Consider the following 61,064-nt stretch of genomic DNA (forward strand, 5'->3'; position numbering starts at 1 on the left):
TTGCCGTCATTATGATATGATATGATATTACGGTGTGTCAGCCTGACTCAGTGGTAGCTCTCACCTCTGAGTCAGAAGATTGTGGGTCGGAACTTTGAATCACACAGTCTAAGCTGATGCTCCGATCCAGCGCTGTGGGGGGTGGTGGGGGGGTGAGTGTTGCATTATTAGAAGTGCCGTCCTTCAGATGAGATGTTAAGCCGAGGTCCTGTCTGCTTGTTCAGGTGGACGTTAAAGATCTCCTGCGGCTCTATTGGAAAAGAGAAGGGAGTTTGCCTCTCTCTCCCGGCGTCCTGGCCAACCATCTCTCAAATAAAATCTGTCACTCACTCTATAGCTGTTTGTGGGACATTGCTATTCAACGACAACCACAAAAAAAATCCAGAATTATAAATATATTTTGACATATATGTTTTGGATGTTTACACCATAATTTATTATCAAGTACCATAATATGTGATACTTAAGCACAACTTGTTCAATTTTGTTAAAATATAAAAACCCTCAAATACAGAATTATATTTAGTCATTTTAATAAAATAACTAAATATAATTCTCTATTTGAGGGGTTTTATATAAAAAATACAGTTTGGAATACATTTTATATAAAACGTCCGGCAATATATTAGTTGCAATTTGCAGTATAAGTATACATTGTTTAGCAATTTGCAATATATTAGATATAACAACAACAAAATTACATTTGTACAGCACCTTTCACGTCGGGAGGATGTTCAAAGGCACTGGACAGTCAGTGTTTTGGACCTTATATGATAAAGCACAATATCAAATGCAAAGATTATTATTATTATACATTGGTTAGCAATTTGCAATCCGGCAACAAAATGTACAGTCAGTTTACATTCACAGTCTATCCTGTGAAGTGCTTTGAGACGTCTCGAAGACACCATAAAGCACTGTATCAAATGCGAGGATTTTATTACTATTATATTCTTATCATTTTTGTACAAATCGCAAATTCAAAGCAATGCAATATTCTTTATTTCCCCCTCCTTTTTGCATGTTGCTTGCGAGCTGTGTTTTAGTCATTCAACTGTGCTTTAAACTGTGGCTGACTGACTGAAGTGAGACACACACCCACACACACACACATATATATATACACACACATACACATTGTTGTACCAGAGCATTGCAATTCCCATTGCCTTGCACTAGGGACAGATTGATAGAGAGAGAGAGAGAGAGACAGAGAGAGAAGAGAGGCAGAATAACAGCAGCAGCAGGAAGATGGAGACAGCTTATGGTGCAGGGAGAGCTGGGGGAGCTTTTGATCCTATCACCTTCATTAAACAGCCCCAGAGCATTGTGAGGGCTGTGTGTTGGGTGAGTATTTATTTTCCTAGGGAGGGAATTCAACGAAATCTGTTGAGAGAAAGAGGGAGAGGTGGTGGTGGTGGGGGGGGGAATGAGTGTGTGGTGGGAGAAAAGAGATGGATTTGGAGAGGGAGGCAGAGAGATGGCTTGCAATGCCTTGTATTGGAAGAAGGTCCAATAGACACGGAGATAGAGAGAGACTGAGCAATGTCATAGCAGTCATTCCACTTAATGCAATGGTAACCCCACCATTGTTCAGCTCCTGCTGTTTGCAGGTTGATTTGCAAGTTGACTTTCAATTCTATCCTTTTTTGGGGGGTCTTCACCTTTATCTCTACCTCCTCCCCTCCCTTCCTTATTTTTTACTCTAGGGAGAGAGAGAGAGAGAAAGAAAGGGGGAAGGAGGGTTTAAATCTCAGACATACGAGAGAGATAGAGAGAGATAGAGAAGATGGGAAGAGAGAGAAAAAAGGAGAGATAAGGTGGAGAGAGGGAGAAAGAAAGGTGGGGAGAAGGAGGAAAGGGGGAAGAGAGATAGAAAAGGGAGAGAGAAAGAGAGAAGGGGGTAAGAGAGGAGGAGGGGGTGAGAGGGGGAAAAAAGGGGGACAGAGGAGAGAGAGAAAAGGGGGGGGGTGAGGGGGTTAAAATCTCCTCCACACACTGTGTCTTGTGTATATAAAAACAATCCTGAGGAAGGTGTTGTGTCAATCGACATGTTCGCAATTTGTGTAGGAATCTCTCTGACCTTGGTCCCCATACACAAGAGAGAGAGAGAAAGATGTGTCTGTTTGGTTCAATGAATGTTCTTGTTCTGGGGAGAGAGATATGGAGAGAGGGGGAGGGTGGGGGGGAATAATCAAGGGTGCAAGGGATCCTTCTCAAGACTGTGTATGGGTTATTATTATTAATATTATCTATTCATTAACAAAATCTACAATCATTACACGTTACAGTATATCCCGTGAAGCGCTTTGAGATGTCTCGGCGATGTGTTAAAGCGTTATATCAAATGCAAGAATTATTATTATTATTGATGTGTAGGGAAAGGGGAAGTGAGAGGGTGAGGGTAGGGAGCGAGACAGAGAGACGGGATGTGTTTTTCTTGGGAGGGGGGGGGGGGCGCGGAAGATTTCTACGTAGACATGAGTGAGTCACGTTTCTCTCCACAATAAGGCTGTGGGGATTAGCTGGTGAGATTGATTGGCAATGAAGGGTGGAAGGACATGCCTGCCAGTGGGCAGGTGCGAGAGAGAGACACACACACACACAGAGGCACACACAGATAGAGACACACACAGAGGCACACACAGATAGAGAGGCACACACAGATAGAGAGAGACACACACAGATAGAGAGACAAACACACACACAGACCACACAGATAGAGACCCATACACACATAGAGACACACACACACAGAGACACACACACACACACACAGAGACACACACACAGATAGAGGGAGACACACACAGATAGAGACACAGATAGACAATGACAGAGGGAGACACAGAGAGAGGGTGAGAAAGTGGGTACAGAGGTGCTCTGATTCCTCCCCAACTCCATCCCCCACTCCCCCCGAAACTTTCAGACAGTGTATAATATGAGCTTTTTGTCTGGTTTGCAAAAGTGGTTTAATTTTCGGTGAGTGGGTGAGGTTAGGCGTAGATGGGGGTGTGTGGGGTGGGGTGACAGGTTGGCGAGACAGGTGGGCAATGGCGTGCCATTGAAATGCCCAATACAGATTTGGGGAAGTAATGATTTGGGCATTCTCCCCTCTCTCTTCCTCTCTCACTCTATCCCCTCCTCTCTCATTTCCCCCTTCTCTCCGTTCTCTTTTCCGATAGCAGGAAAGGTCTTGTGCATGTCCTTCCCTAATGGGATGGTTGATGAGATGGTAACTTGGGCTGTCCCTCAAGACCCATCTCAAGACCCTCCTCTTTGATTGTGCCTTCGATCACCCTTCTATCTGCCCCCCTCCCCTCCACCCTTCCCGGTCCAGATCCCAAGCTCGGGTCCGAAACTCTGATTGTCCAGCGCCTTGGGACATCCTCCCAACGTGAAAGGCGCTATACAAATGTAATGTTGTTGTTGTTCTGGGTTTCGCCACACCAGAGGGAAGTAGCTCCAATGCTTATAGGCCTGTTGAGGGGGGGTGGGGGGGGAGAGAGAGTGAGAAAAGGGGGAGAGGGAGAGAAAAAGGATGGATAGAGACAGGTAGGGAGGGAGAGAAAGAGAGAGAAGGAAGAGAGGAGAAGGGACAGAGATTGGGGGTGTGGAGAGAGAGAGACAGAGCGAGAGATAAGGGATGGAGGAGAGAGAGAAGGGATGGAGGAGAGAGAGGGGAAGAGGCAGAGAAGCAAGGGCAAGGGAGAGAGAAAGAGGGAGAAAACGAGAGAGGCTGAGAGAGATGTAAAACAAATGTTTGTCCCAGGAGGGGGCTAAGACAGACAGGTCATGAGATGCTTTCGAACCCAAGGTCATCCATCATGTGAGAGCGAGTGAGGCTAATGGCTCGGCCGGGCGTGTAGTACAATAACAGCAGGAACCTTTCTTGTTCTCCCTTTCTCCCTCACTCGCTCTCTCTGACATTTACCCAGCGGCTTTCACGTCGGGAGGACGGCCCAAGGCGCTGGGCTGGTCAGTTAGGGACTTGGACCCGGGGTGGGTGGGTGGGGTGAGCCTGACAGGGAGGCGATTTGGGGGTAATGGGGGGGCAAAGGATGGGGGGGGGGGGAGATGCTGATTCATGCATCTTGACCACCCGTGTAGTTGCTTAGCAACACTTGGTACCGATGTCGTCACATCCCCAGAGCCTGAACTTCCATCTCATCTCATCCCGTCATCAACAACAACACATCACATTTATTTTTATATATATATATATATATATATATAGAGCGTCTTCAGTCCCTGTAGCTCGGTGGTTCGAGCCAGAGGACCCGGGTTCGATTCCCGGGCAGGACAGGTCAGGGCGAAACCTTTGGCAAGTGTCCTTACTCCACACGCACTCGCAGGCAGATACACGCGGACACACGCAGACACGCGCGCAGACGGCCGCTCGCTGTGTGTGGGGCCGTCGCTTGGGCGCAATCGGCTGCCGCGTTTCGCCCGCAAAACACACACAGTCACTCTGCACTGCACTGTGCGTCCTGTGCAGCGCTTTGAGACGTCTCGACGACGTGATCAGGCGCTGTGTCAAATCAAATACAAGGTTTATTTTTATTATTATTATTATCTATTACAAATCTTGCGATGCGCTTTGAGGGGTCTGGACCGGGAGTGACTGCGGGGAGGCGAGGGGGTTTGAGGTGTGTGTCACGAGGGAAGATCGTTTGGGGGGGGGGGGGGGGTGGGGTATGGGGGAGGAGGGAGGAAGCGAGCGTTGGAGAAATGGACTGGAGCCGTGAATAAGAGTTAGTCTTGTGATTTCTGCAACGCCGTTCAGAAGACAATGTGGTCACAGTGTTAGCGAAGCATCAATGGCTATGGGCACATGACCTGCCTTCCATCTCTCCCCCCACCACTCCTCCCTTTCCTCCCCATCCTCCCCCCCCCACAAAAAAAAAACCCAGGAGCCACGAATGAAAGGCAGGCATTGAAGCAAATATCTCCCCCCGCCCCACCACGTCCCGACACGTGACCTTCCAGATTGTTCCTCGTCCCCGAAAGAAAAAGAGGTTTGCCTCATGATCAGCCGGAGGCCGGTAACATGATCAGCCCCGGAGATGCTGGAAGCAGGAAGTGACCTTATCGTAATAATAAAAATAATAACAATAACCCTTGGCCTTGGACCCGGCGCCTGATCACGTCTTCGAGACGTCTCAAAGCGCTTCTCAGGACACGCCGTAAAGTGTAGTGACCGCGCGTGTCCTGTGGACGAAGCGCGGCAGCCAATTGCGCCCCCAGCGACGTCCCCACAAACAATCGCGGATCGAGTGACCACATTATTATTATCATATATTTATTTGAAGGGATTATTAGCCCAGAAAAGCGATCCGCCAATCGACTAACAAACAGGTTCCTACTTAATAACCCTAAACAGAGCCTCGCAAGCGAGAGGACCCGGGCGGGCCAGGATGAAACATTGGCCAAGTTACCTTACACCCCCCCCCCCCCCAAACACACACACACACACACACGCACGGACGGCTCTGTTTAGGGTTAGGGTTGTTAAGTAGAAACCCGGTTGTTAGTCGATTAACGGATCTCTTTTCTGTGGGTAATTTGTGTGCGCGAGTGAGTGTGTCCCATTTGGGGATAATAATCCTTTGACACAGCCGTCTTATCACTCCACAGGATACACTGCAAAGTGGAGTGACTGTGTATTCTGTGGGCAAACCATAATCATAATAATTATATTACTATTACATCCCCCCCCCACCACCCCCAACAGCTCTTCTCTATCGTGGTGTTTGGGAGTATCGCTAACGAGGGCTACGTAAACCGCCCGAATGAGGTGGAACAACACTGTATCTTCAACCGGAACCCCAGTGCGTGTGGCTACGGGGTGGGGGTTGGGGTTCTAGCCTTCCTGGCCAGCACAGCCTTCCTCGCCCTCGACGCCTACTTCCCCCAGATCAGCAGCGTCAAGGACCGCAAGAAGGTGGTCCTGGCTGACATCGGCTTCTCTGGTCAGTGCAGCTGGGGGCGCGGGGGGGGGGGGGGGTGGGTGGGTGGGAAGGTTGGGTGTTGTGGGGAGCGACGGGGAGGGCATGTGGAGGGGGTCTGGTTTCAGGTGGTGTCGGGGTTGGAGTTTGGGGGGTTGTGGGCTAGTGGTGTTGGGTTGGGGATTGGGAGGGGGCAGGTGGTGGGGGGTTGCGGTTGACGCAGGATGGGGTGGGGACAGGGATAAGGGTGTTTGCGGTGGTGGGGGGGGGGGGAGAGAGGGAGGGGAGGTTGTGGGAAAGGATTTGCTACTTTTAAAGACCGGACCCAAAAATGTGACTTATTTTCTCTCTCTCCCCCTCTTCTTCTTTATCTTCCTCTGCCCCTTCTCGCCCCCCCCCCACCCCTCCGCCTGCCCCACCCCCTCCCCCCACAGCTTCCTGGTCCTTCCTGTGGTTTGTTGGCTTCTGTTTCCTCACTAACCAGTGGCAGGCGGCTAAGCTGGAGGACAATCCCCTGAGGGAGGGGGCGGACGCTGCCAGAGCTGCCATCACCTTCTGCTTCTTCTCCATCTTTAGCTGGGTGAGTGCTTCCTCCCCCTCTCCCTTCCCCGCTCGCTCCCTTCCTTCCACGTGCTCCGCCCTCCGTCTCACTTCCTTCTTCTCACGGTCCTTTCCTCCCTCTGGTTCCCATTTTCTCCCTCTCTCAGAATATACTGTAAAGTGCAGTGACTGTACATTTTGTGGGCGAAACACGGCGGCCGATTGTGCAGTGGTGTCCCTCAAACAGTCATGGATTGAGTGACCAATTCTTTTTTTAGTGGATTATTACCCCTGGAAAAGCGATCCGCCATTCGACAAATAACCGGGTTCCTACTTACTGCTGGTAAACAGAGGCGCGTGGGGGGGGCGCGTGTGTGTGTTTGGACTAAAGAAACTTGCCTAAGGTTAAGCCTCGTTCCACCCGGAAATCGAACCCGGGTCCTCTCACTTGCGAGGCGAGTGCTCTAACCACTGAGCTACAGGGACTCCGCGTCGTTATTTCACGTCGTAAGGACATCCCAAAGCGCTGGGAGTTCAACAACAACTTGCGCACACGCACACACACACACACACGCACCCTTCAGGCCGGACGGCATCTCGGAACGCTTTCAGTGCGTTAACGCGCGATATTTCATGTGCCACACCCGTGTTTAACGTGCGCTGTGTGCGTGTTTTGCTACCTGTACATCACCTGTGTCTCTCTCCCCCCACCCCCCACCCCTCTCCCCCTCCTCTCCGCAGGGCTACCTGGTGATATTTTCCATGGACCGTTTGAAAGATATAACTTTCGTTGAGGAATACAATAAACTGTTTCCTGCTCAGGAGACCCCGCCTCTCGCCTAAGCCAAGACCTCACTCCCCCCCCCTCCTTCTCCCCCCCCACCCTCCCTCCCCACCATCGCCAAAATTGGGGTGGGGGAGGGGTGCAAATGACCTCCAGTGACTATTGACTGTGCCCATTCCATCGTGCTGCAGTTCCAGATTCCAGCCACCAGGCAGCGCCAGTGCGGAGGCTTCTGTCTAACCACACGGTCGCCCCCTGGTGGAGGGAGATGGCATAACACGTGGCCCAAACCGACCTGACCCCGGGCACCATTGCCCTCTCTGCTCCGTACTAACCCAATCCTCTCCCACATTGGCTGCCGCACACCCCCTCCTCCTCACCCCCAAAACAAACCCACGGCATCGGTCGCTGAGTACCAGCTCTCTCTCCCCCTCGCTCGCTCTCTCTCTCTCGCTTGCTCTATCCCCACCACGTCCCCCTATCTTCTCACTGTTCGCTCTACCGCCCCCCACCCCACAAGCCCCCCCCAAACACACAGACAGACACACGCATGGGCAAGAGGTCACACAGACAGACACACGCATGGGGCAAGAGGTCACACAGACAGACACACGCATGGGGCAAGAGGTGATCGTTGAGAGCGTGACCTGCCTTAACATAGCTCTAACTAACCCGCTTCCTCCCTCTGCTCCCCAGTCTCAATCAGTGCCAATATAACACAACTAATGCACGGTGTCCTCTGTTTTGTTCTGGTCTCTCTTCTCTTTCCCTCCTTCCCTCTCTCCTTCCTTCCTTCCTTCCTTCCTTCCTTCCCTCTCTCCCGCCTTCCCTCTCCCTCCCTCCTTCCCCCTCTCTCTCTCTCTATCTCTTTTCCTCTCTCCATTCCCCTCTACCCTGCCGCCTCTATGCCCCTCACTCCCTCCTCCCCTTCTTCCTATCTATCCTCTCTCTCCCTCCCTCTCTTGCTCTCACCCTTCCTCTCTCTCTCACTCTCCCTCCCTCCCTCTCTCCTCGTTCCCCACACGTGCCCCCCCCACCCCACCCCACACAGGCGGCTCAGGCCTTCCTGGGCTACAGGAGATACCTGCTGGGAGCCGACTCCGCACTCTTCTCTCAAGACTACACCGACCCCAGCCAGGACACCTCGGTCCCTTATGCCCCTTACGTCTCGGGGGACGAGATAGAGACGTCCACCGCCTACCAGCAACCTCCGTCCACGGAACCCTACAATGCCAATCAAGAAGGCTACCAGACTCAGAACTACTGAGAGAGACCGACCCATCAACCGGCCCAACTCATCCACCCAGCCGGCCATCAACCAACCAACCAACCAACCAACCAACTGGGTGAGACAGAGAGAGAGGCAGAACGAGAGAGAGAGTGAGAGGAGAAGGAGTGAGTGTCTGGGGGGGTGGGAAGAGATTCATGTGTACATACCCATTTTACTAGGCCAATGTTTCTTTAAAAGAAAGACTGTAGCAATGGGCTGACCCTAGCCCCCTCCCCCTAAACTCAACCCCATCCCAACTCAACCCCAACCCAACCCAACCCCATCCCAACTCAACCCCAACCCAACCCAACCCCAACCCAACTCTACCCACCCATTCCATCTCCCAGAGACCACCATGCATTACAGTGTCTCATACACCGAGAAAGGATTCTCAAGGCAGACACACACACATGGTAGGTTCCCCCATTTTCCTCCGCCCCCTCCCCTCCCCATTCCTGGGGTCCCAGGTTCGGGCCCTTTCTCTCTCCCTCCCTCGCTCACTCCCTCTCTCCCACGTAAAATGGTGCAAATTTTGTTTTAAAAGTTTGATTCTGTGTGTTTTGTTTTGGTTCATATATATATAAATATATATATATATAGATATACATAAAAAATATACATATTATATATACTGCGATAATTGGGAAGAGTTTGAAGGATGGTGAAAGGTTTCAGGGTCTGTCTCCCTCGTGCAGCTCCGTCAGGGGCCTGTCCCGTGTGTGTGTGTGTGTGTGTGCCTCATGCAGCTCCACCAGAGGACTATCTGTGTAGTATTTCTGCGTGTGGTTTGCATGTACGTGTCTTCATGTGTGTTTGTGTGTGCGTGTGCTTACATGCGTCCACGTTTTCATACCTGTTTACATGTGTGCATGTGTTTACACGTGTGTTGACACAAGTGTGCGTTTACCTGGGTGCGCGGACTTGCACATAGGCATGTACGCACGAGTGTTTACATGCGCACCCGCGTTTACATGCATGTGAGCTCGTGTTTACATACGTGTTAACACGTGAGCTCGGGGAAAAGCCACTTCGATAGCTCTTACATACAGCACATGAAATGCAAATGACAACAATTTGACCATTAAGAGCTAAGTGCACTCTTACTCCCCGCACTCCTCACCCCCTCCCCATATTACAGGGAGTGTTTGCGTGTGTATGTTGGGGAGGAGAGAGAGTGGGGTTCACAACCTACATTGAGCCCCATTTTTGTTGGTGTGGGGGGAAGGGGGGGTGGGTAACGCCATTCAGAATGGGATTGGGTGGGAAGGGGAGAAAATCTAAGCACAAATAATAGCAAGTTATTTTTATTTTGTTACACAAAAAAGGCTAAGCACAGAGAGAGAGGGGATTGGGGATCTTTCACAAACTCGAGGGGGATATCGACAGCGCGATAACTTAAGTGGTTAGTGACAAGTTAAGCTGGGGGTGAGTTACTGGGAGTTTATTACTCGCAGTTACTAAACGGATCTTGACGAGTTCTTGGGAGGGCAGATGACGGCTCCAATTTTTTTTTGGTGGTGGGGCGGGGGGGGGTGGGGAAGGAAGGGGAGTGGGCAGAAAGGGTTGAAGTCCCATGAAATTAGCTCCCCCTCACCTCCAATAGTTAGCCTGTGGGGCGGTGGGGGGAGACAGAGAGAGAGAGAGAGAGAAAGAGGGACAGAGAATCAAATTACTCCTTAAACAGGAACTCTCGCGTGATGTTCAAAACAGGGCACCAGCCCATTTTGTATTGATGTGACACCCTCCCCACATACACACCCACACAAACACACACGCGCTTGTGTGTGACAAGGTTTACCCCCACCTCTCTCGCTTGTCGCCAATGCCTTGCTTCCCCAACACCAGCGGAGAGGATTATCATCTCGCTGTATCTCCTCGGTTCTACCTGGTATTGTGTGTTAACAGGAAGGATGGACCGAGTTACAAAAGCTTTACACTGTGTATAAATCTGTCTTCACGTTGTTGTATTGTGTGTGCGTGTGAGTGTGAGATGTGGAGTCAGAGGATAGGGGGTCACTTGTCTCTAATTTCGGCCACAGCGACTTTCAGGTCTTGACCCAAAGCACCTGGGGATACCGGGGGTTACGGACAATATCGAGTCGTGTAGCTCAGTGGTTAGAGCACTCGCCTCGCAAGCGAGAGGACCCGAGTTTGACTCCTGGGCAGACAGGGTGAAACCTTCGGCAAGTTTCCTTTCTACACACACACACACACACACACGCACGCGCCTCTGTTTACTTAGCAGGAAGTAGGAGCCCGCTTGTTAGTCGATTGGCGGATCGGTTTTCCCGGGGAGTTATAATCCTTTAAAAATATACACATATAATAATAATTTGGTCACTCAATCCACGACTGTTTGTGGGACACTGCTGTGCGCAATTGGCCACCTTTTGCCCACAAAATATAGTCACTGCACTTCACAGGATATCCTGTGAAGCGCTTCGAGACGTCTCAAAGACCCGATAAGACGCTGTGTCAAATGCAAGGGTTGTTATGGTGTGGCTGTGCGCTTGGGGAGAGAGCGAGAGTGAGAGAGGAGGGGGTGGAGGGGAAAGCGAGAGGGTGTCTCTGTGAGGTGATGTTCGTTGCTAGTTTGTTAGCCGCTAGTTGGTTGTGCAGTGTCTTCTTCTGTACATAGGTTTCCAGTCATTAGGCTTTAAGGTTTATCAGCCGAAGTACAGTAATTGTTCGCTGTTGTTTGTTCGGTTTCGCGAGAAAAAGATCTTTTTTTTAAAAAAACACAACATATATATATGAAAAAAATTGTTGTTCAGCCAAACTTGAGAGTAAAGTGGTGTGTGTGGGTGGTTGGTGGGGGGGTGGGCGGTAGAGAGAGAGGGTCTGTTAACTCCTGTAGGTGAACAAGGGTCGATTGTTAGTCAAAGGACTGAGGCACGGCTCGGGACGGACAGAAACACCTGTTCATTTAGAATTGGAGGGTGACATTTTGTGAATTTGTCTTGTTGTTCCTATATCTTGACTCTTTCCCCCTCCCACCGCCCCTCGGAACCTCTCGCCTGCGCTTTCGCGTTCAATGGGGAGGGGGGGGGGGGTTGATAACGTGATACGTGGATGGGGGGGGGTAGGGGGGAGAGGTATAAAGTGATACGTGAGGGAGGGGGAGGTAGATTGGGAAACGTCCCCTCACTGAAGGAAGGCATAACCTCAATTTGACGCGCACGAGCCGAAAGCTCCGCACTGTCTCAGCCTTAAGACCGTTCTGGTCTCCGAACCTAACCTAACATTCCACAAACCGAGAGACACGAACAGAGTCGCAGAGAGACGGTGCCATCTCGCATTTAACGGTTAAAAAAAATGGGCCCCGCGGGGTGAGACCGGGTGGAATTTCTGGCCTTCGGTGGCTCTCGATGCCTGGACGTGAACAGGAGCCTTAACCTTCCCGCTATTCTCCCTTCTCCCACTCCCCTCCCACACACACACACACAAACACGCACACCTCCCTCTTCTGTGTGTGGTGATGATGCTGCCTGTGTTTTTTTTAATATATATATATAGTATATAAAACGTCCTGCGTTAAACACACACCGTTACCATTTGCCTGTTACACCCCACCCCGGGTGCGGAAAGCAACCTGCCCCCCCCCCCCCCCACCAGGCTAGGGTCCTGTCTCAGTCGGCTGTCTCTAGCCAGACCACCCCCCCCCCCCCCTTCTCTCCCCTCGCCCCCTCCTCATGGACAGACCCCCCTCGTGGACAGATACAAGCAGTCGCCACACCTTTATATTGTGAAAGTTCCCACACGTGAGGATCCCTGTGCAATGTATTCACACTGAATCCATGAGGTCGTACAACCCTTAACGGCATTTCATTGTACTTTCTATATCGTTGTGACTGTGTATTTCCTCCTCCTACAATGCAGTACTTTTTGGTGTTCGTTTTGACAGATATCGGTGACTATTTATCTGTAAAACTGTGGTTCTCAATAAAGATCTTTCAAGTAGGTACAATTGTGTTGGGTTTGGGGCTGTGATTATCCTGTAGCTCAGTGGTTCGATCACTCGCAGGCGAGAGGACCTGGGTTCGATTCCCGGGTGGGGTCAGGGCAAAACCTTAGGCAAGTTTCCTTACTCTACACACACACGCACACACCTCTGTTTACAGTAAGTAAAGTAGTAAGTAGGAACCCGGTTGTTGGTCGATTGGTGGATCGCTTTTTCGGGGGTAATAATCCCTTCAAAACAAACAATAATGTAGTCACTAAATCCGCGACCGGGACACTGCTGCGTGCAATTGACTGCTGCGTTTCGGCCACAAAAGATGCAGTCACTACACTTCACAGTGTATTCTCCCCTCCCCGAGAGAAACTCGTTTACATTGCTGTTTGCGGGAATTGCCTACCGGGTTGGCGCCCGAAATACACGGTCACTGCACTCAACAGCAAGTTCCCGCGAAGCATCCGAGCCATCGCGAGTGCCGTAAAGCACTTTGGCTGACATCGAGAGTAAAATTCACGCTCCCGAAAGAGGGGCCTAACAAACAGGGCCGCCCCACACAAACAACAACTTGCATTGACGCAGTGGCCTTCGTTCGGGGCAGAGTCTCGGAGCGCTTGACATGAGAGAGAGAGACACACACACACAGAGAGTCCCAATACTTGCTCTGACTGCCTGGGTGTCCCTGTTCAACGATTGGAATCACGAGGAGAGAGCGAGCACGACTCGAGGCCAATTCTGCGGAGGAAAGGTCCGTTTGCCGATATTTATTTGGCTCAGCGAAGCCTTCAGTTCGGATACAACACAAGAGACACAGACCACCCTCACAGATACTCTTCCTCCTCTCCCCCCCCCCCTCCCGCCCCCAACCAACTATCACACAGGTCCACAGCCTCCTTCCCCCTCCGTCCACATCAGCACTCAGCACGAGCGCGCTGAGAGCTGGCCAACCCAGAGAGCATTCGGACTCGGGACTTAGGTTTTCCCCCCTCCCCCACCGTCTGCCCGCCCTGTTTGGGGGGGTGGGTCGGAAGGGGTGGGGGGTTGGGGGCAGGAAGTGGTTGCTCCAGAGACCTACGCAGCATCGTCGTCGTCATCGTCGTCGTCTTCGTCATCATCGTCATCCTCCTCGGAGCTGAACGTGCCGTCGGGAAGGCTGTACACCCGGATCACTTGCTGCGGGGAGAAGGGAACGGAAGAGAGGTTACCTTGAGGTTACAGACGGGGGGGTGGGGGTGTTGAGTGGAAAGCTGTTAAGAGAGCAGCACAGGCACAATGTGTGTGAGAGGGGGGTGGGGAGAAAGAGGAGACTGAGGAGGGCAAAGAAAGAGGGTACAGAGAGAAAAATGGAGGAGGGCAGGGATAGAGAGAAAAAGAGGTGGAGGAAAAGAGAGGAGGTGGTGAGAGGGACAGGTGCGGAGAGAGAGAAAGTGAGAGAGGAGGGGGTGAGAGGGGCCTTAAAGAGGAAGGGAGGCGGGGTGACAGAAAGATAGTGAGATAGGAGGGGCTGTGAGAGAGAAAGGGTGAGAGAGGAAGAGGGGGGGGGTTGAGGGTGAGAGAGGAAAGGAGGGGAGTTGAGGGTGAGAGAGAGAAGGAGGGGGGTTGAGGGTGAGAGAGAGAAGCAGGTACCTTGTTGGGGTCTTTCAGGATGAGGTATTTGCCCTCGTCCAGCTTCATACAGATGTCTATGACACAGCGCAGGATGCCCCAGGCGTTCTCCATGCTCAGGTTGATCTGGCTGGCAAACTCGTTGGGTTTGAACTGCTGTGTGCCCAGGATCACGTGACGAGAGGAGTCCTTGATGTGGAAGCGAGAGACATACCTGCACAACGACAGGACACAGCTCAGACCTATCAGGCTGCCCAGGGCCCCCCCACCCCAACCTCCGCACCCCCACCCTACTCACCCCACCGAGCGAGAGAGGGAGCCCTTCACCCGGAGACGAGACTGCCCTGAACCCCAGCCCCCCCCCACCCGCTCCCAAGTCCAGCCCTCGACCCATGGAGTCAGGCGCTTCAATTACATTTCGATTTGCAAGCTCCCAATCATCTGTGCTGTTTTCGCTGGGTACCCTCCAGCAGACTCCCCCGCACCGCCCTCCTCTCCCCCAGCAATGCACACTCGGGGATCTCCCCCCAAAAGGTTGGACCACCCTTAACTAACAACAACAGCAGCAGCGCCCTTCACGTGGGGTAGCGTCCCGGAGCGCTTCACAGTGGCGGAGAGGGAGAGGGGGAGAGGGAGGTAAGGTGACTGTCAGCGCAATCCAAAAGGTCTTTAGGCGGGATTTGAAGGTGGGGAGCGAGGGGGCAAGGCGGAGGGATTGAGGGAGAGAGTTCCAGAGTTTCGGGGCGCAGCGGTTGAAGGCGCGGCGATGGGTTTCCCGTGTGCTGGCTTGCTCACCCGAGTTTGAGGTACTCGGAGCCGGCGAGGAGGGCACAGCATGTCCAGCGAGCCAGCTTGTAGCTGTTGTTCTTCAGCTCTGTGGCCAGCACGGCTCCTCTCTGCGAGTCCAGCTTCTGACGCCAGTCCACTCCGTTACAGTACTGCGGTCGCAACACACACAAGCGTTACTTCTCACTCACAAAATACAGTCACTACACTTTACAGTGCATCCCATGAAGCGCTCTTGAGACGTCGCGAAGACGCGATAAGGCGCTGTGTCAAACTGGTGCTTAGATGGGAGCAGACAGCACAGGATCACACACAAGTCAGCCTGTGTCCCTTGGGTAGTTTTTCTCCCCTCCCTCCCCCCCCCCCACCCCCCCTCACTCACCCTGGAGTCCCACTCGTTCAGCGTCTTGACGTTGATGAAGGAGACTTCTCCATTAGCTCCGGTCATGACCCCATCGTGCTCACACCTGACAATCAGGTCGATGTCCTCGCCCAGCTTCCAGCGTCGGTATCTGCCGCAGAGAGAGAGACACACACACACAGTGAGTGAGTGAGTGAGTGAGTGAATGAGTGCGAGAGCGAGCGAGCAACGGAGGGAGGACACCTCTCCCCAGCCTCCGCACTCGCTCTCCAAAGGCACTCACTTCCCAGGGAGAGGGGAGGGGTCAGGGGAGAGGGAGACTCTGTCTTGCCCTGAGTCTCAGCTCCATACAGGTGGACAGGGGGGGAGGGAGGACAGACAGACAGATCGACACAGACAGGAGTAACCAGGTAGACACTCACCTGTAGCCAACCGAGGCCACCTCGTTCTTGTCCACATCGTCCTCCACGAAGGGGTTTGGGTTTGGAAAACGGTATTTGTCACCACCCTGAGGAGCCAAACAGCTTCATTAGCATCTCACACCCCGACCAGGCTGCCCTGGGCACCCCAACATTTAACACCATGCCCTGCTATATACACACGCGGACACCCCAATCTCTCAACACACTCCGCAGGGGATTCCAGCCAATACAACTCACACTCACACAGCGTCTCTCATGTAGGGTTAGGACGTCTCAAAGCCCTCGCTTTGCTGGGCATCCGGGCTCTGGGGCTGAAAAGGTGACCCAAAGCGCGGTCAAACAGCCAAGTTTTGAGACTTGCCTTGAACGAGGGTGGGAGGGAGGGAGGGAGGGAGGGAACGGAGCCGGGGTAGAATGACTGAAAGTTTGGCCGCCAATGGTGGAGCAGACTGGGCCGGGCAGGTGGGTATGTGTGGGTGTGTGTGTGCGCCCACTGCGAGAAGGGAGCTAACTGAGCCGGGATGGGTTGATGTGGTAAATTTCCACTTACGTCGGCGGCGGAGCCTTTCCTGACCATCTTGAGGCACTGCTGGGAGAAGTTGTGGTTGATGTAGGTGGCCTCCATGGCCAGGTTCCGGGGGGAGTTGAAGGAGTTGCCTTCGTCCTGGGGCGGTTCGTTGGCGGTCTCGCTCACCGTCAGCAGGTCTGAGGGCGGCGAGAGGGACAGTCAGGCCTCACAACAAGGGGATCGAGGGAAATGGGGCAAAGGCGGGTAATTGGAGCTGAGGTTCAGAACAGCCGTGATCTTATAGAATGGCGGAACAGGCTTGAGGGGCCGAATGGCCTCCTCCTGTTCCTACGATCCCAGTCAAATGCTTACCGAAGTCGGAGTGATCCCGCTTGTCGAAGAAAAGCTTGGAGCCAACGCGCTGCACGATGATGTCCCAGGAATAGACAGACCTGGTGCAGCACATCAGGGTGGCCAAGATGGCGTCCGTGGCGAACACGTTCCCTTGAGACTTGGCCAACTGCACGGACACAAAACAGCCGCTCAAGTCAGTCGATTCGGAGAGAAGGGTCACACACAGCGACGTAACCCACCACAAGCACGTTCACAGCAGAGAAAGACCTTCTTCCAGTTTTCTTTTTTGGACAAACAAGCAGTGCTCTCTCTCTCTCTCCCTCCCCCCCGCCCAGCCCCAAACCCCCACCCCCCCCATCTCAGCACTGCGCTCAAAAACCCTGACCGATTGGGGGAGCGGGGAGGGGGAGGCGGGGGTTTGAACTCTCAACCCTCTGCCCCAGACCCCAGCACCCTCCCTGAGCCCTGGGTTAAGCCCCCGTTGGGAGGCTGGCTTGGCGGGCTGTGCTGTGCCGGCCCGGCTCACCTTACGGATGACGGGATCGTCGGTGGTGGTGACCGTGTGGAAAATCCTCTTAATGCTCTTCAGCGTCCTCTCGTTCCTGGTGGTGACCCGGTCAAAGGCCTTGTCGTAGAACTCCAGGGCCCCACAGCTCTCTCTGCAGGTACAGCAACCAGCGGTCAGTGACCTAACCACAACCCAGACACAACCCCAACCAGCGCCCCACAGCTCTCTCTGCACGCTCAGCAACCAGGGGTCAGGAGCCCACCTCCTCTCCCCCTCCCGCCCCGCCACCACTCACACTTACATGTCACTAGGTTCGGCCACTTCCATGTATCTCATCTTCATCAGCCGGGGGAAGTCCATCTCCTCCTTCACCTCCCAGTCGCTCCGCACTTCAACAGAGGAGTCGCGGGGCTTCAGCTGTGAGGAGAGCGCGTCAGTCAGTGACAGTGGCAGCCACAAGCAACCGCGTCGCGATATCGTCGTCGCACCCGCCAATACGCGTTGACCCATCGCAGGAAGTGCCCGCACGCAAGTGCCACACGTGCCCGAAAGGGTGGTTACCCAACCCCCGTGCACGGTTGCAGCACCGCACCCAACTCGTCTCTGGGAAAAGGCTCGGAACAACAAGAGCATTGTATTTACGCAGCACCCCTCACACAGGGCAGAGTCCCAGAGCGCTTGACGGTGGCAGAGCACCACCCACCCCGAGCCGGGGGGAGGTGACCGTAGGCGCCGTCGAAGAGGAAGGTGATCTGAAGATGTGGAAGGAAGGGGCAAGTTTTATAAGCACAAGCGAGAGAGAGAAGGGGGGGAAACCCACCTGCGATTTCTGGTCCCACTTTTGCCGCACGCCAAACTGCTTCTGAAATTTCTTCTGCAGACGCAAGCGATCCCTGTGGGCAGGTAGGAGAACATCAAACGAGGACCGAAATTCAGACTCATTCTCCCCCCACCCCCTCCCACACACACACACACACACAAAGAGAGGAGTGTTTGGCGTCTCCAAGGCGCTGTTCTTGCTTCCACTGTTCGTCATGTTTGGAAGTCAACAACAACAAATGACATTTTACGTAGCGCATTTCACGTCGGGAGGACGTCCCAAGGCTCCGGACAGTCAGGGATTTTGACCCGAGCTGTGGTTTGGGAACAGGAGGGGTGGAGGGAGGGTAGTTAGTGGTGGTGGTGGGGGGGGTGACTGAATGTGCAGTCGAAGAGGAAGATCTTGGGATGGGCCTTGAAAGAGGCCGGGGAGGGGCTGAGGTGGAGGGACTGCGGGATGGAGTTCCAGAGATCAGCGCCGGAGCGGGCAATCTCTCAGGCTCTCGGCTCAGCCTCTCGCTGGCCTGTCTTGCTCGCTCGCTCTCTCGCTCACCTCTCCTTCTGCTTGGCGCTCTTGGGAAGTGTCTGCATGTTAAACTGCAGCAGCTGCCTCCGGTCTTTCTCCCGTCGCATGTTCCTCTGCTGCAGGGGGGCAAAGGAGGAGAGCGGGTCAGGTCAATTCAGTGTCAACGGAAGCCGAGCGAGAAGGTCCCTCTGTGTCCTCGCTGCTCTGTGCTTGTCCGGTTGACGTTTACCTGAGCAAACCTCATCCTGTTCCTCTGGTACGCGCTCTTCTGTGTGCGGGCCGTGTCCACCAGCTGGAAGCTCGTCTCGTCCTCTCGTGGAAGTAGGCGTACTGGCTGCCGCCACCAAACTGAGAGGAATATTTATCTGCGGAGGGTGGGGGGGGAGGAAAGAGAGAGATTCACGATCAGTTACAGCAGTGAAAACAGGCTCATGATCTTCGGGTCAGACAATTGTGGGCTCAACGACCCGTGTCTGTGTTGTGGGCACAAAGTCTAGGCCAGTGCTCCAGCTTGGTTGTTGGGCGGGTTTGTGTGTAAGATCACAGTACTTACTGGTGTACCGCTTGTCTTGATAAGTGGCTCCTGTCCAGTCAGCAACCTGGAAAATATTGGAGGAAACAAATTGAAGATGGAAAGCAATCTCCAGTTAAGGTCAAACCAATTGGGTCAAATCCCCCCCGTTCCATCTTGCTGCAACAATTTGTGTTTACACAGCGCCCCTCACACAGGGTAGCGTCCCAGAGCGCTTGACAGGGGCGGAGCACGATGCTGAGCCGGGGGGAGTTGACCGTAGGCCCAGTCAAGAGACGCAACCTGAAGATAGGGATGGAGGGGGCAAGGTGGAGGGATAGAGGAAGAGTGTTCCAGAGCTTTGGGGAGTAGTGAATCCATGCATTCGGTCACTTTCCTGCCCGTACCCTCCCTGCCCTCCTGATTCCCAACCCCCAGGTCCAAATCCCTGACAGTCTAGTCCATCCAACGCCTTGGGACATCCTCCCGACGTGAAAGGCACCGTGTAAATTCATTTAATGCGGCTGTTGTTACAATCGTACAGCTATGTTTGACGACACCACCCGGCTGGGAGCGGACCCACTGGAGGAGAGAAGCCAAAGGAAAGCGAGTGAGGGCGGGTGTGTGGGATTACCAAGAAGGGGTTAAACCGCGCCCTGTGCGTGTCCCTTACCTTTCCCAGCCGGTCACCCTTGCTGAAAGGCTGGTACGGCATGTCCTTGAACTGTTCCGGCACGGCACACGGGCCCCATCCGAAGGGATTGTCCTGGATGATGGGGGTCAGGAACCGCGCCATCTCCCCAACCTGCAACACAGGCCAAGAGCGGGTTTAGAGAAGGACACAGCAGAGCAGAGACCGCCAGAGCCAGCAGCACCCTACCCAGCAGGGGCTGAGAGTTGCATAAGAACATAAGGATTGGCTTGGGAAAAGAAGACCAAGGTCCATCTCGTTCGCCTTCCATCATCCTGGCAGTCGCTTGACATGTCGTGTCCCAAACTGCATATGAGCATCGAAGCATTGTCTCCCTGGAGGGACACACCCTGGATACTTAATTCCGGAAAGTAATAGGCACAGGTTGCAAGAGCCAAGGCTCGGGGGAGCCCAGTGTGTGCGTTGGGAGTAACTGCTGGAGTCTAACCAGCTGGAACCACATAGCTTGCCTTGATATCACTGCCTGTCCAAGCTTTCCCGCTGCTTGTCCAGCAAGGACCACCTTACCCATTAGGGCTTTGGCTGCGGGGTTAACAGGAGCCAAGTGGGAGGATTCCCTGCCCCAAGTGACCGGTCGGCCCTTCCAGGTCCTGCCGATGAGCCGGGCCGGGCTGCGCCGTCATGCGGCCCCTCCTGGCTCAGGAAATCAGCCTTTTATGTGGGATTGTGGAGGCGGCCGGAAAACGCCCACCGGTCTGACCCAGTGGTGACTTGCCTGACCGATCGGGCTCACACCGGCGGTCAAACCGAGCCCTCGAGCAAGGGAGCAGAACTGTGGGGTGAGAAGCCCGAGAAAAACGACAACAACAACAACAACAACAACCCTGGCATTTATTACGGCGCCTCATCACGTCTCAGAGCCCTTCGCAGGATACGCCGTAAAGCGTAGTGACTGTGCGCTTTGTGGGCGAATGTGGCCGTATTGACGTGGGCAGAGCCACGTCTCCGCAAACAGCCGTGAGGAACGAACCAGCGATCGGGGGTTTGAGCCCCACATCGGGACTTAAGTCTAATCTGATGCTCCAATGCAGCGCTGGGGGTGGGGTGGGGGGGGGGGGGTGGGGTGGGGGGGGTGTTACATTGTCATTGGGGAGAAAGTGGGGGGAGGGGGTGGGGAGGGCAATGGGGGGTGTGGGGGAGGGGGGCAATGGGGGGTGGGGAGAGCAATGGGGGGGGGTTATGGGGGAGGCAATGGGGGGGGGGGCAATGGGGGGGTGGGCTATGGGGGGCAATGGGGGGGTGGGCTATGGGGGCAATGGGGGGTGGGCTATGGGGGGGGTGGGCTATGGGGGGGCAATGGGGGGGTGGCTATGGGGGGCAATGGGGGGGTGGGCTATGGGGGGCAATGGGGGGGGTGGGCTATGGGGGTAATGGAGGGGTGGGGGGCAGTGGGGGGGGGGGAGGGGGGGACAAGGCTCCACAGGTTACCACAGGCCCCACATTCCCGGGGAACCCTCTCGGCGGCTCCGTCTGAGGTGGAAACCGCACGACGCAAAACACGAGTCATCCGAGTCAACACAGACACTAACGGTAACGGTGTCCCCCCCCCGGGGACCCCCCCTCCCCCCGGGGTTCCCGCTGTGCTGATTTACCTGCGTTTTGCCCCCGAATTCGGCGGATGGCGACGGATTACAAAAACCCGAGAGCGCGAGAGAGAGAGAGAGAGAGAGCGCGAGAGAGAGGGGACGGGGACGGCGCCTCACTGCCGCCAAACCGCACTCTCGCGACACTGTCGCAAAAGGGCGGGGGCTGCGTTTCTAAAACGCCCCCCGAAACGCTGCTGTTCGGTCTCTCACCGACCGAACCGGCGAGGAAGCAACTCGGGAAAGCCGCTCCCGCCGCCCGTTCCGAAACCGGCCCTCTCTTTCTGGGGTGGGAGGGGGGGGAAACTTCAACCGACTTGCTTTACGGCAGTGGGGCAGCCACGGTGGCCCCAGTTCTTGCAGGGCCGACAAGGAGCTGACGAAGGGGTGGCAAGATGGGGCTTGGCGCCTGTCTCCATCACCTCCCCCCCCCACTGGGCTTGGAGGACTGACATCATGGCATCTTTTTCTCTCTCTCTCTCATTTCAGCGCTGCCCCAGCTCCAGGTGCAAAAACGCACAGTCACTACACTAACACTACACTACACACCACTTCGCGGTGCAGTCCTGCGAAGCGCTTTGAAGGCGGTCTCTCCCGATGCGAAAGGCGCCGTGTGTCACTAATGATAATAATAATAATAATAATCCTTGCATTTCTCAAGCAAGTTTATTTTTATTATTATTTATTATTATTTATTATTATTAAGTTTATTATTTCTCAAGCGACTTCAGTCGTTCCTCCCCCCCCTCCCCCCATCCACCCCCCTTCCTGCCCTCCACCCCTCCTGATCCCAAACCCCAGCTCGGGTCCAAATCCCTGACTGTCCAGCGCCTTGGGTCGTATTCCAAAGACAAACGGAAAAGTCATGATATTTTTCCAACCGTGACACATCTGCAGCGAGAATTATTATTATTATTATTATTACATTATTAGTGATCAATAATCACGTGAACCTTACAATCTGACGCCTCCATCCCGTGGTCGGGACGTCCGAGAGCGCCTCACAGGGTTTTACCGTGACTTGCGGAGACTGTGTGAATTTCGCGGGTGATGCATACGTAGAAACGCGAGAAAAAAATAGCCCAGAGAACCATCGAGGTGCCGGCTCTCGAGGGTAAATTTACAATTGTCACGTTGATTGAACGTTTTGATAGCACCCATCAGCTGGGGAAAATTTACTCCATTTGCAATCCTCCCCCAAGACCACTAGATGGTATTTTACCTTAATTTCGGGTTTCAAACAGTTCACCCCGGGCACATCGTAATAATAATAATAATAGTAATAATCCTTGCATTTGTTGTAGCACCTTATCATGTCATTCAGACACCCAAAGCCCTTCACAGGATATTTTGTAAAAAAAAAATCGATCAGCCGGGTGTCTGACACATGTGGGAAACCCAAACCAAACAGAGAATTCCACGCATCCCACCGACACACGTAAATCCCTGAGAAAGACTGTTCAAATGGAATGCGCTCTCTCTCTCTTTCTCCCTGTTGGGACACATCCCGCTTACCTAATTCCGTACAATATTAGGCAAAGGTTGGCAAGAGCCAAGGCTCTCACTGAAACTAACGTCAACTGAGAGTTGTCCCCCACCCCACCCCAGACTGAGGAGTGGCGTGTGGTGACTATGTGTTTTGTGGGTCATCTTAAACATTAAGACAAAAACAGCCTCACAGACTGAGTGAGATTCGGGATGAAATTTCAAGCCGTTTTATTATTATTATTATCTAACAATCCGCCCAGCAGTTATTAAAAAATAGACATATTTATACTGTACATATGGAAAATATTTCATTGACAAATGCTCTGACTTCTGAGAAGGCAGGACTCAGTTTTAAAAGTTATCATTCCCTCTTTCTCCTCTACCGATCGCCCCATCATTCTTTCCTTACCCTCTCCCCCTCCCATTCCCCATCATTCCCGCTCTATCCCCTCTCTCCCCCTCCTCAGTCTCTTGTTTCACCCCATCCTATTTTGTTCAACAAAGTTCCGGTCCCTCTGACATGGGAGATAGAGCAGAACAGGTGTTTGTGTGAGTGTGTGGGGGTGCACTGGGGTGCACCGGGGTGCACTGGGGTGTGTACATGTGTGAGCGAGAATATGCATCACTTCCACCTCAGTCTAAAAACAATCATAAAACAAACCCCATACGAAACAGACACTGAGAAACATCACAGAGAACTGAAGGTGGGATAATATTTTAAGGATGGGGGGCGGGGAAGAGAGGGGAGGGTCTCTTGTTTCACCCCTTTGTTGCCCTACAACTGCGCCCCCCACCCAAGACATTTCATAGTCATTCCCCACCCCCAACACACACACTCTCCCCATGATCTCTCCTCCTCTCAGGAGACGGTACATTTTTCCTTCTTCTTGGACTTGGTGGTGGTTGTGCTGCCTTCTCTGCTTAGAGCTCGGTGTCTGTTCTCATCTGGGGAGGGAGGGAGGGAGGGAGGGAGAGAGGGAGATACAGAGAGAGAGAGAGAGAATATGAGAGTGAGCAAGAGAGAGAGAGAATGTGTGTGTGTGTGTGAGAGAAAGACAGAGGGAGATGAACAAGTGAGAAAGTGAGAGAGAGACAAGTGACATGAGCAGTGCTGATAGAGTGTGAGCAGTGCTGATAGAGAGTGTGAGCAGTGCTGAGAGAGTGTGTGAGCAGTGCTGAGAGAGAGTGTGAGCAATGCTGAGAGAGCGTGAGCAGTACTGAGAGAGTGTGAGCAATGCTGAGAGTGAGTGTGAGCAGCGCTGAGAGAGAGTATGAGCAGCGCTGAGAGAGAGTGTGAGCAATACTGAGAGAGAGTGTGAGCTGTGCTGAGAGAGAGTGTGAGCAGTGCTGAGAGAGAGTATGAGCAGTGCTGAGAGTGTGAGCAGTGCTGAGAGAGTGTGAGCAATGTTGAGAGTGAGTGTGAGCAATGCTGAGAGTGTGAGCAGTGCTGAAAGAGAGAGAGTGTGAGCATTGCTGAGAGAGAGAGAGAGAGAGAGAGAGAGCCCCTGCGTGGGCCGGTACCTGGATTCTTTGCATCCTCCTTGCCCTCCTCTTTGGCCCGCTTTTGTTTCCTGGTGCTCTTCCTGGCTGGGTTGGTGTTGGGGGCCGGCCTGGCTCCGGGTCCCCTGGAGATCACAATGTCCGTGAAGGGGTCCGGCTCGGGCTCCTCGAGGCCCTTGACGTCGTAGCGTTGCAGCCAATCCATGATAGTCTGGTTCCTCTTCTCTTCGTCGTCCGTCTCCTTCTTGCTGCGAGTCAGTGTGCTCCCCCGGCGCTCCCTGGTCAGTACGCTGTTCTCGGGCTTCAGCTCCAGCCCCCCAGGCCCCAGCTCGCCGGTCGAGGAGGACCTGTTGGAGATCACCAACTGGTACTTTGGGTTGTAGAGCTTCCTCTTGAGGTGGTCTGAGTGAGGGGGGGAGTTGCTTGCTCTGGGGAGGGCCTGGAAGTGGGAGAAGCCCTTCTGGATGCCCAGCCTGACGTGCAGGTCAACGGGGGCCGAATCTGCATACAGCTCGCGGAACAGAGTGTCAAAGCTCTCCACCGCCTGTCCTGTCAGCATGGTCACCACACAGCGGTGCAGACGCCAGTAACTCCAGGTGTAACTAGAAAGCGAAAGAGAGAGACAGCGAGAGAGAGAGAGGAGAGAGAGAGAGAGACAGCGAGAGAGAAACACAGAGACACAGAGAGAGGGAGAGAGAGGGGGAGAATCATCATAATAATCCTTGCATTTGATACAGAGCCTTATCACGTCGTCGAGACGTCTCAAAGCACTTCACAGAATAAACTGTAGAGTGAATTGACTTTTGTGGGCAAAACACGGCAGCCAGTTGCGCACAGCAGGGTCCCCACGAACAGTCGTGGATTGAAGTGACCACATTATTATTAATTTTTTTTTGTGGAGGGATTGTTAGCCCCGGAAAAGTAATCTGCCGATCGACTAACAAGCGGGTTCCTACTTACTGCTGGTAAACAGAGGCGTGTGCACGTGTGTGTGCGCGTGTGTGTGTGTGTGTGGAGTCAGGAAACTTGCCCAACGATTCATCTACCTGGGAATCGAACCCAGGTCCTCTGGCTTGCGAGGGCGAGCTCTCTAACCACCGAGATACAGGGACTCCACAAGTCGTGGAGAGCGTTGGAGAGAGTAGTGGTTAGCTCGCTCGACTGTGCAGGTACCTGTAAGAGCCGGACACGACTTTGTCACCGTCCACGAAGATGAACTTGTGGGCGAGATCTCCCCTCACCTGCCCCGAGCTCAGCCCCAGCCCCAGGCCAGATATTGAGCGCACTCTCAGCTTCTGTAATGCAGTATAGCACAGTGTCAGCAGGAAATGCCACTCAGCTCTCACACCAACACTCTCGCTCACATTCTCACTCTCACCTTCCCGCTAACCCTCTCCCCCTCTCACTCTTGCACTCGCACTCTCTCTCTGGCTCACATTCTCTCTCTCTCTTCTCTCTCTCTCTCTCGCTCACTCACTCACTCACTCACACTCACTCTCCCGGGCGCACTCATTCCCTCTTACACTCTCACACTCCCTCTCGCACGCTCACCCTTCTCACTCACACTTTCTCTCCCTTACTCTTACGCTCTCTCACACACTCTCTCTCCCCGCCATCCTCCCCCACCCACTCTCTCACTCCCTGTCTCTGAGCTGTCACCCTCTCTCCCACTCTCTCTCTCCCTCCCTCCCTCCACCTCTCGCTCTCTGTCACTCACTCGGATTAGCAGGTGGTTGAGCTGGAGTGAGCAGCACATGTGTAGAAAGCCGTCCAGGCTGCTGTGCTGGAGGATGATGTAAACAGGAATCAACCGTTTGTAACTGGCTTCCAGCAGGTCCTGGAATATGTTCACGTCCGTCAGGTCATCCATGACCAGGGCGATCATCTGCACACACAACAGATGGACATGTCAGTGACACGCGACACAGACACGTCAGTAACACACAACACACAGCCGTGTCAGTGACACACACACATATACACACATACATAGTCACACACACATACCATATACATATGCACAAACTCAGACACACGCACACTACGTACACACATACCACACACACAGACATACGCACACAAGAAAGGACAGTGATTTGCATGTTAAATCTAAGGGGAATTTGGGAAGGGTGTGGGAGAGAGTGAGGAATGAGATGGAGACTCATGTCAAATATAAACACCGTCACGGACTGGTTGGGCCAAGTGGCCTCTTAACACAAACTCAGGGAAAATGGGATTAGTCTCGTGTCACATAGGAATTCCCTGCCTTGAGCTGTCTACCAGTCAGAGTGTGACACAGGCCCAGGTAATGTTGCACAAGAGAATTCAATGTGTGAAAGGAAGTTTTACCCACACGAATGAGATGGGTGGGAGGGAGGGAGGGAGGGAAAAGATGTCTCACAAACTGCAGCGAGTAAATAACACACATTATTGTCGTAAGAGTCAACCTTCACTGGAGAACAAAAGGAAAAGGAGAGAGAAAAAAACTGGCCAGACAACAAATCACGTAAAGGGACACCACCTTCCCATGTGCTTAGAGCCTTTGACAAACGTGTACTTGTTTGGGGAGGAGGCGGCTCTGTATATTCCTGGCACTGGCAAATACTCAGAGATGCTGAAGCGAGATTCCCGTCCGGGAAGACATTAACGTTGCCCTCTGTCATTCATGGCCAGCCTCAAGACCTTCCTCTTCAATCATGACCTCAGTTATCCCCTGTCCCTACCCGTCCCCTCCTTGCCCTCTACCCATCTATTGACTCCAACCCGCAGCTCGAGTGCAAACCCGTCTCGCGCCTTGGGACGTCCTCCCGACGTGAAAGGCGTTATGAAGTGCAGTTTGTTTTTGAACCCACAACCTTCTGCCTCAAGAGGTGAGAGCTCTAACCGTAACAGCCTGACACACCACTGACACACCACTGACACATCAGCCAGAGTTAAATAAAATAATAACAAATGACGTTTACACGGCGCCTTTCACATCTGGAGGATGTCCCAAGTCCCTGGACAGTCGGGCATTTGGACCTGAGCTGGGGGTTGGGATCAGGAGGGGTGGAGGGAGGGCAAGGAGGGTGGGATGTAGGAGGGTGACTGAAGGCCTGGTTGAAGAAGAGATGGGCCTTGAAGGAGACAAGGGTGGGGGCCAAGGTGAAGGAACTGGGGGATGGAGTTTCAAAGGGTGCCCACAATCCTGTCTCGGTGAAGATGGACATACGTGTTTCCTGGCCTCACCTTGCTGGCCCCCTGGATGAGGTTGCGGATGATCTCCTTGATGAAGGGCTCCCCGTATTTGGGAGGGTGAGTGTGCACGGCCACTCGGGTCACCCCCCGGTAGGCCACGCTATCCAACCAGCCCAGGTCCAGCATGGGGATGGGTGTGTCGCTCTTCTCCGGCCAGTAGGTCAACGATCCATCCTCCACCTCGCCCCCGTCGCCCTCCTTGCCCTCCCCGTACCGCTGCCACCTCTTGCGGATCTTCTTGGCCTCTTTGGGGGAGATAAAATGCTTGCTTTCCTTCAACACCTCCTTCAAGTCACTCTCTCCCTCCTCTACCACCAACTTCTCCACAGCCAATCTCTGCTGCTCGCTGTAGAAATAATCTGCTCTCGACTCGCTGATCTTTTTGTTAACGTAACTGTCCTCCAAACAGGCGAGTTGGGAGTCCCCCATGTCCTTGAGCTCACAACGTTCCTCTGTCTCTCTCTCTCTCCCCCTCCCTTCCCCCCAGCTAGATCTTTAGTCCTACCTGGCTGATGTGATGCAACAAAATAAAGAAAAGTAAGCCGTAGCCAGAGACGAGAGTCGGAGCCAAAGCTAAAGAGCAACGTAAAGCTGGCGATTGATCCAGTTTGCAGTCATCAAGGTCGGATCCAAAAGCCAAAATAAACTTCCTTATTACTTCTCTGCCTAAGGTGTTCCCATCAGGTGGAGCTGAGCTCTGTGTCTCTCCTATTAAAAGCTTTCCTTTTCGTTCCAACTTCACTCCAAGGACTGGATTGGAGATAGTGTTGTCTCCTCCCCCTCTCCTGTCTTCTCCCTCCCTCCTGTGCCATTCCACCCTGTTGACTCTTAAAAGATAAGGAAACTTCGCAATTGAAGGCAGAGTTCAAAATACACCTCATCCACCATATCCCTCCCAGGGCTATGTTTCGGTTTCTCTTGTGCGGTGTGAAGGTTGATTGTAGGGGGGGGGGTGGAATTATGATACCCCTTATCGGAATAATTATACCCCTTATTCAGCCGCCGCAAGCCTTGTCCTCTGGTTCTACTGTTCGGTACAAGATAAAACAGCTTACTACGATCTACGTTATCTAGTCCCTTCAGAATCTTAAAGACCACAATCATACAATAATAATCCTTGCACTTGATATAGCTCCTTATCACGTTCTTTGAGACGTCTCGAAGCACTTCACGGAATATACTGTTAAGTGATTTGGCTGTGTATTTAGTGGGCGAAACACAGCAGGCAATTGCGTACAGCAGCGTCCCACAACCAGTCGTGGATTGAGTGACCAAATAATTCTTTTTTTAAAAAAATAAGAGCTTGGTTGAATAACGATAATATTTGACACAGGGCCTTCCTTATCACGTCATTGAGAAGTCTCAAAGCACTTCAGAAAAACACTTGTCACGACACAGAAAAGTGTTGTGACCGTGTGGGCAAAATGTCTCACCCGAAGCACGGCATCTCTGACAACACAGCATACCCCCTCAGCACTGTACTGTGTCAGCGTAGACTGTACGAGTTCCAAGTCCCTGCTGTGGGTGGGGGGGGGGCTTGAACCCACAACCTCAGAGGTGAGAGCGTAACCGATGTGAGCCAGGCTGCCACGCACGGCCTGTTTGTTCCCGGTAACAGATGACGTATGCTGTTGACCTATATGTTTTGCCTGTTCTGAGCCGGTTCATTGTCAAGAGCAACCAAACCCGTCTGACCGGGCTTTCTGGTGAAGGCACGCAGGTGCTTTTTGGGAGAAAAATGTAGCAGTGACTGATGTCAACCCAAGATTTATTTATTTTGGTCGGTGATAATTAGTTTCAGCGTCTGTAGAGCTAACATAAATCTTGCATTGGATACACCATCAATCATCATAATATTATCTTAATGATAATCGTTGCATTTGATAAGAGCGCCTTATCGCATTGTGGAGACGTCACAAAGCACTTCCCATGATAGACTGTAACGTGTAGTGACTTTGTATTTTGTGGGCGAAACGCGGCAGCCAATGTACACAGCAGTGACATGTTAACCTCTGGGGCTGGGCTAAAACCCCCCATTTATACCTGTGTAAGCTCCTAGTTTATATTACAATCACACCACCTCTCCCCCCTCTCACACACTCACACACATACACACAAAAATACCCACACAATTCTGCAGTTTCGTCTTGATTTAGAAGCCAGCTGCTTCTCAATAACAGCACAACATGGGCAGGATGTGGAGGTGACATGATTTTTTTTATTTAAGAGGCTCTTTTGTGTGTGTTTGTGTGGGGGGGGTGGGGGAGGTGCAATATATAGAAAAGAAAGAGGATAGGATAAGGGGAGGATGGGGACAGGGAGGATAAAGGGTGAGACTGGAGGATTGAGAAAGGATGGAGGAAGGGTGGGAGGGGAGGAGAAGGTGAGTGGAGGGGAGGGCAGGGTTGTGGTAGGGGCAAATCAGAGGGGCTTCTTCATCCAGGTCTGGCAGCAGAGAAGCAATCCTTGGCCATCAGTCCATCGAGACAAGTATGACCCCAGCCCTCACCCACCACCCCCCTGTTGACCATAACACTGGCATCTCAAATAGGTCCCAATCATCTTCCAATTTGGCGGCAAGGGCATGGGTGAGTTACTACGAGCTCACAAGGAGCTCACAAGTCACAAGTTTGGGACAGACAAGAGTCAAGAGAGAGAGAGAGAGAGAGAGAGAGAGAGAAAAAAAGATACGAACTGTTGTAGGAATTTCTGGACGAAAAAAAGACCAAGGTCCATTCAGTTCACCTTCCACCATCCTGGAAGCTCTCAGGTTCTGCACTCAGCCATCGTGGTGTCAACCCCAACCAGACAATCCATCCAACATTCAATATGTTTGTGCCCGGACTGCTCCATTATTTTGGGGTTGAGGGCGTGGGGGAGGGGGAAGTTGCTTTGGGAATGTGGACGGATGGACAGTTACGGTTTGAAGGGCATCACGTAGTTACTGGGGAACAGGCCCACCTGCCCTCGCAGACACCCCTTCCACCACGAGGGGTCCGGCTGATCCACCAGCTCAATCACGTCTCCCATCCGGAACCCCAACTCGTCGTTCATCTCAGCCACAAAGTCAAACAGGGCCCGTACCTGCCTTACCTGCCAACAGCAAACCAAGGGACAACTCGTGTTTATATAACAACAATAATAATCCTTGCATTTGATATAGCGCCTTTTCACTTCTTCGAGACGTCTAACTCTGTAACTCTGGAACACTCTCCCTCAATCCCTCCGCCTTGACCCCCCCCTCTTTCAAGTCCCGCCTGAAAAACCTTCCTCTTCGACCGTGCTTACGGCCACCTCCCCCCTCTCCCTGGCTCGGAGTCAGGCTCCGCCACTGTTAAGCGCTCTGAGATGCTATCCTGCGCTGAGGGCATTATATAAATGCAAGTTGTTGTTGTTTATACTGTAAAGTGAATTGACTGTACGTAGTCTTGATCCGTCGAGAGGTAGGCACAGAAGAACTTCAAATCACACGATTCAATGTGTTTCTGGCACTTGCCGGTAAGTGTGCGTTGTGTGGCGACGGGTCAGGGCGAAACGTTGTCTTGACCCGTCACCGCATGCGACTCACCGGCTATATTGAATTTCGCAATTCCAGACTCCCTCCCTGCCCCTGTTCAAAGCCCGTCTCAAGGTGCACCTCTTTGACCCACTTTTGGTCATCTCTCCCTCTGCACTCCTCTTTCCCCCCTACCCCCCTCCTTTTCCAGAACTGCGGGGTTAAGACTGAACTTCGGATTCCCCCTCCCCAACCCCCCCCACGCACACATACTCGCACACACAACCATCTCGTCTGGTCTCCATCTCAAACTACGCCCTGAACACTGAGACCGGGAATAATTTGTGGATTGAAAAACACTGACACTCACAGGCATTGGTGGGCATTCGCTGAGCTTCCGGAAGGCTGGCTGGGCCTCGGCCATGGCCGCGAGAGGGGGGCCGTAGGGGTGTCGCTGCGTTGGGGCCTCGCTGGCGGACGGATGCGGGCTGTAGCGATTCCTCTGCATTGGTGCATCATTGACTCCCGCATGCGGATTGTATGGGTGCCGCTGCATTGGAACCTCGTTGGCTGGTGCATGCAGCTTGAACGTTTGCCGCTGCATTGGTGCATCATTGGCTGTCGCGTGTGGGTTGAATGGCTGCCGCTGCATTGGGGCCTCACTGTAAGATGGCCTCTGCATCGGAGCCTCATTGTAAGATGGCCTCTGCATCGGAGCCTCGTTGTAAGCTTGCCTCTGCATCGGAGCCTCATTGTAAGCTTGCCTCTGCATTGGAGCCTCATTGTAAGCTTGCCTCTGCATTGGAGCATCTATATGCGCCTGTCTCTGCAGTGGCTTGAGCATGAGAGTTGGGGGTGGGGTGAAGCTGCTTTTCTTGAAGTTAGCGGCTGGGTCAGTGAATCCCGGGCCTGCTGTGCTGGGGGACGCCATCATTGACGCACCGTAACCGCCCTGAAAACAATAATAATTCCTTGTCAAATTCTCTTTTTGGAGCCCCCTTGCGTAACGGTTAGAGCGCTCGCCTCGCAAGCGAGAGGACCCGGGTTCGATTCCTGGGCGGCTCAGGGCGAGTTTCCTTAAGCCACGCATATACACACAGCGCTGTTTACTAGCAGTAAGCAGGAACCCGGTTCTTAGTCGATTGTCAGATCGCTTTCCAAGGGTAGTAATCCCTTCAAGTAAAAATGATTTGGTCACTCAATCCACCACTGTTTGTGGAACACTGCTGTGCGCAATTGGCTGCCGTGTTTCACCCACAAAATATACATCACTCCACTTTACGCTTTGACCGCCTTGAGACGTCTCAAAGACGTGATGAGGCGCTATATCAAATGCAGGAATTATAATTATAATTTCCCCGTGAATCTCTCTTGCTCTGTTTCTCTCTCGGCGATGTTAAATATTTTCCCCCCACCCCACCTCGGCCGGATTGCTGCCGGTATTTTTTTCCAAACTGGAAAAAATGTGTCACAAGAAATAGTTATTTGCCTGGAGACACTCTCAGTAACACAAAACAGGTTACAACAGTACAGACAAGTCAGCATCAGTGCTTGGCTGAGCTGTTCCCTGTCTGGCTTAATCCTGCTGTTTCCCTCATGGTTCATCAAGTCAGGACAAGACCCAGTGGCGAGAGAACTACCGGCCTGAGCCAAGTTACGTAACTGATTCAAGGAGGGGGCTGGGGAATAATTAGCGTTGGATCAGAGGGTATTTAAGGAGGATTGTTGCTCTCCGCGCCCCCCCCACACCCCCCACACTCACTTGTAGAACCTACAGAGCAGAGAGAGCAGACCCCGTACTCAGCCCATCAGCCCAATTTGAACTCAAGCCCAACGGGTTGACCAAGACAGCCTGGGGTGTGCCCTGAGCTCAACCAACGCCCGTCTGCTTCAGGGCTTTGTCAGATGACCTTACTCCAGGGAGTGGGCAGGCTTTCAGCCACTTGGCACCCCTTCTCTGCAGCTCTAAACCCAGGATCCACCGACCCACTCCCTCCCTCTTTCAAGGTACGATTCAAAAACTTACCTCACTTACTCTCAACATATCTCTCCCCCCAACCCTTGGCTCTTGCCAACCTGTGCCTAATACTTTCTTGAATTAGGTTAGCAGATGCTTCTCTCCAGAGAGCCAAAGAGAGAGATAGAGAGTGCGCATTCCATTCCCATAAACATCTTGGGAAGTTATCTGTGTGGGACGCTTGTTTTGGTTTGGAGATCCTTTAAGTACGGCAATGGGTTTCCGCACGTCACACACCCGGCTAACCCTCACCCCCCCACCCAAAATATTTTTCCCTTCCCTCTCAGCTACGAGGGAGAGCGGCCAAAACTGTCAAGCACTCTGGGACGTCCTTCTTTAGATAAAAAGATCTCAGCCGTTCAAGTGTAAGTTTAACCTGGTGAAGCGGGCTGCATTGTCAGGAGGGGCAGTGGGGTGAAGTGCAGAGGTCTTTGGGGAGCTGTTTGTTGTCAAGCGCTCCGAGATGCTGCCCCGCGTGAAGGGCGCTATGTAAACACAAGTTGTTGTTGTCGGCCCTCTGTGTCTCTCGCTCTCACCTTGCTCTCACTGCTGCCGTCTCGCAGGTAGATCTGGCTGCTCTTGGAGATGGAGGTTTGCCTGTAGTAATCCACCAGGCTGTTCAGGGAGCTGAACTTCTCCGACCACAGGAAATAGTGACCCTTCCCGTCACGCAGAACCTTAAAATGCTGCACGTCTTCTTCGTGTCTGTGGAGAAACAAGAGGGTCCTGTCAGCCTGGTGGGGGTGGAGGGGCGATTGTACGTGCACCCCTCACGGACGGATGTGTATCAGCCCAGCTCAGTGTGCGTCAGTCTAATGTAGCGGGGGGGGGGGGGGGTTTGCATTGTCAGAGACTCCGTCCTTCAGATGAGACGTTAAACTGAACTCCCGTCTCCCTGTTCAGGTGGACGTTAAAGATCTCACGTGGCACTATTCGAAAGGACCAGGGTGTTTCTCTCTCCTGGTGGCCTGGCTGACAATCACCCAAAATAAAATTGGCCATTCAATCCACGCCTGTTCGTGGGACGCTGCTGTGTGCAAACTGGCTGCTGCATTTCGGCCTCAAAATACACAGTCAATTGACTTTACAGTGTATCCTGTGAAGCACTTTGAGATGAGGCGCTATATCGAATGCAATATATTGCGGAGTGTGATGGAAAGTGAGCGATTGACTAAGCCACAGATTGACTAATTCTGAGAATCAGCCAGTTTCTGATTACTGCTCAGAGATCCCTGCTGGATGCAGTGACCCGGGAGGTAGTGAGAGGGAGGCAGAGTAGTGGGGGGGCCTGGGGGGTGGGGGGGGCGGGTGGGGAAAGGGGTTGCGGACATCAGCTTACCTGACGGAGAGGGAAAATTCATTCTTCGCGCTCTGACTGGTCCGGATGAGGAAAGAGCCAAGATCTTGTTCCATCAACGTCGCCTCCGATTCGGCTCGTGAGAGGTTGCCCCGGAACCAGCTGTGTGCAATGATAATAATTACATAATTATAACAATCCTTTGCAGTTACAGTTTCACGTCAGGAGGATGTCTCAAAGCGCTACACAGCATTCACTATAAAGTATAGTGACTGTGTGTTTTGCGGGTGAGCGCGACAGCCCAATTTGCGCACAATTTCCGTACCTGGGGGATTTCATTTCGATGTAGTTCTTGGGAACGTAGCCTTCATCCCCCAGCAGCTCTGCTTTGTACCAGTCGTCTTCTGTGCTAAGAACCTGCCGTCAAACACACACATGCACAGGGTCAGCGAGTGTTCACAGGCACAACAACAACTTCAACACAATTACATGTGTATCGCGCCTTTCATGTCGGGAGGACGTCGCAAGGTGCTGGACAATCAGTGTTTTGGACTCGAGCTGGGGGTCGGGATCGGGGATGGTGGAGGGAGGGTGGGGGGAAGAAGTGTGACCAAAGACACAGTTGAAGAGGAGGGTCTTGAGACAGGTCTTGAAGGAGGCAAGTGAGGAGGCGAGGCGGAGAGCCTGAAGGATGGAGTTCCAGAGAGTAGGGGCAGAGTAGCTGAAGGCCCGTCCGCCAACGGTGGGGCATGTGAGGCGGGGGCCATGAAACAGGCTGGAGCCCATTGAGCGGGGGAGCGGGCAGGTTGGTAGGGGGTTGGAAGGTCACAGAGGTAGGAGGGAGCAAGGCCATGGAGGGGCTTTGAAGGTGAGGACCAGGATCTTGAATTGTATCCTCTGTGTAACGGGAACCCCACTGGTCACTGCATCAGCGTGTGTCTGCCTGTCTGTGTCTGTGAGCGTGCGAGTGTGTGAGTGTGTCTGTGTGAATGAGCGTGTCTATGCCTGTGTGTGTGAGCCCGTGTATGTGTGAGCGTATGCGAGTACGGTTGTGTGTATGTATCATCCTCTCACACTCGCTGTCTGACGACACGGTTTCTAAAGTGGGACATTGTAAGCTTGTCACAGTACTCTAACCACGGCCTCACTAACGATTTTTACACACATAGACACACAGCAGACACCCACATAAGTGTTCCATGTATATGTAGGGTACACATCTGGAACTCGGTCTATTTGTTAGACCCGGGTGACACACACACAAGAATAGAGATAAATAGTCAGACACACACACACGATAGAGACAGACAGACAGACAGACACACACACACATAATAGAGACAAACACACAAACGCAGATAGACGTACACACACGATAGACAGACACACACACACACACACAGAGTCACACACACACAATAGACACAGACACACACACACACACAGATAGACACACAGACACAACGATAGAGACAGGCAGACACACAGATAGACACATACGCGATAGAGACACAGACACACAGATAATAATTCTTATCTCTATTTGTTTCAGCGCGTTTCATATTGGGAGGACACCCCGGAGCACTTCAAGGAATTTACTGTACAGTGGAGGAACTGTGTGTTTTGTGGACGAAAACACGCGTACGCACACACACACACACATAAGCACACACATACTGACAGATAAGCACACACACACAGATAAGCACACACACACACAGATAAGCATGCACACACAGACACGCGCACACACATACATATACACACACCCATGCACACGTACACACACACAGTTAAATGCTGTGCCTTGGCTGTGAAAAAAATAATAATCCTTGCATTTGACGATACAGCGCCTTATCGTCTCAAAGCGCTTCAAAGAATTCACTGTAAAGTGGAGTGACTGTATTTTGTGAGTGAAACTCGACATGCCAATTGCACACAGAAAAGCCACCAATTTGCCACGAGATGTTACTCCCCATGTCTGATTGGCTGTGGTGCAGGCTGCCCGCTTCCTCTCAGTGCACCTGGGTTTGCGGAGATCTCTCTCGCTCTCTCTCACTGCTCGCTCGCTCGCTCGCTGTCTCTCAGCCCCTCTGTTTCCTGGCTCCATCTGATAGCGCTCTGCTACCAGGGCCATGAGAACACAGCAATCTCTCCCTCTTATCTCAGCCACCATCTGTGCAGAGCAGCAGTAGTGGAAGCCTGGGGAGGGAGGAGTGAGGGGAAGGGAGGAGGCAGGGTGCGAGGGAGGAGGGGGGGGGGTGTGGGGGCGAGCGAGGGAGGAAGAGAGGGGGCGAGGGGCTTGTGGCACAGCACTCAAGTTGCAGGGGAGTGGGGGAATTCAAGCCCCATGTGGGGGCTTTTGAGCTCAGAGTCTTGACTATACTGGAGGAGGAGTGTGTGTGTGTGAATGAGTGTGAGTATGTGAATGAATGTGTGTGTGTGTGTGAATGAGTGTGAGAGTGTGTGAATGAGTGTGAGAGTGTGTGTGTGTGAATGAGTGTCAGTGTGTGTGTGTGAATGAGTGTGACAGTGTGTGTGTGGGGTGGGGGCTGCATTATTGTTCTGAAAACCAAACTGCTCCCTCCCTCGCCTGTTCAGGCGAATGTTAAAGATCCCCCCTCAGCGCTGTCATGGAAAAAGACGAGAGTTTCTCTCTCTCTGTCCCCCCAGAGTGCTGGCCGACTATTCCCCTGCTCCAGAAGGAAAAAAACCTTCCCGGGTGTTTGCGAGGACGTTATGGTGTGCAAATTGGCTGCTGGTTTGGCCTACAAAACACAAACACTACAGCACAATACAAACTTACATTCATACATTACAACCTTCACGTCAGGAGGACTCCCAAAGCTTGAAAACCCGAACTGAGTGGGGGAGTGGGGTGGGTTGGGAAATGGGGTTAGATGACCGAACGAAAGTGCGGTCGAAAAGGTAGCTTCCGAGGCTCCGACTTTACAGTGAAACCCTGTGAAGCGCTTTGAGATATCCTCCCCACAGTGTTGAAGGTGCTGTATAAACCTGAGGGGTATTTGGCTGTGCCTTGCAATTAGCAGGAGCCTTAGTGAGTGTGTGTGCACCATTTCCTGCTCATAAGGTTACCTTCACCCCGTTGCAATATTTTTTTTGGGGTCAGCGCAATGCGAGATCTCTCTAAAACTTTGCAGCTCAGCTCCTGCGGGTTTGACAGGAATCAGTCACCTTGGGGTAAGCGGTCAGAACCCCGGGCGGGTGGGGGGGTGGGGGGGGGGGAGAGAACGTGGGGTGCGGAAGGTGGGAACGGCTGCTTTTGCAGGACTTGCGGAGGTGACTGCATGAGTTGCAAAAAGCAATGGGTTTAAAGCGAAGACATGGCAATCGCTGGTGGAGTCTAGAGGGCGGAGGCCTGGGGAAGGGAGGGGGGAAGAGACGGGGCATAGATGCCTCTGCGTTCCTACCCAAGGTCCACATGCCCCCACCTTCCAAGGGAGCGATGGTGGTGGGCAGGGCATTGGATTGCAACCAAACACCCGAGACTCCTCCAGTTCTAAATAACCCCTTACATTTGATACAGAGCCATCCCAACCAGTTGACTTAACATTAACTCCCCATGGAGTCCTGTAGTATAGTGGTTAGCGCGCTCACATCGCAAGCGAGGGGTCCTGGGTTCTCAACCATTTGTGGGACACTGCTGAGTGCAATTGGCTTCCGCGTTTTGCCCACAAAATACACAGTCGCTACACTTTACAATATATCCAGTGAAGCTCTTTGAGGCGTCTCGAGACCCGTGATAAGACCCTATATCAAATGCAAGGATTATTATAACTATTCTTGACAGCATCGCAAGCTCAGGACAGGGAAAGGAGAAGCATTTGATACAGCGCCTTTCAGGTCGGGAGGACGTCCCCAAAGTGCCTTACAGAACACACTGTGAAGCAGGGTGACGAGGGCGAACATGGAACATCGACATCCCCACAAACAGCACAATGTGCCTTTTTGAAACGTACGTGCAACGATGGCTTTGCACATAGATGACGGTGAGGGTGAGTAGGGAGAATGCGATGTGGTGGACTGGAGGGAGGTTACGCGAACCAGGTAGTTATTTGGGGAAGACAATGATTGTGTGTATGTGTGTCAGAGAGAGAGAGAGAGAGAGAGAGTGAGCTTATTTATGTTCAGGTTGTAAACTGTGTTCAAACCGTCTTTTCCTCCCCTGTGTTCCTCCTTGTAGACCTCAGACTGTGCAAAACATCTCAGCTCTATAAACCTTCTTCGCTTTTCACCCACAAAATACAGTCAATTCCACTTCACAGTATATCCTATAAAGCGCTTTAAGATGTTTCGGCAACGTGATAAGGCGCTGTATCAGATGCAAGGATTATTATAGATTATTCTTAATCACAGAATGGCAGGCTAAATGAATCCTAAAGGAATATAAGCGCTCCGAGCAACACTACCCCATGTGAAGCGAGCTATAATAATTCAAGATTCGCCCCAAAATACACAGTTGCTCCAATTTACAGTATATTCTGTGAAGCGCTTTGAGACATCTTGATGATGTGATAAAGCGCTACCTCAAATGCAAGGATTATTATTATGATAATAAAGATGCTGTTATATTGGACGGCGAGGATGGGAGTGTTGAGACCCGGTAAGTGATGTGATAGGTAAAAGGTCCAGCGGCACAGTCGGAAAAAGATAAGGGACTTTCTTCCCGGTCTCCTAGCCGACAATCCCCTTTCATCCCTTTCTGCTCGCCAACAAACAATCACTACGCTTCACCCAAAACACTTCGACAACATGATAAGGCAGGTGCAACACCAAACGCAAGGACTATTACTATTATACTTATTATTAATCGCTGCAGCCTTATTTGTGGAAATTCGCTTACAAATACACAGTCACGGCCCTTGACGCCAACTCCCTGCGAAGCGTTTGAGACTCGAAGACCCTGGGTCCCGATCAACAATCCTCACCCTCCTCAAAAAAAAATAAACTGGAGCATTTGTTCACTTCCTGCGACAGCTCTTCGTGCGAATGTTGCTGCGTGCAAATTGGCCGCCATGTTCACCTTAACATTAGTTTAACCTGAAGCACTTTGAGATAATAATAATAATCCTTGTATTTGATACAGCGCCCTATAACATCATTGAGACGCCTGGAATATACTGTAAAGTGTACTGACTGTGGGCTTTGTGAGCGAACCAGCAGTGTCCCACAAGCAGTCATGGAGTGAGCGACCAATATTATTCGGGGCATTGTTGGCCAGGACATTGGGAGAGAGAGAAACTGCCTTCTCTTTTCCAATATTGCCAAGGGATCTTCAACGTTCACCTGAACAGGCAGACCGGGAGTGAGATTTAGCGTCTCAACCAAAGGACGGCACCACAGACAATGCATCACCCCACCCCATTGGAGTGTCAGTTCAAGTGATTTCAAGTCCCGACGTGAACACACAACCTTCTGACTTAGAAGCGAAGGCGCTGGATGTTTCAAAGTTCCGCATCAAACACAGAATCTGTCAGTGCTATTAAGCCACAAGATGGTTTGGTTTCTGTAAAGAAGAAACTGGCTTCTAAATTGAGACTGAATTCAGATTCCCTCCCTCTTTCTTAGGATCACAAGATCATTTCAGAGAAAGGAGGCCCCTTCCGCCCCGCCAACGATCCCTCCTCCTAACACTTTGCAACTGCTAAACCTGGTCCTCTTGTCCTCCTCAGCAGCCCCCCACCCCCGCCTTTGTAGTTTTTGGAAGCTGGTTAGTATGACACTAAAAAAACCTTCAATAAACCAACTTCCCGGAGCGTAATCTAGGCCTAACACTGAGGTAGCCTAGCCCAGCAATTGGATGTCAGTGACTTTTAGCATAAGCGTACGTGGATGTACGCACGTCAGCTTGGCTCAGTCGGTAGCACTCTTGCCTTCGCGTCAGAAGGTTGTAGGTTCAAGCCCCACATCGAGACTTGAACTCATATAGATCAAAGCTGACACTCCAATGCAGTGCTGGGAAGGGGAGAACTGCATTGTCAGAGGCACCATCCTTTGGATGAGATGTTAAACCGAGCACCACCTGTCTATACCCTGTTCAGGAGGACACTAAAGATCTCATGGTACTACTCGAAAAGAGAAGGGAGTTTGTCTCTCCCTGTGTCTCGCTTGCAGTGAAATCCCACGCAGCACTTTGAAATGTCCTCCTGATGTGAAAATGCGCTGTATCAAATGCAAGGTTTCTTCTGGAAACTGCTGTGGTTGAGTAGTGCTGGAGTAGTGCTGGAGTCGTGTTGGCAAGGAAACTGCGGTTCCAATATGTCAGTCGCCATTAATAGCCAACTTCACCTTTAGACAGCCCAAAGCCATAGGACAGAGGTCTGAAGGTCAAGTTTGGGACAGACACCAGAAAGTCCTTTGAGATATTGATTAAGAAACAGCTCGACAGCTTAATGGGGAAGACGGTTAGGCATAGATTATAATCATTTGACCGTGCAGCCAATTTAAGCACAGCAACATCCCACAAGTAGCCATGGAATGAGCAAGTGATTTATCTGAGGATTTGTCAGCTGGGGTATAGGGAGACAGAAACTCCCTTCTCTTTTACAACAGCACCGCGGGAGATCTTTAACATTCGCCCGAACATCCGGGGAGTGAGGTTTAACGTCTCATCCGAAGGACAGGGTCTCCAACAACGTGGTGCTCTCTCCCCCTCAGCACTGCACTGGAGCGTCAGCCTGGAATGTGAGTTCAAAGACCCCAATGTGGGGCTTAAACCCACAACCTTCTGACTGAGAAGCAAAAGCACTACCAACTGAGCCAAGCTGACACATAATTAATAATAATTCAACGGATTTACTTCCCTCTCCTCCCCCCCCCCCCCCCCCCCCACCCCATTTTAGAAATCAGGTGAGGGGGCGAATTAGTGGGGGAAAGAGCGTGTGCATTCCGTTGCAGACAAAGGGAAATTTCCATGTTAAGTTCCACGCATACGTGGAGCAATGTGATGGGTTTCCACGCGTATCAGATGGCTGACCCCCCAAAAAAATCCGCGCACGGCAATGTCCCACAAAGAGATATTTTATCTGGGAGATTGTCATTTATGATACCAACTGAGAGAGAAATCCTTTCTCTTTTTGAATACAAAGCAATATTAATACAAAGCAATATTAACACAACTTACAATTAATTACACACAGCGTCTTTCATGTCAGGAGGATGTCTCAAAACGCTACACAGTGCTGGGTGGCTGAGCCCCTGAGCTGGGAGTGGGAAGGGGGAGACCGAAGAGGTGTTGGTAGAGGAGGAGGGGAAAAGATGACCGAAAGTGCAGTCAAAGAGGTCTGAAGGATCAGCTACCTGCTTAAAGACATCAAATGGGTCTGGAGGAGCATTTGTTCCTATGAAACCCCATTAGCTCAGGTTTGTGACTGGATCCTAGGCTGAGCCCCTTTATCATCTCTCTCAGGCTGAGCTTCAGTTAGCCCAGGGGGAGTAAGGAAGGGGGGTGAGATGGGGAGGCAGCGGATGAGGCTGCTGTTGGCTTTATTGCCTCTTGAGTTTGGGAAAGGCAGGGGGGAATAAACAGAGAAATCAGCTTCAGAGAAAATAGAGCAAACATCAAGACGTCTCAAAGTACTTCACAAGATTTTAGTGTACACTGTAGTGACTGTAGGCGAAAGCGACAGCCAACTCGAGTACAGTGACAAAGTGAACGAGCGATTTTGAAAGATAGGTGGTGGGGGGTGTGTGTGATGGGTTTCGACCAACAAAATACACAGTCCCTTCACTTTACAGTTTATTCTGTGAAGCACTTTAAGGCATCTTGAAGACGTGATAAGGCGCTATATCAAATGCAAGGATTATTATTATTGTCGGCCAGTGTTTCACCAGGGGAGAGAACAAAAACTCTCTTCTCTTTTCCCACATCGCTGTGGGGGATCTTTTGTCTACCCGAAAACAACACAAAAGGGGATAAGGGGGCTTGGTTTAACATCTTGTTTGAAAGGCGATACCTCTGACAATGCTGCGCTCCCCCAACACCCACCGGCACGGCGCTGGAGCACCAGCCTCGACCATGAGAGCTTGAATCCACTGAGAGAGACACACACACACACTCACTCACTACACTTTAGGGTGAATCCTGGGAAGCATTCTTGAGAAGACGTGCTCCCGACGCAGATCAACAAGCTAGGGCCGCTTGTTGAACGCGAGGTGAAAGTGTCTAAGGAGAAGAACTCTCAGCTTACCTTCAATGTATCTCCCTTTCTGAAGCTCAGCTCGTCCTCACCGGCTCCATTGAATTCGTACTTGCCCACGGCCTCCATTCGCCAATCCCTCAGTGCACCTGCTGAGAAGGGACTGGCACGTCCTTCAAAACAGTGACCCTAGGGAGTGAGTGAGTGAGTCAGAGAGTGAGTGAGCAAGAGAGAGAGAGCGAGCGTGGTGAGGGAGGGAAGCCAGCGAATGTGGGAAACGGAGTGGAGCAGATTAAGAGAGGAACGGGGTGGGGGGAGTACGAGGGGAGGAAAAGCGACAACAGGTTGGGGGGAAAATTACTTTTGTGCGCTTTTTTTTAACAAAACGCTACAGCAATGAGCTGAGACGCAGTGGTGAGAGCAGAAGCTACCTTGCGGGTGTCCAACCACCGAAAAGAGGAGGTGAATAGAGAGAAGCTCCTCCTTTCCTCTCCGCTATGTGCAGCTCAGCTGGAAGTGAAGCAATTGTGCACCATCCTGCAGCAACCACACAGCCGTTTTCAGTGACGGGGGGATAGGGGGGGCCATGGGGGCAGGGGCGGAGGTGAAAGATACCATCCCGTGCAACTACTCCACTCTAAACTTTTTTTTAACCCCTTAAGAATAAGTCGCTTTTTACATTGCTGCAGAGATTCCTAGCGTGTGTTCGCAGTACACAGGGGGTCTGTTTAGACCATGTCTGTGCTGGTGTTCCCTCCACACACACCCACACACACACCACACACACACACACACACACAGAGGAGCTCTCCACTCTAATCCCATTTCCTCGCTCTTTCCTCCTATCATGTCTGTGCTGGTGCAGGCTCCCCCTCACACTGGAGCTCTCTAATCCCAAATGTGGTCAAATCCACGAGAGAGGAGAGAATAGAGACGTACGTGAGGGGGAATGAGGATGGCACAAGATTTATGTGGAGCAAACACAGGTACTGACAAACACAGGAAGATAGGAACAGGAGTCGGCCAAACCTGTTCTGCCAATCTACGAGATCATGGCTGATCATATAGAATAGCGGAAGAGCGTGTTACCACTCTGTACAGTCTACATAATTCTATATGAATTATGCTGCCGTGTGAATTTCAATTTTTGCAAAGGTTCAGTTCCAGATTTTACTGTACCGCCACAATTTCCTGTTAGTTAATACTCACAGAATGTCAATGTACATCATCAAAGGGAAGGGAAGCAACTCTGCAGTTCAGAGTTTCAATCCCCCCCACCACACTCGTCTTTACTCCCCCCACACCACACCCCCCCACTCTTCTGCTCACTCCATCCGCTCCACTCCATACACACACCGCACACACCTATCTTATCAATAATAATAAAGAATTATTATCTCCGGAAAATGATCCGCCAATTGACTAACAACCGGGTTCTTTCTTACTGCTAGGTAAACAGAGGCATATGGCGTAAGGAACCTTGCCTAAGATTTCGGCCTGCCCGGGAATCGAACCCAGGTCCTCTCGTTTATGAGGCGACTGCTACAGAACTCCATGAAAATGGTTAGACAGCATTTGAGAAATCAAGACTTGAGATGACACAAGGGTTTGGGCTGGTGATTTAGAGTGAATTGGAGCATTGGTCCTGAGATCCACAGGATCAGTTTGGGTGAAGAAAACCCTTTGGCCCATCTGATCTCATCACTCCAGAACACCCGACCCAACCCGTCACCCCATCACAGCTCCTTTTCAAACGAGTCCCAGCTTCCTCGCCTCAAACAATTCTTCCTGATCACCCCAATTCCTATTCCATATAAGCCTCCGGGCAAACAATATTTCCTGGTGTCTGCCCTGAAATTGCTCTTTGCAAACCCATGCCCTGTTTCTCTGCTGTTCAGCAGATCTGAAAGTAAAAGACGGCAGGCAGGCTTGTTCAGATACAGAATGCTCGGTTGGGTGTCGTGGTTGAGGCAAGTTCTGTATCGGTTTGTCATCTCAGACACAAAATGCAGTGAGTTGCACAGAATGTTACAGCACAGAAGCAGGCCTTTCAGTCCAACCAGCCCCCGACAGTCTTTATCTTCTGCACAAGCTTCCTCTCCACCTCTCTTCCCTTCCTTCTCGGGTAAACATCAACTTTCCTCTTAAATATGCTGACACTTTCTGATTCAACCACAGTTTCCTTTCAGCGAGTTCCACATTCCTAACACTCTCTGCTTAATGAGGTTCCCACCAAACTCCATTTTTGATGTTGCACACAGCATGAAGTGAATGAAGGGTTTATCTGGAGGGATTGTCAGCTGAGACACTCGGAGAGAAAAACTCCCTTCTCTCTTCAAAAAGTGGGATCAATATCTGTCTCAAAAGGCGCAGACAGGCCCTTGGTTTAACGTCTCATCTTAAGGACGGCATCGCCGACAATGCAAAGCTCCCTCTGCACCACAGTGAACTGCCAACCTAGACCGATGGGTCTCAAGCAAAGTTTTCGAGTGACCTCAGTGTGCAACCACCAACACTTGCTCCACACACACTGTTCCTCCACCCCACGCAGAGGGGGGGCGATTGTGGCTGCACAATGGCCCATAGTGGCCGCATTTGAGAAACGCTGGCCTAGACTGACTCAAGAGGCGAGACTGAGCCAGGCTGATACATTTACGGCCTCTCACTTTTGGTCTCACCAACTCATGGAAACATTTCATCAAAGCGCACCTTATCAAATCAAATCCTTCCATAATCTTAAAACACCTCTATTTGGTCTCCTCTTCATCTAATCACCAGAGATTAAACCTCTAGCCTGTAATCTGTCCAATTCTTCTTGATAGCGGTGCGTACTTGTAACATACCTCGTAAAATCGATGCTCATCTCCCTCCCTCCGATACCCTTCCTGTAACCAGAACTGCACACAGTCCTCGTGTACTTAACACCCTAAAAAAAGAGAGTAATATGTAAGTGGGGCTGAAGAGATTTCAGGAGACACCACAGTCACCATACAACAACTTGCATTTACACAGCGCCCATCTAAGCGGGTTAGTCCAGAGGGAGTCAGGCACGGTGGAACGAATGGACAACACGGCGCCTTTCGCGTCAGGAGGACGTCTCGAAGCGCTTCACAGGCTCGACCGCCAAGTGTAGTGACTGACCTGCCGCACTTGTCAATTTCCCACAGAAAAACCACCAGAGCTTTTCGAAAAGACCAACGGGGAACGGTGGGGGGAAAAGAAAGAGAGGGCAGATGGGACAGGAACGGGACAGATTTGACTGGGCGGAGCTCTTTCCGAGAGGGACGGTGGGGCCTAATGGCCTCTTCAAGACCATTTCTGCCCATTTCTGTGGGTGTCAACAACAACAACAACCATTGCTGTCGGCCATGGATTTGGACTCGGGTCACACCGTTGGACCGTGAGCCTCGGAGGGAGTCCGACCACCCTCGCCTCCTCGGGGGATGGAGGGGAGTGAAGGGGGAAGATGCTCTGGTCACCGTGTGGCCCCTTCATTGGTGTCCATCTGGTCAACGCCAACCTGGACAGTCAGTCCAGTCAGGCCATCGAACTGTCAACTGAACACCTCAGCCCTCGAAGCTGATTGGTGGAGTGAGCTGTCAATCCTGCGTAACACCCGGATATCCTGCAGCTGATTGGCCAAAAATCTGTGTCCCGCCTCCTCCCCCCTCCAACGGTCGCTGAGCCCCCGCCCCCCCCACCCGCCCCCAAAGGCGCGTCTCGTGCGGCGACCGTTAATCAAGCGGAAGCTGGTAGGACAGAGAGGCTGTCAATCAAAGGGAGACGCGCGATCAGATTGGCTACGATCGAGCTAAGTCCCGCCTCCCACCACGATCATGCAGCGAAGGGTGGGCAAGGCGGGGTGTGTGGGTGGAGGCGTTTGATTGACAGCCCCGTCAAGGGCGGAGTCCCACCCCCGCCTCGCCATTGATCGGCGAGGCTGTCCGTCAAGTGGGACCGCGACGCGGATTGGTCATCGAGTCGGCGTTAGTCCCGCCTTCGGCGGCGGTGCGCGCTGACGTAAGGACGCACGGGGGGGTGGGGAAGTGGGTGGGGCGAGAGCGAGCGGTTTGATTGACAGTCGAGGCCTGCCGGGCGAGCGGGAAGGTAAGGCGGTGAGTGGGTCAACGGTTGTCGAACGGTAAACGGTTCATTCAGCGAGGAAACCGCCAAACCGGGCCGGGCCCCGCCGTTTCCGTCACGTTCGGCGCCGCGGAGACGCGCAGGGGAGCGACGGTCGCTCTCCTTCCGCCTCACCCCCTCGCCCGCCCCCGGGAAGGCCTCAGGCCTCGGGCTTTCCTGCGAGCTCAGGCCGGAGTCGGCGAGGGGGGAAGGGAAGGGAGCGGGGTGGCAATTCGAGGCCCTCTCCCCTCAGGGGATCGATGGGCGGACTTGACTTGCCCCGTGCGGCCTTGTCACGTCCAAGTGGCCGCCGATGTCACCGATGTGACTGCCTTTAAATCCCCACCCACCCCAACAGGAAACAGCAGCCACCCCTTCGGTGCAGGGACCCCCCCCCCTCCCTCCCTCCCTCCCCCGAACCATCTCAAGGACAAGCCCTCGGAGAGAGGCACTTTGAGGCAGAAACCTTATCGCGTCTTTGAGGCGGCGCAGAGCGCTTCGAGGGCGTCGCGCGTCGACCGTGTGGGACCGTATCTCGTGGGCGGAACGCAACAGCCGATGACGCACAGCGACGGACCCCCCCCCCCCCCCCACGTGTAGGGTCGTGGATCGAGTTGTCCCATAATTATTATTGTTCTTATTAGGACTTTTTGTTTAAGGGGTTGTCTTCGATCGGCGCGGCCTCCAGAAGCGGTTGCTCCCCGAGGAATCCGCCGCCCTGTTTTCGTGGTGTTTTTGCCCGGTGTTTGGATCCCTCCTCCCTCCCTCCCAACTGTGCTTTTCCATTTCTGCGTTTGGCCGATTTTAAGGAGAGCGATAAATAATTGCAGCGCCTCAGTCCCCCGCTCAGGTGTGCGCTTTGCCTCGGTTAAACGCTCCCGGGTGAAGGGCGCTCTGTAAACCCGAGTGATTGTCTTTTCGATGTGATGGTAAGGCTTGGGTATTTGACGCAGAGCCTCGTCACTTCGGGAGGATGTCTCGAAGGCGCTTCACAGGATTTCAGACTGAAGTGCAGTGGTTATGTGTTGTAGGCAAAGGCAGCAGCCAGTTTACACGCAGCGATGTCCCCCGCAATCAGCAAGAAAGCGAATAGCTATTTTTATCTTGAGGGATTTTAGGACCAGTACACAGGGAGAGAGAGAAACTCGCTTCTCTTCCCGACAGCACCACAGCGGATCTTTAACGTCTGCCTGAACAAGGCGCAGGCGGGGAGCTCGGTTTAATGTCTCATCCGAAGGATAGCATCTTTGTTAATGAGGCGCTTCCCCCCCTCCTCCCCATTGCACTGGAGTGTCAGCCTAGACTGAGCTCAAAGTCTCGATGTGGGTCTGACTCACAGATGAGAGGGCTGCCAACTCATCCAGGCTGACGTAAATGCCTTGACTAAACTGAAGTTTCAATTTGCTGTCTAAAAAATGTTGCCAGTAACTTGCATGAATTGCACTGCCTTAGGAAAGGTTGTGGGATGTTAGTCACTCGTAAGGTTTCAGATGATGGCTTGAGCCGTAAGTCGACGATAAATCATGATACTTAAACTTAATCTAAACTAACCTGAGAGTTCCACGCATCCCACCTGCAAAATCTGGAATGTGCACTCTTTCACTGTAGAGACACATCCTGCTTACCTATTCCTGGAGATTATTAGGCACAGGTTGGCGAGAGCCAAGGATGACCCCAGAGTTTGCTTCGTGATAAATGCTAGGGTCTAACCAGCTAAAACCGCATAGTTTGTCATTGGGAGCATTGCCTGACAAGCTTCCTGCTGCTTGTCCATCCAGGATCACAATATCTGCTAGGGCTTTGGCTTGCAGGGTTAACAGCAGCATCCTGGCCTGAGCATCGTGTCCCAATAACCTGTTCAAGTCATTAAGTACCCGCTGTGTAAAGAGATAATTTCTGGTGCCCTAAATTTGCCCTTCACATACCTTAACCTGTGCCAATATGTTCTGCTGCCTTGTCATATCTGAAGCTGCTGCTTGGATTTACTTTCTCAATCCCTTTTAGCACCTTATACTGTCTACTCCTCTACAAGGTTCCCTTTGAGATGTCCATTTTCCAAGGATAAGTCATATATCTGTTTCTCACTGAGAAGAGAATGAAGGCAGCTATGTTTATTTTAATCGCACTGTAGAATGCCTCACACAGAGGCACTGATATTGGCAGTGTTGCAGCTCTCTGTGAGACATTTTGATGCAACATTTCAAGCTGCTGTGACTTAGTATTTGGCTGAGTGAAGGGCACTCTCAAAATGGCACCTTCCTGACTCGGGGTACCCTCGCTCTAATCTAACCAGCGTTTCAATATGAAGCCACACCTCGGCTCAACACCATTCTCCATGTTGTGTGAATGGAGTTGGCTTCAATGAAAAGAATGTGAGTTTTCTGGCGGAGTAACTCAAATAACAGTCGCTGAACTGGAGAGAAAATAATCCTCGCCTTTGACATAGTGATTGGACTGTAATGCTTAAGTCATCTTGGAGTACTTCACAAGCTTTCTCTAAAGTGAATTGACTGTATTTGTGGCCAAACCCCCCAAAAATGGCAAGAGCAAAGACGCCTGATATTCAAGTGTCTCTTCTGGCTACTATTATCGGTCGATTGAGGCGAGAAAAAAAGCCAGAGTTGCACTCGCTTTATGACTTGTGGAGGCACAGAATGAGACCCAGGAAAGCCCAGTGTGTCTAAACGTGAGGGCTGCAGTGTTGAATATATTTAGGTCTGAATCCTAAAGAGTTCTGACTGACTTTTGCATTCGGCTTGGCTTGAGCTGTGCAATAATAATAATAATAATGCTTGCATTTGATAGAACCTTATCATGTGGTCACAAACGTCTCAAAGCGCTTTGGTACATCCTGTAAAGCGGTGTGACTTGTGTAGGAGACAGAGAGGATAGGCAATGACAGTGCTCGGGTCCGGGGTGGGCAGGGTTATGTTTTGGGGCTGGAGCTTGTTGTTTTTGGATGGAGAAGTTGAGCAAAACTGCAGCCGTGCTAACCTGTCAGTGACGTTCTTGTTACAGGCAGTGACCGCACATCATGCGGCGGCGGAGGAACTCTGGTCAGAGCAGAGGAGAGCAGCCGCGTGACAAAAACCGCACCGTCGAGGCAACATGTAGCTTGACCGAGCGAGGAGGACGATAAAAGAGCACTTTCCTCGGGGGGAAATAGTTGCCGGTTCGATGCTCTGACCAACGAGGAGGATCCCTTAAGGAAAAGGCATCATGACGTCCTCATCGCTTCGGCGACAGATGAAAAACATTGTGAACAATTACTCGGAGGCCGAGATCAAAGTGCGGGAGGCCACCTCCAATGATCCCTGGGGGCCCTCCAGCTCACTGATGGCCGAGATCTCGGACCTGACATACAACGTGGTGGCATTCTCCGAGATCATGAGCATGATCTGGAAGCGGCTGAACGACCACGGCAAGAACTGGCGACACGTGTACAAAGCCCTGATGCTCATGGACTACCTGATCAAGACGGGTTCGGAACGCGTGGCCCAACAGTGCAAGGAGAACATCTTTGCCATCCAGACACTCAAGGACTTTCAGTACATCGACAGGGACGGAAGGGATCAGGGTAAGAACGTAAGAATTTGCTAGGTGAAGGAAGAACTAAGGTCCATCTAGTTCACCTTCCACCATCCTGGCTGTCGCTTGACATCGTTGTATCCCAAACTACATACTGTAACCCGAGATATTGTGGAGTCCTGTAGCAGAGTGGTTAGAGCACTCGCCTCCAAGCGAGAGGACCTGGGTTCGATTCCCGGGCAGGACCAGGTGAAATATTGGCCAAGTTTCCTTACTCCATGCACACACACCCCTGTTTACCTAACAGCAGGTAGGAGCCGGTTGTTAATCGATTGGCAGATCGCTTTTCTGTGGAGAATAATCTTTCCCTTTACAGTCGATTCACTTTACAATGTATTCTGTGAAGCACTTTGAGACATCTTGAAGACTTGATAAGGCGCTATATCAAATGCAAGGATTATTATTATTTGAAAAAGTGTAGTGACTGTGTTTCTGTATTCAAACGCGGCAGTTAATTTGGTGCAGAACAAGATACCATATCTGATTTATTGAGATTGCTGTTAACCAGGAGACTGGGGCAAAGCTCTCTTCTCTCTGTTTTTAATCGCATTGTGAGATCTTTAACATCCTCTCCAGATGGGAGCTCAGATTTTAAAGTCTGATCTGAAGGATAGTTTCTCTGACAGTGCAGCACTCTCCCAGTATTGCACTGGACTGTGAGCTCAGTGATCCTGACTTAGGGCTGGAACCCACCAAGTTATAGTTCTGAGGGAGGGAGGGGTGCCAATTCAGCCAGGCTTGACACCTACTTAGTTTTTGATCTACAAATATCTCTTTAAGAGCGTGAAAACATTTAGCAGGTCTCAAAGGTGTCCATGCCTGAAAAAATCCCCGCAGTTTCTGGTGAAGAGGAAAAAAAAGTACACAAGTTTTGATTATCGACCGATAAAGATTGGGGCTATTCTCAACGGCTGGAAAGTCCTAATTGCTGGAGTTCAGAGCCCTACAGACGGGCATAGAGAATGTGGGTGAGGGGATACGGGTTGAAGAAAAGATTGAGGCCATCATGATCAAATTTTTTGCTGAGCGCTTGTGGCTGGGCTCACACAGAGTGACCACTTGGGACGAGGTGCCACGTTTTAATCGGACTTCGGTGCTTTGAGGAGCAACCAAAACAATAAAAAAAAATTCGACTACCATCTTTAGATTGTTAGAACTTTTTCAGATCAGAAGAGTTGTCGATTGGACCCATGATTTCCTACTGTTAAAAGATTTTAAAAAAGGGTGTGCTTAACACCGTTCAGTTCTAATTAAACCCGTTCTGTCGTGCACTTCGAGACGTTTCTTCACAAGAGACGCGGTGTCAATTTTAACTTGCTGTAGAGAGAATCGTGGATGCCTGTGGTGGGTGTGGTTGCTTACAAAGTTCTGGTCTGATCAGTTAGAGGAAGACGCGTCAGAAATAAATGGTGTCGTATTAGCAGCCCGACTTTTAAGAGCCTGAGATTTTAAGACTGAGGGCAAATAAAAGTGTTCTCACAATATTAATAATCCTGGCATTTGATACAGCGCCTTATCACGTCTTCGAGACGTCTCAAAGCGCTTCACAGAATATACTGTAAAGTGAATTGACTGTACTTTGTGGGCGAAAGGTGGCAGCCGATTGCGCACAGCAGTGTCCCACAATCAGTCGTGGATTGAGTGACCAAATTATCATTATTTTGGAACGGATTATCACGCGTGAAAAAGCAATCCGCCAGTCGAATAACCACCGGGTTCCTACTTGTTAGATAAACAGAGGCGTGTGTATGGAGTAAGGAAACTTGCCCAACATTTCATCCCGCCCGGGAATCGAACCCGGATCCTCTCGCTTACAAGGCGAGTGTGCTAAATGCTGAGCTACTCCACTCTTGCTGGTGATTGGGAGGTACAAGTATCAGGTCAGCAATGGTGGTGAGGCCAGTGACCACAGCGGTCACCGATCATCTGCATAAGCTTTGTTTTGGTGTTGGCGACTCACACCAATGCTTCAGAATCTTTATAAAAAGAAATTACGAGCTGTGTGAGTGAAACTGTGCTGAGATCTAGCAGCCCTGTCTTGTTGGTCTGTCTGAACACACCGCATCATCCATATCAGGAAATGTCTGACTAGCTACTGAGTCTCGCCCAAAGAACCAGTGCGGGGAGGAGGGGAGAGGAAGGGAGACTACCAAAACATATTTCGTAGAATTTCACAGCACAGAAGGAGGCCTCTCAGCCTTTGCGCCTCTCTGTGAAAGAGCTCTCCATTCACTTCCACTTCTTTGCTCTCCTCCCACCCCCACCGCACACACACGCACACACTCCCCCTCCCCCTCCCCCGCCCCACACACGCAGATGCACCCCTTTGTATTTTTCTTTTTAAAATATTAGTCCAATTCCCTTTTAAAAATCTGTTACGGATTCTGTTTCAGACTCCGTTTTTGGTTTCCTCGGTATTCTGTGTCCTAATAACTATCCTTTGTATGAATAAAAATGACACTTCCTTTTATTTCGGTGACTATCTTACATTTATGCCCTGAAATGACTGACTCACCACTCACGGGAACTAGCTTCTTCCTGTTGAAGGGGGCGGGGAAATCAACCAACAACAACTTGCATTTATATAGACAGATGGTGCCTGTCGGGCAGGTTAGCATCTCGTAGCGCCACGATGGATCCTACAGCTGATTATTATCGGATGTGGAGTGTGGGAACATTGGATGAGTTTTGACTGTTAAGTGCTGGGTTATCGGGAAGTTTACTTGAGTTCGAGAGAGACATTTGCAGCGAAAGCAGGCAGAGAGAGAGAGAGAGAGAGAGAGAGGTGTGTGATCTCAAGGCCGTGGTGGTTGGTACATGAAGCTACCTGTTTAACCTGGCTGGGTTGTCCTGTGGTCGATCTTGCCGCACATCCCTGTCTGTCGGTGAGTTGATTTTCCTCGGAATTCTTGTTGAGGTGCGGTGCCTCTCTTCCCCAGGATTAGCTTCGCCTTGTTTTATTGTCAGCCGCCTCAGACACGCAAGTGACAGCTTCTCGGTGGCAGAAAACAACAATTTAGTTTCTGTTGTGTCAGCGGTTTTCACAGTCTCTATTGAAGGCTGAAGCCCTCTTTATCTCGAGGTTCTGTGGCCTACATCTCCAGGTCTATAGTTGACCACGTCCTTTGTCGAGTGACCGCGGTCACAGTAAACCAATGGTGTGACGGGGCAGCTTTATTGTGTCTCTGAGATGTCTCAAAATACACCGTCAAGTTAGTTAACTGTATGTTTTGTGGGCGAAACGCGGCGACCAATTGCGCACAGCAGCGTCCCCACAAAGAGTCGTGGATCATAACCAAATTATTTTTACTTGGCTGCCGGGGGCCGGGCGCCTATCAGATGCGTGCATTATTATTTATTATTATTATTGTTCTTTCTTCCCTGAGCAGGCATCAACGTGAGGGAGAAGTCCAAGCAGCTGATCGCCCTGCTGAAAGATGACGAGAGGTTGCGTGTGGAGCGCAGCCACGCGCTCAAGACGAAGGAGCGGATGTCCAGCGTGACCACAGCGGTCGGCAGCAACAACCAGATCATGTTTGGCCGGGGTTCCAGCCACCCCAACCTGTCCACCAGCCAGTCAGACGAGTGCGGCAAAGTGGGCGGCTCGCCGGCCTCCTACCACGGCTGTAAGTGCGCCCGGGACGTTTTCGAACGCGTTGATTTTTAAAATCCCTTCACTCCCTGGCATCTCCCTACCCGTCCCGACCCGCTTACTCGCAACCCACAATCCGTTCGGCTGGCTCTGGCCTCCTGCACGTTCCTCGTGCCCTCCGTTCCACCATTGGGTGGGGGGGGGGCTATGCTTTTAGCCACTACGCCCTGCAACTCTGGATCACTTTTCCTCTATCCCTCTGCCTTGCCCCTTCCTTCCCCATCTTCAGGCTGCATCTGAAGACCTTCCTCTTCGCCGGCCACCTCCCCTCCCCCCGGCCTCTTGCGGTGCTGTAACGGCCTGATTCTGGGGAGATGAAGACGCTAGATGTGGCGAGGATTGTGTTGCTCTGATTATGATTACCGCACTGTTTCCCTCTCGCCAGCGACTTCCCCGAAGATCTCCTCGGAGCTGGAGCAGACGAGGCCGCAGACGAGCGGGGAGGAGGAGCTGCAGCTACAGTTGGCGCTAGCCATGAGCCGCGAGGAGGCCGATCAGGTGCCCGCCCGAGGAGGGGGCAATATCGAGGGCTTGCCCAGGGAGCTGGTGGGTTTGTCTGCCTCCCCGTCCACATTCCCTGTCCCTGTCCCATCAGGACGCGGTGCATGTTTGAGAAGAGAGAAAATAGACGCAAAATAATAATAATACTAATAATCCTTAGATTTGATACAGCGCCTTATCATGTTGTTGATGTGTCTCAAAGCGCTTCACAGAATACATTGTAAAGTGGAGTGACTTGTGTTTTGTGGGTGAAACTTGGCAGCCAATTGCACACAGCAGTATCCCACAAACAGTCGTCGATTGAGTGACCTAATTATTATTTTGTTAAGGGATTTTTTTACCCCCAGGAAGCAATCCCTCAATCAATTAACAACCAACCTACTGCTGGGTAAACAGAGGTGTGTGTGTGGAGTAAGGAAACTTGCCCAACGTCTCGCCTGTCCCGGCCGGGTATCGAACCTGAGTCCTCTCGCTTGCGAGGCGAGTGTTCTAACCACTACTCTACGGGGCTCCACGTAACTGACCGGGTGTCACGTCAGTCAGTGGGACGCTGCCCGCTTTCGGGGAAACTGTTCTGTCCCTCGTATCCTATCAGAAACTTCTCCTCAAGTTGGTTAAGGCCAACGACGACTCTTTGTGGATCAGTGCTTCGTATTACACTTCACTTAACGGCTCGGCCTCTTTACGACGTGGCCACACAAAGCGTTTGACCCCAGAATGGTGGCTGCCCAGTGTAACCAGAGCGCACACACTCGCTCTCTCTCTCGCTTTCCCCCACACAGATTTTCAAAGGTGCCCCCACTACCAGCCAGCAGAGGAGTGTCGCGTTGACACTGGGTGTGCAGGTAAGGCTGACCATTACCTGGATTGAGAGAGTAAACTCCGCGCTCACAGGACAGAGGCGGATGACTGACGGGCTTTCCAACCTCTCCGCAACTGAGCCCGGAAGAAAGATTGATCACGCTTGTTTTTTTTTCTGGGTTCAAGACCCACGTCCGGACGTGAGCTCACAGTCTACGCTACCTCAATCCCTCCCTCCGCCTTTCCCTCTCCTTTGCCCATCTCTCACCTGAAGACCAACCCACTGACAGTCACCCGCTTCCCCGAACCCCCCCCCCCGCCCGCCCCCCCACACACCCTGCTCGGTGTTGTACTACACCACTATTAAGCGCTCTGAGATGCGTGTATGTGAAGGGCACTGAGTTGCAGTGTCTGTCAAGGGAGGGAGGGGAAAGTGTGGGAGGGGTGGTGGGGAAAGGAGAGAGGACCGATGTTTTACGCCATATGTTGCTATGCGCAGGGGGACAGGCGACGCCGGGGAGATGACTTACGGCTGCAGCTGGCGATGGAGGAAAGCCGACAAAAACTACAGATATCCACAGCCGAGCCTCAGGGAGCGGAGGTAAAGCCGGGAACTGGCCTCACAGGGAATGTGATCGCTCAATCCATGGCTGTGTGTTGTGGGTCACTGCTGTGCGCAATTGGCTGCCGCAGAACATACAGTCAATCCACTTTGTAGACTCTCCTGTGAAGCGCTTTGAGACGTCGCGGCGACGCGATCCAGCGCTGTATCAAATGCAGGGATTATTGTTATTTTGTGCGTCACTATGGCGAGATCCATCACAGTGCACTGTCTGCTCCTTTCCACAGCCTTCTCTGCTGGACCTGACGGACTCCTCGCCGTCTGCCCTGACACAGAAAGCCGACCCCTGGGGAACGCCCTTCCCATCAGCAGCAGCAGCTCCGGCCGCCAAGCCTGACCCCTGGGCTGCCGTGTCCGGTCCGGCCCCCACCTCCGACCCTTGGAAGCAAATGGGTAAATCGTCCCGGCGTAGTGCAGGGTGTTGGGTGGTTCCCAGCGACTCAGTCAGTTGACGTGTAGCAGACGTGGCTTGGGTGGTTAGAGCACTCGCCTCGCAAGCGAGAGGACCTGGGTTCGATTCCCGGACAGACAAGTTTCCTTATTCCACATACTCGCATGCCTCTGCTTACCTAGTAGTAAGTAAGGAACCGGACAGTTAGTTGATTGGCGAATCACTTTGCGGGGGTAATAAGTCCTCCCCCCCCCCCCAAAAAAAAAAATTGGTCACTCAATGGCTGCCGTGTTTCACCCACAAAATATAGTCACTCTGAGGCGTTGGCCTACACGAAGGAGTGAGTTATTGTTGTCGTGTTTGTCCCAAGTCACAAGCCTTGTTCTCCCGCCCTCTCGCAGCAGGCTCCAGGCTGGCCGCCGCCTCTGACCCATGGGGAGCCGAACCCCAACAGAAGACCACCGACCCCTGGGCCTCGGTGACACCAGCCCCCAGTAGAGATCCCTGGGCCCCGGCCTCTCCCACCTCAGGTACTGTTTCTCGTTGAAGTGGAGTCCTGTAGCTCAGTGGTTAGAGCACTCGTCTCGCAAGCAAGAGGAACCGGGTTCGATTCCCAAAAAGTTAGACAAGTTCCTTTACTCCATACACCCACACACACACACACACACACACACACACACGCCTGTTTACCTCGCGGTGTGCAGGAACCTGGTTGTTGATTGGCAGATCACTTTCCGGGGGTAATAAAAAAAATTCACTCAATCCACGTCTGTTTGTGGGGGACGCCGCTGTGCGCAACTGTCGGCCGCGTTTCGCCCACAAAACACACAGTCACTCCACTTTACCAGGTATCCCGCGAGGCGCTTTGCGAGATGTCTCAAAGACGTGATAGGGCGCTTTATCAAATGCAAGGGTTGTTATTGTGCTGTGCTTGAGGGGTGTTGAAGGGAGCTGGGGACCAATCTCTCTCTCTCTCTCTCCCTTCCTCTTCACAGTGGCCTCTCCTTTCCAATTGTTCAGCGCGACGGACACCACGGTGACAGATGACTTCTCAGCGTTCAGCGCTTTGAGAGGCTCCCCGAAGAAGCCGGAGGGTCAGGGAGCAGGTGAGTTTTGACTCTTAACAAGTCCTGGTTCGGCCAGAGCTCCGCGCTTGCCGAGGGGAAGTTTATCCCTGAAGGTCTCAACAACAACAACAACAATAAATGACATTTCCACGGTGCCTCTCACGTCAGGAGAACGTCCCGAGGCGATGGGACAGTCAGGGATTTGGATCCAAACTGGGGATTGGGATGAGGAGGTTTTCAGGCAGTGGGGGGGGGTTGGTTAGGAGGGTGATCAGATGGCGCGGTTGACGAAGAGGCAAGGCGCAGGGCAGGGAAAGCGAGGGCAGGAGGGTGACCGATGGCGTTAGGGTTAGGTAAGAGGCTGATTGTTTACTGTGACTCTGGACTCCGCAGGTGGCAGATTTGAGGCGTTATCCGATGGGCTGACCACTCCGCCCGGCCGCACTGCCAGCCCCGACATGTTTGACATGTCCCGCATGTCCAGCAGCGTGGAGCCCACCCCTAAACACCAGCCGGCCTTGGCCGCACACAAAAACCCCGAAGCTTTCCTCGGGCCCAACGCCTCGCTCGTCAACCTGGACACCCTGGTCACCCGCACCCCACAGCCCAACCTCAACACTAACCCCTTCCTCGCACAGGGTGAGCGGAACGTTTGGTGTTCGGGGGGGAGATGGGGTGTGGGTTAGCAGCCGGTGGTGGTGGCGGCGAGGGGGAAACGGGGAGGGGGCAAAGGGGTGCGAGGGTGGGCGGAAGGAGAGAGGGAAGGAGAGGGAGGGAGGGAAGGGGGTGGCGGGAGGGAATGGGAGAGAGGGTGAGGTTTGGGAAGGAGAGTCGGTTTGCTTTATCGGTTCGTGCCGTTCTCTTGTGATTCCCACGGCCAAAGCCCGAAGACCTGTCCACTTCCTCCTGCCCGAGGGTTAGCTCGTCTGTATTTGTTACAGCAATAATCTTTATATAGTGCCAAGCTCAGTGGGTTTGCATCTCTCTCACTTTCTCTCTTTTTTTCCCCCTCTCTCTCTCCCCCCCCCCAACCCCCTTCCTCTTCTATCCCCCTCTCCCTCTCGCCCTCTCTCTCCCCCTCCGCTCCTAACCGTACTCCCTCTTCCCCCCCCATCCCTCTCGCCCTCTCTCCCCACCATCTCTCTCCCCCTCCTCTCCCTCCCCCTCCTCTCCCTCCCTCGCTCCCTGTTCCCCCCCCCCACCCCCTCTCTCCCTCTCCCCCCCCTCTCTCTCTCTCTCTCCCGCAGGTGTGTCGGCCGCCACAGCCAACCCGTTCCACAGCTCGCAGCCCGCGGTACCCGCCTGTGGTGGGCCCGTGTCCCAGACCCCGTTCGGGCCGGTGGCTCCGGTCAGTGCCAGCCCCGCCCCCTTTGCGGGGGTGCCGGGGGGCGGGGGCCCGATGATGGTGGGCGGGGCCCAGGTGGTGGGTGGGCCGGTGATGCCAATGCCGCTGAGCTCTGCCATGACAGGCCCCGCCTATGTGGCCATGGTGACCCCACCCCCTCCCACAGGACCGCCTCCCAGGTCCACCAATCCCTTTTTATTATGATGCCCAAACCCGGGGCCGATTCAACTCACGTCCAAACCTAAACTCAGCGACGATGGAGTCTTCTGTTTTGCCGTCCGGGATTTAGCCCAAACCCCCCGCCCCCCACCACGAGCCTCACCCACAGCTCTCCCCTCGTGACGGCGCAGCTTGGTGTTGGTGGGGGCTGGGGGTGGGAGGTAGACGGGGAGGGGAAGGGGTGGGGGCAGAGAGAGAGAGAGAGAATAGAAAGGGCAAGGCAACAGCAAACAAGGCACAGATCTGTTTGTTCCCGTGAAGGTTTGGGGTTGGGGGTGTGTAAGGATCTCTGAAAGCGACTGTGGTTGTGATGTGGCCTCATTGTGGTATAAAATGTCCCTGTTTCTTGTGCATCCTTCTCTTCCTCTTCGCTTTCTGCCCCCCCCCCCGAAACTCCCCCGAAACTCCCCCACCCCTCCCCACCCGCCCTCCCCACGCTCCCAGCACCACGTAGGTTTGTTTTTGTTGAGCAGCCCTCTCCGACTATCACGTTAGAGGATTCCCCCCCATGTCATCGCTGCCCTGAGCCGCTTTTTAGCCCAGTTCTGAACCACCTAGAGTTGTAGAGGTGAGGAAAACGGGAGAGCAAATCATACCGGAGTTCCCGTAGTGTAGTGGTTAGCGCACACACCTCACGAGTGAGAGGACCTGGTTGTGAGTCGATTGGCGGATCTCTCTTGTGGGGGTAATAATCTCTTCCAACAAAATAATATTAGTTTGGTCATTCATGCCACGACTGTTGTGGGGACACTGCTGTGCGCACTTGGCTGCTGAGCTTCACCCACGTAACACACAGTCACTCCACTTTACAGTGTATCCTGTGAAGCGCTTTGAGACGTCTCAACGACGTGATAAGGCGCTGCATCAAATGCGAGGATTATTATTGGTCCAGGCATTACATCTCATCCTGAATCCACTCCCAGTTCTTTGTGTACGTGTGGCTTGACATCACCGTGCTTTCTACCAAGCTGTGAAATCTCATAATATATATATATATTGTGTTTAGGAACAAAAAGGTATGTCTCTCACTATCCCGAAAGAATTTAAGGTACTCGTGATAAAGGGAACGCCGTGGGCTGCCGAGCAATCAGTGTAGTACACACTACCCTATCTCAGCAACGTGTGTGCGCAGTTGGCTGCCGCGTTTCGCCCGCAAAACATACAGTCAATTCACTTTACAGTATATCCTGTGAAGCGCTTTTGAGACGTCTCGAAGACGTGATCAGGCGCTGTATCAAATGCGAGGATTATTGTTGTTATTAACTTACTGTGGACTCGTCTTTCAGTCTCTGATTTCAGTATTAAAATAGAGTGTTTTTTTAAAAAAAAATATATATATAGTTCGGGTAAACCACGCAAAGTGTTGTAAGCTGTATTTATGTTTTTACCAGACACTACTACACATGAGTTTACAAGTTTTTTTTAGTGTTAATGTTTACTGGCTGAATTGCTTGGAATCTGCCACTCTACTCCACCATTATCCCCAGAGGGGCTTTTTTTTAATCAACCCCCTTCCCCCCCCCCCCCCCCCCCCCCGCGTGTGTGTGAGTGAGTTTGTGCGCGTGTGCATCTTTGTGTGTTAAGTGTAAGTGAGTGTTAAGCCCTCTGGGATGCCAGCGTGCGCGAGGGGTGCTGTGTAAATGCAAGTCGTCGTCGTGTGTGTGTGGGGTGTGTGTGTGTGTGTGTGTCTGTTTTTGAGTGTGTTTGTGTCTGTGAGTGTGGGTATGTGTCTGCTTTTGAGTGCGTCCGTGTGAGTGCGCGTGTGCACGTGTTAACCTTAGCGTTCTTTTTTTACACCCACTGGTCCCATCGTGCTCACTGCTGTTTGTCGGGGTCCGATCTCGTTCGTGTGTGTGTGAGAGACAGACAACAAGTGAGTTGAACCTCAGGCCCTAAAATTCCACCTGATCTCTGGCGGGCAGCGAGACACGTTCTGTATTAGAATTTTTGTGGCGAGACCCCTCCCCACCCCCCACCCCACCCCCCACCCAACATCCGATTAAATGGGATCAACGCAGCAATTTCTAATTGTTGAAGGATGCGCGGGGTGGGGGGGGTGGGGGGGGTGGGGAGCGTTTAGGAATGAGAGAAAGGGAACCGAATTAACCTGCAGATCCCCGCTTGACCTGGCGTGGTGTTTTCAATGCGATTCACGTAGACTAAACGGAAGAAACTTAAGGCCGGCCGGGCGCAGTTGGCTTGCCGCGTTCCGCCCACAAGGAGCACAGTCACCACACTTCACGGCACGTCCTGCGAAGCGCTTTTGAGACAAGCGCTCGAACCCGTGACGAGGCGCTATTTCGAATGCGAGGCTTGTTAATAGATTAATAATGTTAAATCTCCTCTGCCCACTTGGGATCCGTTGCCATT

General features: G+C 52.3%; 5 protein-coding genes across 9 annotated transcripts; 2 read left to right on the top strand and 3 right to left on the bottom strand.

Moving 5' to 3' along the window:
• Positions 1–1,144: 1,144 nt before the first annotated feature.
• On the top strand, positions 1,145–8,637 carry LOC103189403 (synaptogyrin-1). Of its 2 annotated transcripts, none has more exons than XM_042344980.1 (4): positions 1,145–1,347; positions 5,735–5,972; positions 6,383–6,528; positions 7,230–7,361. In XM_042344980.1, the coding sequence occupies exons 1-4, from the start codon at positions 1,252–1,254 to the stop codon at positions 7,329–7,331; spliced, it is 582 nt and encodes a 193-aa protein (XP_042200914.1). In that variant the 5' UTR covers positions 1,145–1,251; the 3' UTR covers positions 7,332–7,361. The 2 variants fall into 2 exon arrangements, with proteins under 2 accessions (XP_042200914.1, XP_042200913.1); XM_042344979.1 differs by lacking the exon at positions 7,230–7,361 and adding an exon at positions 8,324–8,637 and having other exon boundaries at positions 1,147–1,347.
• A 4,596-nt stretch (positions 8,638–13,233) lies between these two features.
• eif3d (eukaryotic translation initiation factor 3, subunit D) lies at positions 13,234–21,302 on the bottom strand. The gene is given in 16 exon segments (XM_042345091.1): positions 13,234–13,670; positions 14,124–14,316; positions 14,898–15,040; positions 15,271–15,400; positions 15,672–15,757; positions 16,222–16,376; positions 16,552–16,699; positions 17,060–17,192; positions 17,343–17,458; positions 17,862–17,934; positions 18,414–18,502; positions 18,616–18,701; positions 18,704–18,751; positions 18,940–18,985; positions 19,571–19,702; positions 21,202–21,302. Coding segments are annotated over 15 exon segments (1,671 nt in total). The 5' UTR covers positions 19,694–19,702; positions 21,202–21,302; the 3' UTR covers positions 13,234–13,568.
• A 1,573-nt stretch (positions 21,303–22,875) lies between these two features.
• fam83fa (family with sequence similarity 83 member Fa) lies at positions 22,876–28,328 on the bottom strand. The gene is made up of 5 exons (XM_007909783.2): positions 27,409–28,328; positions 25,898–26,065; positions 25,354–25,475; positions 24,202–24,782; positions 22,876–23,625 (listed from the first exon to the last, which is right to left on the bottom strand). The coding sequence occupies exons 1-5, from the start codon at positions 27,844–27,846 to the stop codon at positions 23,540–23,542; spliced, it is 1,395 nt and encodes a 464-aa protein (XP_007907974.1). The 5' UTR covers positions 27,847–28,328; the 3' UTR covers positions 22,876–23,539.
• Positions 28,329–29,863: 1,535 nt separating this feature from the next.
• grap2a (GRB2 related adaptor protein 2a) lies at positions 29,864–45,254 on the bottom strand. 4 transcript variants are annotated; one of them, XM_042345077.1, is made up of 7 exons: positions 45,230–45,254; positions 42,438–42,575; positions 34,553–34,644; positions 34,270–34,389; positions 33,467–33,635; positions 31,284–31,865; positions 29,864–30,510 (listed from the first exon to the last, which is right to left on the bottom strand). In XM_042345077.1, exons 2-7 carry the CDS (start codon positions 42,513–42,515, stop codon positions 30,334–30,336), a joined length of 1,218 nt encoding a protein of 405 aa, XP_042201011.1. In that variant the 5' UTR covers positions 42,516–42,575; positions 45,230–45,254; the 3' UTR covers positions 29,864–30,333. The 4 variants fall into 4 exon arrangements, with proteins under 4 accessions (XP_042201011.1, XP_007907976.2, XP_007907975.2 ...); XM_007909785.2 differs by lacking the exon at positions 45,230–45,254 and adding an exon at positions 43,416–43,443; XM_007909784.2 differs by lacking the exon at positions 45,230–45,254 and adding an exon at positions 42,818–42,930.
• A 1,172-nt stretch (positions 45,255–46,426) lies between these two features.
• Positions 46,427–58,679, top strand: LOC103189426 (epsin-2-like). Its single transcript, XM_042344921.1, has 11 exons — positions 46,427–46,493; positions 49,527–50,085; positions 53,486–53,722; positions 54,134–54,294; positions 55,032–55,094; positions 55,550–55,651; positions 55,900–56,065; positions 56,465–56,593; positions 57,059–57,169; positions 57,524–57,769; positions 58,378–58,679. Exons 2-11 carry the CDS (start codon positions 49,728–49,730, stop codon positions 58,677–58,679), a joined length of 1,875 nt encoding a protein of 624 aa, XP_042200855.1. The 5' UTR covers positions 46,427–46,493; positions 49,527–49,727.
• The last annotated feature ends 2,385 nt before the right edge of the window (positions 58,680–61,064 follow it).

This window comes from Callorhinchus milii, unplaced genomic scaffold, assembly GCF_018977255.1.
Source record: "Callorhinchus milii isolate IMCB2004 unplaced genomic scaffold, IMCB_Cmil_1.0 Scaffold31, whole genome shotgun sequence".
Lineage (NCBI taxonomy): Eukaryota > Metazoa > Chordata > Chondrichthyes > Chimaeriformes > Callorhinchidae > Callorhinchus > Callorhinchus milii.

What these genes read in the sequence shown, in the direction of transcription:
- LOC103189403 (XM_042344979.1), top strand. Translation starts at nt 1,252, where the DNA reads ATGGAGACAGCTTATGGTGCAGGGAGAGCTGGGGGAGCTTTTGATCCT. An exon ending in TTGTGAGGGCTGTGTGTTGG is followed by an intron (nt 1,348 to 5,734) that starts GTGAGTATTTAT and finishes CACCCCCAACAG; the next exon opens with CTCTTCTCTATCGTGGTGTT. An exon ending in GGCTGACATCGGCTTCTCTG is followed by an intron (nt 5,973 to 6,382) that starts GTCAGTGCAGCT and finishes CTCCCCCCACAG; the next exon opens with CTTCCTGGTCCTTCCTGTGG.
- fam83fa (XM_007909783.2), bottom strand. Translation starts at nt 27,846, where the DNA reads ATGGGGGACTCCCAACTCGCCTGTTTGGAGGACAGTTACGTTAACAAA. An exon ending in TCATCCAGGGGGCCAGCAAG is followed by an intron (nt 26,066 to 27,408) that starts GTGAGGCCAGGA and finishes TTGTGTGTGCAG; the next exon opens with ATGATCGCCCTGGTCATGGA. An exon ending in TCAACCACCTGCTAATCCGA is followed by an intron (nt 25,476 to 25,897) that starts GTGAGTGACAGA and finishes ACTGCATTACAG; the next exon opens with AAGCTGAGAGTGCGCTCAAT.
- grap2a (XM_042345077.1), bottom strand. Translation starts at nt 42,515, where the DNA reads ATGGAGGCCGTGGGCAAGTACGAATTCAATGGAGCCGGTGAGGACGAG. An exon ending in GAATTTTCCCTCTCCGTCAG is followed by an intron (nt 33,636 to 34,269) that starts GTAAGCTGATGT and finishes GTTTCTCCACAG; the next exon opens with ACACGAAGAAGACGTGCAGC. An exon ending in ACGGCAGCAGTGAGAGCAAG is followed by an intron (nt 31,866 to 33,466) that starts GTGAGAGCGAGA and finishes TATTGTTTTCAG; the next exon opens with GGCGGTTACGGTGCGTCAAT.
- LOC103189426 (XM_042344921.1), top strand. Translation starts at nt 49,728, where the DNA reads ATGACGTCCTCATCGCTTCGGCGACAGATGAAAAACATTGTGAACAAT. An exon ending in GCCGGCCTCCTACCACGGCT is followed by an intron (nt 53,723 to 54,133) that starts GTAAGTGCGCCC and finishes CCCTCTCGCCAG; the next exon opens with CGACTTCCCCGAAGATCTCC. An exon ending in AGGGCTTGCCCAGGGAGCTG is followed by an intron (nt 54,295 to 55,031) that starts GTGGGTTTGTCT and finishes TCCCCCACACAG; the next exon opens with ATTTTCAAAGGTGCCCCCAC.